Raw genomic sequence first — 53970 nt, 5'->3', positions numbered from 1 at the left:
AAGCAATTTTATTGTGACAAACTAAACGGTAGCCTCTCTACTCGAACAAAAAGCCAAAAGTAACGGATGAACACACTAATATCGATATAATAACGTTAGTTACAAGAGTAACGTTAACTAAAATAAAAAAGAAAAGAAACCATTCGTCACAGCAACCAGCTATTAAATATAAATAGAAACACACACTAATTAGTTAAAACAACCACAAAACAGCTTGACAGAGCCAATGTTTGATTATTTAAACGAACATTCTTTTAAACCTAATCTAAATGATTAATACTATTCAGAGAAACTCATTCTTTACACTTTTCCAGTCCATCGCGGAATTGTGACGCACTCTGTATTCTTACCTGGTGCAATTCATTGAAACTCGTGGTTGGTTTCCAAAACGTCTCAAACGGTTTGCTCTGCGATAGTTTGATGAAGCATTGATTTCTCCTACGTGCCCTTAAACTTTATTTAAAAACGTTTCGAGCAGCACCATAACTAAAACCTCGCTGAAGAACAGTGGTTTGCGGCGGCACGCCCCCTTCACGGTCCAGCCGTACTGCAAAAGTCAAGAGCGTTCAGCCGGTACATCAAGCCTCTGCGCGCATTGGCTCACGGTAACCCATCATGACAGCCAATGGGAGAGCGCGAGAGCGAGGCGCTTGAGCAATCAGCGCTCAGGAAAGAATCAGTCGTCTCGCGCGTGCAAAGGGAGATCAGCCCAGCAGAAAGAGAGACAGAGAGAGAGAGAGAGAGAGAGAGAGAGAGAGAGAGAGAGAGGGGCGGGAGAAAAGCTCATCCAAATTTAGACAGCCTGTGAAAGTCCTGCGAAGCGGTGACGCGCGACCTGTGGATTTAAGTAATTTCCGTTCTGTATTTCCTTTTTTGTTGGTGTTTATGGAGGACTTATAAGTGTGTGTCTCTGTATTCCACTGCTAATAAAATAACGTTTAAGGCTCTGGTCTTTACACTTTTAAATACGTTTTTATTTTTATCTTTATCTTGTGTCAGTAGGTTTATGAAACAACAAAACCTAACAAACAAAAAACAAAACAAAAACTGCTGATTGAGTTGTGGCTCAAAATGGCAAAAAGTGGCTTAAATGGCTCATGGAGATGCAGTGTAAGTGTTACAAATGGATAGAAATCCTTATGAGCAAAAGGAATGTGCAATGCAATGAGAAACTGGAAATTTGGGAATTTTCTGTGCTAATTTTTAACATTATTTCAATATAACGCTTTAAAGCCATGGTGCAATCACATAAATAGCTAAATAAATAAAATGTCAGGCATTCAAATTCTGCTGTAGAGCAGCTCTAAAAAAGAGAATAGAGTGAATGTTAAGCTCAAGTCAGTTTAGTTTTGAGTTAGTCCAGTTTCAATCATGGAAAACTGCAGTTGTTGAAAAATGTGAAACAAATATGATTCCACAATAAAACAGATGTATAATCAGTCAGAATACTAGTAGTCTAATACTTTTATTATGATTTTTAAACCTCAGTTAAGCAGATCAAATGTAAGTGTGTGCAAGGAACCCAGACTCCATCAAGTGACAGAAGTTGTGAATAATATTTGACCAAATTTGTGCAATGTTGAAATGATAAAAAAAGAATAATCATTTATAATCACATCATCAATAATCTTGCATTAAAAAAAAAAAAAAAAAAAAAAAAAACATGTGAAATTATATGTAATAGAGTATTTATACAAAATGGGAGTCTTTCATCTGTGAGTGTTAAACATTCATGAAGCTGTCATCATGCTCCATTGCTGTTACAGTAGACGGTCAATATGCTGTATGTTGCAACGACAGCAGCCTATTGAGTAATGTGACCTACATTAGCAAGATCCATATCGCAAAAATTTACAGTGTATAATGAATTTATTGATTACTTGTGATAAGAATGGAGTACAACACATCATATTTCAGATACTACATTTATATATTTAAAATATCAGGTGGATTGTTACTGTCATGAGATACACACACAACAAAAATTGCTGTAATGTTCCATAATTAGTTAGCATTATTAATAAATTTATGTATAAATGAAACAACATGCTTACAATATACTCTATCAAGTTTTAGAACAGCAGATGATTACATTGTTTAAACAGTTACTTCCGTTCTGTTTACTGCATTTTTTTCCAAAGTTCACCAAAAGCAGTAAAATTTTGAAATATTTTACTATTAAAAATAACTGTTTAAAATTTGAATAAATTATAAAACACAATTTTGCTCCTGTTTGGGATGATCTCAAAATGAATTTTCATAATTATTTCTCCAAATGATCTTTCAGAAATCATTCAGATTTTCTGATTTGCTGTTCCCAAACATTTTATATTATTCTTATGTGTTGAATACAGCTTGTAGAATTATTCAGCTTTCTTTGATGAATAGAAAGTTCAGAAGAAAAGTTTTTATCTGAAATATAAATCTTTTCACAATGTAATTTCTTTGTCATCGTTTTTATTATTAATTTTAAGCATCCTAGCTAAATAAAATGATCATTTCTATGATATCTTTACCAATAAAGGTTATAAAATGAAGTTTTATATTCTTTTTTTTATTTCAGATAAATTCTTTTAAAAATGAAACTGTTAATGAATATTGTTACAAATACCAACAAAAACCACAACAAATGTTTCTTGAACATTTTAAAATTACATTTTAAAACATATTCAAATAGAAAAACATTTTAAATAGTAAAACAATTACAAATTTTACTGTTTTTGCTGTACTTTGGATCAAATAAACACAAAAGTCATCAAGTTAAAAGGTGATTAAGTTAAATTTAAAAACATTAAAGAGACCACATTTTATTATGTCGTTTATTAAACATATTTGCTTTGGGTTGGACCAGGGATGAATAAAACCAAAGATGAATAAAACCAAAGACGAATAAACCTAAAGTACTCAAAATTGTAACAATGTAATGTTTGACCTTTTATCATTTTTCAATTGAAATGAAATCAATCTCAATATAAGTTATGCTCATTTAAGCACTACAAATATTACAACATTTACACGACGAAAATAGTTTAAAATATTTTCATTGAAAAAAAATTATGTCTGTACAAAGTACAACATATTTTACCTTTAATCAGGTCCTCGGCTTCTTTTGAGACATCCAAGTTTAATCTGAACACTCTATCTCAAGAGTGGAAACTTCAAGCAACTATTGGTCCATTAACCACACTTGCAAAACAGGAAGCACACAAACAGAATCCCGCAAAAGCACACCAATCAAATCACAATCTGTTTACTCTGTTAATGATGATGGTCTTTAATGATGATGACCAGTGAGAGCTCATTTACCTCTATAATTTAGAATTAAGGAGGGTGTTTGGGTTTCTTTTTACCCAGATATTTAGCAACCTTGAAAGTATCCATTAAAGTAACTTAGCCAGTAGGCTACTATGTTGTTTACCACATTTTGAGTGAGCATTCGTTTGACTTATGTAAAACAATAAGCATAAATGTAATAAGACGCTAAAATTAGTGAGTGTTGTTAGATGATTTTCTAAGAACAATGCAGGGTGTGTTTAATAAAGGGGAAGCAAGTCCGAAACATGATAGAACTTGCAATGATTTCTTAAATTAATAATAATAATAATAATAATAATAATAATAATAATAATAATAATAATAATAATAATAATAATAATAATAAAGCCGGGACTGCGCTCAAAGACCGCTATATGTCACACAACTGAGTTTAATGGGTTTTATGCTTTACGTCCTCTGGCTTGAAGTACTCTCGGTTTGACCAAAGATATCAAGAATGTGTTGCAGACTAAAATCTAAATAGTATGCGTTTATAAATGTCGGATTTATACGATCTTGTCAAACACCTCAGCACAACAAACAACAAAGAAGTAGTTAAAATCCTCAACTTCATTATCCTGTGGTTTGTTTGTTTTCTTTTATTTCAAGAGAGGTTTAAATCTAGAATTAGCCTGTTACTACCATCTGCTGCTGGACTGCTGTATTAACAGTTACCGCAAATACATGTAGAATTTGTTACACAAGATTTGTTTGTAGAAATATTTAAACGTATAATTAAATACTGTATATGAGTCAAAGATAAGATGTCTTGTTTTGTCATTCAGATTAAAGACATTTTACACAAAAAAACCCAAAAGATTTTTGCTGCTTGTTTAAACTACTTAATTAAAATGAGCTGAATCAACACAATTCTTTAGTTTTGTTTGGGACATCATGAAAAAAATATGTGAAACCCAGTATTTTTTACGATGTAAATGCTAGTAAAGTGTCTAATTTTATTTAATGTTTCATATTATTTTAGCCAAATATAAAATGACAAACTGTGGAATTCAGATGCAAAAGCCTCTAAAGTTAAATTTTCTTCTATTTTTGTCCTCAGCCTCGTGTGTGTAAGTTCAGTTATTTCATTTTTATGGCAAAGAATGGGTTAATTTTCTTGTCTTAAAAGTGAAATAACTGAACAGGCTTATTTTAGAAGACAACTCAAATATTCATTCATTGTCATTTAATGTGACATATATTCACAGATGCAATCACAGATCTTTTTGATCTGTACCTACAAATAATATGAAAAAAAGTGATCAATGTGAATTTGTATACAGTGCATTTGTAAAGTATTCATAGCTCTTCATTTTTTCCACATTTTTTTATGTTACGCCTTATTCTAAAATGGATTAATTTCATTTATTTCCTCAAAATTCTACACACAATACCCCATAATGACAATGTGAAAAAAAGTTTTTTTGAAATTACTGCAAATTTATTAAAATAAAAACCTGAAAAATTACATGCACATCAGTATTCACAGCCTTTCCTGTGAAGCTCTAAATTGAGCTCAGGTACATTCTGTTTCCACAGATCATTCTTGAAATGTTTCAGCAGCTTAATTGGAGTTCACCTGTGTTAAATTCAGTTGATTGGACATGATTTGAAAAGGCATACACCTGTCTATATAAGGTCTCAGGTTTGACAGCGCATGTCAAAGCACAAACCAAGCATGAAGACAAAGGAATTGTCTGTAGACCTCCGAGACAGGATTGTCTCGAGGCACAAGGCTGGGGAAGGTTACAGAAAAATTTCTGCTGCTCTGAAAGTTCCAATGAGCACAGTGACCTCCATCATCCATGAGTGGAAGATGTTTGGAATCACCAGGACTCTTCCTAGAGCTGGCCGGCCATCTAAGCTGAGTGATCGGGGTAGAAGGGCCTTAGTCAGGGAGGCAATCAATAACCCGATGGTCACTCTGTTTGAGCTCCAGCATTCTTCTGTGGAGAGAGGAGAACCTTACAGAAAGACAACCATCTGTGCAGCAATCCACCAATTAGGGCTGTATGGTAGAGAGGCCAGGCGGAAGCCACTCCCTGCCTGGAATTTGCCAAAAGGCATCTGAAGGATTCTCAGACCATAAGAAACCAAATTCTCTGGTCTGATGAGACTAAAATTGAACTCTTTGAAATGAATGCCAGGTGTTACATTTGGAGAAAACCAGGCACCACTCATCACCAGGCTAATACCATCACTACAGTGGAGCATGGTGGTGGCAGCATCATGCTGTGTGTGGGGATGTTTTTCAGCAGCAGGAACTGGAAGACTAGTCAGGATAGGGGGAAAGATGAATGCAGCAATGTACAGAGACATCCTGAATGAAAACCTGCTTCAGAGTGCTCTTGACCTCAGACTGGGGTGACGGTTCATCTTCCAGCAGGACAATGACCCAAAGCACACCGCCAAAATATCAATGGAGTGACTTCACAACAACTAGGTGAATGTCCTTGAGTGGCCCAGACCTAAATCCTATTGAACATCTCTGGAGAGAACTGAAAATGGCTGTACACAATCGCTTCCCATCCAACCTGATAGAGCTTGAGAGGAATGGGCAAAAATGCCCAAAGACAGGTGTGCCAAGCTTGTGGCATCATTTTCAAAAAGACTTTAGGCTGTAATTACTGCTAAAGGTGCATCAACAAAGTATTGAGCGAAGCCTGTGAATACTTATGTACATGTGATTTTTCAGGTTTTTTATTTTTAATAAATTTGAACAAATTTCAAAAACCTTTTTTTCACATTGTCATTATGGGGTATTGTGTGTAGAATTTTGAGGGAATAAATTATTTAATGCATTTTGGAATAAGGCTGTAACATAAAAAATATGGAAAAAGTGAAGCAATATGAATACTTTCCGGATGCACTGTATATTGCTAATTCATAAAACCTGCACAACACAATTAAAATGAAGGACAAACCTGCCTTTTGAGGCACAGTGACAAAGTCTAAAAAAAAATTTAGGCTTTATATTCTGTATATACATAAGGTTGTTTTATATATATATATATATATATATATATATATATATATATATATATATATATATATATATATATATATATATATATATATATATATATATATATATATATATATATATATACTTAGAATGAAATAAAAATGAACAGAAATACATTTTAATTTATAATAAAGATGTTTTAATAATATATTTGAATTATGAATAAAATATTCAACATTTATGTTCTTCTAATGAAATAAATATATAAATAAGCAAACAAACAAATGCAGTTTTTATTATTTTTATTATAACAATTTACATTCAAAAATAATCCATATATTCTAAAAGGGTACACATTTTGAACAGTACTATGTGGCCCTAAAGATAAGAACATGCCTTTATGCTCAGTGACCTTAATGCAGCATTTGTCTAATTAAACTACACAGACATCATACAGTCATCAGTTTGATACAAAAAAAGACAATTACAATCAAACTTTGATGGGCTGTGACCAAATACGAAACATTATTTTACACAGGTATAAACACTGAAATTATTTGCAAATATACAGTGTGCTTCTTTTTTTAAACATAATTCCCATTTACATTCGGGTACATATACACAGCCAGCCAGCATAAGATGAAGACACAGTAACAAGAGACCTTCACATTAAACCATCTACCGGCAGAAACCAGCTTTGACACAGTGAATAAACCTGACAGAGTACTGTCCACGCATTTAAGTGTTCATGTCCATATACTTGATGTTTATTTTTGCAGCTTACTCGACAGAAATATAAGGACAACCAAATTAGTTCTTCCACATACAAGTAATTCATCTCGTCAATACTAAGTCCATGCAAAACCTTGAAATTGGATCCAAGTTATCAGCTGTATAGCATCTGATCCTATAATGATTCATATAACACAATTCTTCACTAGCTCTCAACATCAGACCTCGATTTCAACAATTCAGACGGCACTTTTATTTTGTATTACTTCTGTTAAACAGGATGAAACGGAAAGTGACAGATTCAGAAAGAGGCAGAGAGGTTTATGTTTTGATCACATTGTATGCAAGTGTGTGAATTTAAAGGGATGGTTCACCCAAAAAATGAAAATTTACTATGGAGTCAATCTAGGGCCATATCTACTTGCAAAATAAGAGAAAGTTTTGCAAACAAAAAATAAATTATTGAGCAAAAAAATAAAGCAAATGTCCAAAAATTGCAAAGGGAAAATTAATTTTTGAGAAATAAAAAAGAAATTTGCAAAAAAAAAAAAAAAAAAAAGAAAAAGAAAAAAGAACTGCAAATAAAAATCAAGCAGTGCAAAAAAACAACAACAAAAAAGTAAAATAGCTGCAATTAAAGAATACAACTATATATACAGTTGAAGAAATGATTAGCTCCTGAATTATTAGCCTTTCTGTTTGTTTTTTCCCCCAATTTGTTTAACGAAGAGAAGATTTTTTTTCAACACATTTCTAAACATAATAATTCTAATAACTCATTTCTAATAACTGATTTATTTTATCTTTACCATGATGACAGTAAATAATATTTGACTTGATATTTTTCAAGACACTTCTAAACAGCTTAAAATGACATTTAAAGGCTTAACTAGGTTAATTAGGTTAACTAGGCAGGTTAGGGTAATTAGACAAGTTATTATAACGATGGTTTGTTTTGTAGACTATCAAAAAATATATAGCTTAAAGGGGCTAATAATTTTTACCTTAAAATGTTTTTAAAAAAAATTAATAACTGCTTTTATTCTAGCTGAAATAAAACAAATAAGACTTTCTCTGGAAGAAAAAATATAATCAGAAATACTGTGTAAATTTTCTTGCTCTGTTAAACATAAAATGGGGTGGGGGGGTGGGGTTGGGGTGGAATGGGGCTAATAAGTTTGACCAACTGTATATATATTTATTAAATATACACACACGCACACACATATAATAAAAAAATAATAATAATAATAATAAAAAAAAAATATATATATACACATATATATATAAAACTCATCTAGTCAATTGCAATGATCATTTTGATTTGCTTTTTAGTCAACCATGAGTTTGCGATGCTGTTTTTTTTAACTTTGCACTAAACGCCCAAGTTCACTTGACTCCGCCCCCTAGTCAAATCAGGGCCATAAAGTGAAATGCGCAGAAACGTGAAGTGCAAAGTGAAAACAGCATCACAAACTCACTGTTGACTAAAAAGCAAATCAAAATGATCATTGCAATTGACTAGATGAGTTTTGTAAAGGCAATGCTATAAAAAATGTTTTGCATATATATATGTATATATATATATATATATATATAAATATATTTTTTGCACTGCTTGATTTTTATTTGCAGTTCTTTTTTTGTTTGAAAATTTCATTCTTATTTCTCAAAACTTAATTTTCGCTTTGTGATTTTTGGAGATTTGCTTTTTTTTTTTGCTCAATACTTTATTTTTTGTTTGCAAAACTTTCTTTTATTTTCCAAGCATATATGGCCTTAGATTGACTCCATAATTTACTCAGCCTCAAGTGCTTATAAACCTTTATTGTCCTGTTGAAAAAAATAAGATAAAAAAAAAAAAAAAAGCTGAAAACCTGTAGGGCGGTACGGTGGCGCAGTGGTTAGCACTGTCAGCTAGCTCACAGCAAGAAGGTCACTGGTCCCAGCTGGGTCAGTTGGCATTTCCCCCATAGTCCAAAGACATACACTATAGGTGATTTGGATTAACTAAATTGGCCGTAGTGCATGAGTGTGTGTGTGAATGTGAGGATGTATCAGTGTTTTTCAGTTCTGAGTTGTGGCTGGAAGGGCATTCACTGTGTAAAGCATATGCCGGAATAGTTGGCGGTTCATTCCGCTGTGGCGACCCCTGATAAATAAAGGACTAAGTCGAAGGAAAATAAATGAGAGAATGAAAACCTGTGACAATTGACTTTCATAGTAGGAAAAACAAATGCTATGGAAGTCAGTGGTGGCAGACTTTCAGCTTTCTTCAAAACATCTTCGTTTGTGTTTAACAGAAGAAATAAACTTAGATTTATAACTACTTGAGGGTGAGTAAATGATGACAAAATTGTATTTTTTGGGTGTTCTATCTCTTTAAGGGAGCAGCGAGGATCAAGAACGGACCCAGCTGACAGGCACCCACTGTGGCTCCCTTTCGAGTCTTTCCAGAATAAGCCTCAGCTCTACACAGGCACTGGCAGAGTCCTCCTTTATCAGGACCCTGTCCACTAGGTGGCCATATTGCTGATCCATCTGCTCGGCTGAATGCTTCATGTCCAGCAGGTCTTCCTCCTTTTTACAAATAGAAAAAGTCAATGTACACAGTAAAAAATCCAACTTGGAAAAAAGTTGAAATTACTCTTTTTTTTTTTTTGTTGGTTTGGCAAAAATCAGCTGCAGACTTTTAATGTGAATTTTCAGATATTTTCATATATATATGAAAGTTTTTCCTAACAAAATGAAAATGAAAATTCAAATGTCTAAAAAGATCAAGTAATATATCAAACTTTCAAAACAACTAACCAAATGATAAATCAAACGCTCAAAGAATAAATCAAAATACATTCTCAAATGAGAAATCAAATGTATTTGATATTTAATTTTCATGAACAACTTCTAAAATCCTGCAATAATTAAATGACAAATCAAATGCTCAAACTATAATTCAAATGTAGGAACTAGTTTCTGGTAACACACACACAGCTGGAAGCTCATGATGGACTGATTACTAGGACTATAAAGACATCTCATTCACACAGACTCTTTGCTGAGTCTTGCTTTTCCCTGTGAAGCATTACAAAGCATTTTTCCCTATTTGTCCTGCCATGCTTTGATCCATGTTTTGTTTATAGTTATTGTTGTTTTGCCTCCTGTCCTGTTTCTAATTCTGTGTCTAACAAAAGTTTTGTTAAGATTTGTCTCGGTTTTAGTTTTAGTTTTTTTCAATTGAACAATGTTTGTTTGTTCTGATAATGTATTTCTACCAATTTCATTTTTCCTTAGTACCAGTTGTTTTGTTTACTGAATTTCTGCCATTTTTGGTCAGTGCAACTAATGTTTTCAAAAGTTGAGTACACAAGAAAAAACGAAAGAAAATATGGATTATGTTTTTTGTTCACTCAACTTCAGGCATTCCAGTTCTGCAGACAAAAAATGTTCAGCTGGCACAACTTTAAATGTTTTGTCACAGAGTAGTTCACCTCTCCAGAAAACTAATAATCTTATGTTAACCCAACTAAATGTTTTTTGTATTACTCACAAATAATTTAAGGTCAGTGCAGCTGATGTTTTCAAAAGTTGAGTGAACAAGAAAAAGCGAAAGGAAATAAGTATTATGTTTTTTTTTCTTGTTGTGCTGGCTCAAATTTACAGTGTAGGAGTCGAATGATAGAGATTTAGTACAGAAGATTTAAACCTTTAAATGTGACCCTGGAGCACAAAACCAGCCATAAGTTAGTGCCATTAAAATTAAATAAGCTTTCCATTGATGGATGGTTTGTTAGGATAAGACAGATAAGATATTTGGCTGAATTACAACTATTTGAAAATATGGAATCTGGGGGTTACAAAAAATCTAAATATTGAGAAAACCACCTTTAATTAAGTGCCTAGCAATGCACATTATTCGTCAATAATTTAGTTTTGATACACAGTGCTCAGCATAAATGAATAGCCTCCCTCTTGTAAATTAATATATTACAATAATAAAATAAGTTACAATAAGGTATTTGTGTATATACATATATGCATAATCTGGAGATCAAAGTCTAAAAATTTGTACACCCAAATTAATGTGTTGGGAAAAAATATAACATTTAGTTTTGATAAACAGAAAATGAAGTGAAACATAAAAATATATAAAATTTAGTAGTTAGAAATTGTGTTGTTTGTATTTTATTTATCTATCTTTTGCAAGATCTCATTTGAATTTAAAGGCCACCTATTTTACCCATTTTACAAGACGTAAGATAAGCCTTTAGTGTTTTCAGAATGTGTCTTCATTCTTGAATAAGTTTTAACTCAAAATACCCATCAGTCTATATATTATAGCCTCCAGAATTTGCCCCTTTTGATGTCTGAGTATACTGTAGCTGTTTTTCCCACATGCGTGTCTGCTTCGCATCATGCGCTACGTCAGATTACTAGCACAGTGACAGAGACAGACTCAGATGAAGCTCAGATGAAGCTCATTAGTCAAAAATACAAAGTAAGTTTATTTCATGTATTTGTTGTTGTGATTATTCAAGCCTTTCTGAAATGATAAGTCTCACACAAATGCCATTTGCAGTACACAAACATATTAGTGTTTACTAACAGCATGCAGCTGTGGTGATTATAGCAGTTAAGAATGAGCTATTTTACTGTATTTATTACACACATGCTCAGGTTTAAAAACGTTTAAACTTAAAAAACTTTATAAAATCACAGAGAGTTGTAACAAATATTTTAATCCCAGTTTATTTGCTAAAACAATTTCTATGGACATGTTTATATATGTTATTATAGAAATATGGCATCTGACAATCAATTTTGGTGGGTGGGGAACCACACTCCTGATTTTCATCATAGGTGCCCTTTTAATTAATCATTTTTATTCCTAAATATTTTCAGTGACCAAACTCATATTTAAATGAAAATAACTGTTAAAATAAAATAGTTTTGTTTAAATGTACCAAATGTCTTTGGCTATATTCAGTGAGGAAGGGATATAAATATTCATTTTCAGAAGGGGTGTAGCAATTTATGCTGAACACTTTATTTAAAGGAACTTTATTGGAACATCTTCATAATAACACATAGACTTCTACAGGGTCATTCAGATATCACCTGATCAGATTCAACTAGTATTCCTCTGTTTTTTTTTTTTTCCTTCATATTACTAGATTTTATTGTATATTATAACTCATTGTGATACTTATTCATTAGGTTCTGGAATGTACAGTAGCTATTAGTTTATTTTGCAATTGGCTATAACAATTGTAACTGTACTAATTACCACTGTTGCTTTTACTTGCTTTAATTAATATCTTCCTAGTAAAATTGTAACTCATTAGTATCAGTTGGAGCAAGCACTAGCATCTAAAAAAAGTACTCATACCCAATGGATATATAATAGTATATAAAATGTGTAGTTTTAGTTACAGCAGGAATAAATATTATTAGAACCAAATAGTTGACATTGATAAAAATATGAAGTATGTTGCTATAACAACACAAAAAGTTGCGCACTACTGTAAGTAGTACTGCTATCAATTAAGTACTAGTATTACAATTATTAAGTACTAGTGTCTATTTAGAACATACTACGGTAGTATCTAATCAGTACGTTCCAGTATTAAATACAGAAGAATTAAGATCCAATGAATAAGTACTACTTATATTAAGTATTAAATTGTGGTAAAGTGATATTGAACCTTAAAATGAATACACTACAAACTAAACAATAAACACTAGTAGCCAACGAAGAAGTGACATACAATGGAATACATTAGCCACAAATAAATATTACAGCACGAAAATAGATACCACTACAATATTAAAATGGCATGCTATAGTGATGTAAATCAGTCTCACTGTAATGTGTCCATTGTCGCCCCTTTCTGGTGATGTGGGAGAGCTGCGCTGCCGCCGGATCTCAGGGATGCGTGGCTTCACGAAGATCACATACGGCTTAAACTCTGATGTACGAAGGATTTTCAGGGCCTGTGAATTACAAGAAAATGAATTATTTACCAACAAATCTCTATTTACAACAGTAAGATTTAAATCCAGATTAGGTTTAGGAGAAATATGACCATTTGTGGAAGGGATCTTGTTTTATACTTATACAACTATTTACAATTACACTTTTTTATTATCTATATATTATTTTTAATTTATCATCTTTATTTCTATGGTGCTTTTTACATAGTAGAACACACTTCTAAAACACCTGTCATTTGTCTATAAGACAATATTGTTGTATAAGTAGTTGTAAATGCACAAAAGTCCCCATGAACCACACAGTCAATGTTTAATGTTTCCCTATGCTTCCTATGCTTGTCTGGCTTTCCCTTTGTTCATGTTGGCCATGTGCCCCTCTTGTTTTATCTTCTTGTTTTCAGTTATTAAACCCCCTTGTACAGTACAGACCTTGTAAAGGCTGCTTGTGTTCACCTGTCCCTTGTGTGCTCTGTTTCCTATATATTGTGTTTGTGTCCTCCATTTCTTTTGCATGTCTTTTATGCTCACAATGAATGCATTTATTTGATCAAATACTAAACTCAGAATGACAAGGAGAATACGAGACTGCACAGCAGGAACAGGATGTCAACATGACGTCAGATTGACATTGTACCCCAACGTTGTGGGGATGTTGCATTTTGTTTGAAAATAAAAATCGGGCGTCAGAACTCAACATCAGGCCAACGTCAATGTCCAACATCCAACCTAAAATTAACCAAATATCAACATTGTGATGTTGTTTGGATGCTACCACTATGACGTCTATCAGATGTTGAATTTTGGTTGCTATACCTGGCAAATAAATATTAGTATTTGATCTCAATATGACGTTGCTTTAAGATGTTGGCTTGATGTTGGACTTTGGTCACTTTCCAACACAACCTAAAATCAACCAAATTTCAACATCATTTGACGTCGTTATTGGGCGTCAAAATATTGTTGTCCTTAGATGCTGGCAAGACATTGAATTTCGGTCAACTGACATCACAACCTTAATCTGACCTTATATTAACATCTTATGATGTTGTGTGGCTGCTGGGTGAAGACTGGATAATAGCTGCTGAAAATTTTACTTTTCACAGGAATAAATTACATTAGAAAATATGGTACAACTTTACAATAAGGTTCCATTAGTTAATATAGTTACTAACATGAACAATACATTTATTACATTACATTATCCATCTTTGTTAACAAGCACAACCATAGATTTTAATAATGCAAATGTTGAACTATTATTAATAAAGGTGTACAAGTACTGTTTATTCTCAGTTCATGATAGTAAAACAATAATAAAACCTTATTGTTGTTAGGGAAGCAGACGGACAAGTTAGGTGAGTAAATGATGAAAGATGTTTATTTCAGTAGCGGAGTACAAAAGGATAACAATGGGGATGTAATGGTTGTTTGGTTGGGCTGATATTCCTTCTTCGGAGCAGGATGGATGACAGACACAGAGGGAGACCGAATGCACACACCAGAGGGCTTGCGGGGAAGACAGACTGACGACACACTCAATATAGACAGGACACCGGGAACACTGGACAGACTGGAACGAAACAGAGATCAGGTAAGTTCAAGAGATTAGATAAATGTGATAGTGACTACCAGGAGGTACTCGCTATGAGTCCGCTTCGTGGGAACGAGACCGGACACTGACTGAAGTGAGGTGTGTGCTTATATAGTGAATAGGAGTGATTGGGTGCAGCTGTGCGTGGTTAATACTCAGGTGACGGTGATCGTTGCGTGATGCTGGTGGAAGAGCCTGGCCAATCCGTGACATTACCCCCCTCCCCAGGGCCCGCTCCTGAGGGCCTATACCGCCGACGCAGTGGTGGTCTACCTCGTCCACGAGGTGCTGGGAACTCGGGGTGATTGGAGTGGAACTCCTCCATAAGTGCGGGATCTAATATATCGGGTCTGGGGACCCAAGACCTCTCCTCTGGACCATATCCCTCCCAGTCTACGAGGTATTCCAGATGACCACCACGACGTCAGGACCGTAGAATGTCCTTGACCTTATATATGGACCCTTCTTCCTACATCAGTGGGAGAGGGGGTTCCTCTTCCTGGCCAGGCTCTGTGGAGGGAATCAGAGGGTCGTGAAAGGGTTTGAGGAGTGACACGTGGAATGTGGGGTGGATTCTGTATTGTGGTGGTAACTGTAACTTATAGGTGACTGGGTTGACCTGTTCCAGGATGGTGAAGGGACCAACAAATCTGGGACTAAGTTTTCGGGAGGGCAGTCGCAAGCGGATGTCTCTGGTGGAGAGCCAAACTTTCTGCCCCGGAGCATAGATAGGTCCAGGAATCCTCCTCTTGTCTGCCACCTCCTTGGCTCGGCGAACTGCCCTCTGAAGATGGTGATGAGCATCGTCCCAGACCCTCTCGCTCTCCCGGAACCAGTAATCCACTGCGGGGACATCAGAAGGTTCGCCATCCCAGGGAAAGAGTGGAGGTTGGAAGCCCAGAATACACTGGAATGGCGTAAGTCCGGTGGTAGGTTGCCGCAGGGAATTCTGGGCGTATTCCGCCCAGCCCAGAAACTGGCTCCAGGAGTTCTGATGACCGTGACAGAAGGTTCTGAGGAACCGCCCCACTTCTTGAATCTTCCTCTCAGTCTGGCCGTTGGTCTGTGGATGATAGCCAGACGAGAGGCTGATGGTCACACCTAGGAGTCTAAAAAAGGCTTTCCATAGTCTGGAGATGAATTGGGGTCCTCGGTCCGAGACTATGTCTTCAGGTAGCCCAAAACATCGAAAGACATGGTTAAATAGGTTTTCAGCGGTTTCTAGGGCTGTGGGTAGACCCTTCAGAGGAATCAGACGACAGAATTTGGAAAATCGATCTACAATGACTAAAATGCAAGTATTACCTTCAGACGATGGGAGGTCTGTCATGAAGTCAACTCCTAGGTGTGACCAGGGGCGGTTTGGGATGGGCAAGGGATGGAGTTTTCCTGCAGGTAGATGACGAGGACTCTTTGACATAGCGCATTCTCTACAGCCTTTGATGTATCTCCTCACATCCCTCGCCATGTTCGGCCACCAGAAGCGTTGGGATAGCAGCGAGAGAGTGTTGTTGGCCCCGGGATGCCCTGTGCCCAGAGATGTATGAATGGAGTGAATGAGATCTACCCATTGATGTTCAGGGATGAAGCGTCGATTGGGGGGACAGCCCGGTGGAATTCTGGGCTCTGGGGTGGCGACAACTGTTGGAGCGGACCAAGTGATAGGACAGACAGTGATTTGATCTGGGAGGATTTTGGCCGGGGTCTCACTGATTTCTTGTTGGTCATGGATTCTGGAAAGTGCATCTGCCCGGATGTTTTTGGATCCTGGTCGATATGATATGGAGAACTGAAATCTGGAGAAGAATAAGGACCATCGGGCTTGACGAGGACAGAGTCTTTTTGCGTCTTTGAGGTATTGTAAATTTTTGTGATCGGTGATCACCTGGAATGGGTGCTTAGCTCCCTCCAACCAGTGTAGCCACTCCTCCAGGGCGAGCTTGATGGCTAAAAGTTCACGGTTCCCGATGTCATAGTTCTTTTCCGCCGGGCTGAGCTTCCGGGAGAAGTAGGCGCATGGATGGAGTAGTGCGGGATTCCCATGGAGCTGGGACAAGATGGCTCCTACTCCGGTGGTCGATGCATCCACCTCGACCCAGAAGGTAAGTCGGGATTGGGGTGAGTCAGGAGTGGAGCCTGCGTGAAGGACTTCTTGAGGCTTTGGAAGGCTGCGGCAGCTTCGGGTGGCCAGGATAGCATTTTGGGTTGATTCTTTAGGAGGTTGGTGAGCGGAGCGGTGATAAGACAGTAGTTGTGGATGAACCGTCGATAGAAATTGGCAAACCCTAGGAATCGTTGGAGTTCTTTAATGGTTTTAGGTTCAGGCCAGGAGATGACGGAAGTGACCTTCCCCTCGTCCATGCGAACCCCTTTTCGATCAATGATGTATCCGAGGAACTGAACAGATGGTAAATGAAATGAGCACTTCTCAGCCTTGAGATTCAATTTATGATTTCTTAAGGTTTGTAGGACCTCCGCAACGTGGTGGCGATGTTCGGCCTCACTCCGGGAGTAAATCAGGATATCATCAATGTAGACGATGACGGAGATATGGAGGAACTCCCGGAGGACTTCGTGGATGAAGTTCTGGAATACGGAGGGGGCGTTGACCAAACCATAGGGCATGACCAGGTACTCGTAGTGCCCAGTAGGGGTCACAAATGCTGTCTTCCATTCGTCCCCCTCGCGTATTTGTACCAGATTGTATGCGCTGCGGAGGTCCAGCTTGGTGAATATCCTGGCAGATCGGAGTTGTTCCAGGGCCGCAGGGACGAGAGGAAGTGGATACCTGAATTTAATGGTGCTTTGGTTCAGAACTCGGTAATCTATACATATCTATACATCTATACACGCGGGTGACGTGGACTGGCGAATATACCTCTGACTCAGAGCCTCCTGAATGTACTCCTCCATGGCCTTAGTTTCCGGAAGGGACAACGGGTAGATCCTACCTCTGGGCATAGGAGCATCTGGAAGCAGGTCTATGGCGCAGTCCCATGGCCGATGTGGAGGTAGCTGGGAAGCTCTCTTGGGGCAAAATACATCCTCGTATGAGGAGTAGATCTTCGGGATCTGAATGGATTGTTTCTCAACTGGACTTTCGACAGACGTGACGTACACAGTTAGGGGTCTCTGGATCTGCAAGGGTAGATCGGGAAAACAGCTGGAGACGCATCCTTTACCCCATTTCTTGATTTCTCCGGTGCCCCAAGAGAGGATGGGATCATGCTTCACCAGCCACGGGCGCCCTAGGATGATGTCCATTGATGCTCCCTCCAGAATCAGAAATTGAATTTCCTCCTTATGAAGTAAACCCACTTGGAGAGTGACGGGTTCACATTTACGATGAATACGTGCCTGAGAATGGATATCGTTGGTTATAGGTTGAATCTGGTAGACGTGCGTCAAGGCTTCGGTGTGGAGCTGGAGGTGGCGACAGAGGGCGTGCGAGATGAAATTTCCAGCTGACCCGGAGTGGATGAGGGCCGTGACTAAAATAGAGACAGAATGGGCAGTTAACTGAACATTGGTGGTGAGAGGGTGCATTTTTTCAATGGGAGAACTGAACACACTCACCAAGGAACGTACTGGACGAATGGGACAGTCCAGCCTGACATGTCCTTCGGCACCACAGTACATGCACAGACCCCGGGTCAACCTCCTCTGTCGCTCATTGATCGTTAGTCTACCAGATTCGACGATCATAGGTTCTGGTTCTGGAGGGACGACTGGCTCTGGCGGACGAAGGAGTGCTTGAGATACTGATGGTAGGTCATGCTGGTAGATCTTCAGACGATCAGAACATCGAAGTGATTGTTGGATGAATTTTTCCAACCCCATGGTATCGTCGAGAGCTGCCAGCTGTAACCTAAGGTGGGGCTCCAATCCGAGCCGGTAAGTAGTTAGGAGAGATCGCTCATTCCATCCACTAGCAGCAGCCAGAGTACGAAACCGGAGCGCATAGTCCTGTGTGGACATGGCTCCCTGTTTCAGGTGGTATAATTGTTCTCCGGCTGCTACTTCTCCATCTGCACGACCAAAGACTTCCTTAAAATAATTGGTAAAGGTAAGAATGGAATTTGTTACCGGCCCAGCTTGCTGCCAGATGGTCTCAGCCCATCGGAGAGCCGACCCAGAGAGAAGGGAGATGATGAACGCAATTTTGGACCGATCTGTGGGGTATAGATCTGGTTGCATTGTGAATATCAGAGAACATTGTAATAGGAAGCCATTGCACTCCTCCGCCCCGCCAGAGTAGGGCGCTGGTCGAGCCATGGGACTGGATGAGTGGGTGGATGGTGAAGAAGTGCTCGGTGCTGGTGGTGCTTCGGGAAGTGGAGCAGATGATAGTAAAACTCTCTTCAGCGAGTCCACCAACTCCTGAAGGGGATCGTGAGTGCTCATACTGTTGATTGTAGGGATCCGGTCTTCTGTTAGGGAAGCAGACGGACAAGTTAGGTGAGTAAATGATGAAAGATGTTTATTTCAGTAGCGGAGCACAAAAGGATAACAATGGGGATGTAATGGTTGTTTGGTTGGGCTGATATTCCTTCTTCGGAGCAGGATGGATGACAGACACAGAGGGAGACCGAATGCACACACCAGAGGGCTTGCGGGGAAGACAGACTGACGACACACTCAATATAGACAGGACACCGGGAACACTGGACAGACTGGAACGAAACAGAGATCAGGTAAGTTCAAGAGATTAGATAAATGTGATAGTGACTACCAGGAGGTACTCGCTATGAGTCCGCTTCGTGGGAACGAGACCGGACACTGACTGAAGTGAGGTGTGTGCTTTTATAGTGAATAGGAGTGATTGGGTGCAGCTGTGCGTGGTTAATACTCAGGTGACGGTGATCGTTGCGTGATACTGGTGGAAGAGCCTGGCCAATCCGTGACAATTGTAAAGCGTGATCAAAATATATGAAATATTAAAGTTGCAACAGAAAAGGTACTTTTATTCTGTATTTTTTATATTACTGTATACTACATTTTATATTACTTTTATTGTTGTTTTGATTCAATGAAACAAATCTAAAAAAAAAAAATATTTAAAAAAATGTATAATAAAATTTTTGCTTTTGAGATGTAACGTTAACGTGGGAATTCTTGAATAATTCCTGTTTTTATACTCTCAAAATTGTATGCTTATGGTAACCTGAAATGTTATGCTTTAAAAATGGTATTGGCCCTAGAGGTAAATGGAATCTAGGAAAATAGAAAAGAAGGGAAGCATTAGTTCTTGCAGGTCATCTATTTATAGCAGGGATCACCAAACTTATTCCTGGAGCTCCGGTGTCCTGCAGATTTTAGCTCCAACCCTAATTAAACACACCTGAACAAGCTAATTAAGGTCCAGGCAGGTGTGTTGAGGCAAGTTGCAAACCCTGCAGGGCACTGGACCTCCAGGAACGAGATTGGTGACCCCTGATCTATAGGAATACAACTCCAATCATAATTTCCCATATAAATGTCATGATGACCAAAGATCTAACCCTTATACTGTAGATTGCTGGAGAACATTCACTTTCACTTGGACTACAATTCTGCCACCACGTGAACTACAACTCCCTTCAGGCACCACACACACGCCTGTCCTGGATCTCCATTCAGCTGAGAGCTACTCAAGACTGATTACATGGACCATATAAACAGCACACACACTCTCAGACTTTGCTAAGTCTTGTTAGTATTACCCTGTAACATTAAGAGGCATTTCGTGGTTTTGTCTCTCCGTGTTTTGACCCTTGCCTTGTTCTATTGTTCATCCTGCCTGCTGCTTGCATCAACCTTCTGCCTGTTACCTGACGGCGCTTGTGGATTTCTCTGTATGTTACCATTTGCTCCTGATTGTGTGCCTGCCTGACTACAATTCTTAATAAAACTGCACATTGGTTCCTCACTCTGTTGTCACCCGATGCCCTTGTGGATATAATAAGGTCCATTCGGTTGATTAGCAGCTAATCACCCATCTCTATCCCAAACTCCTCTCACCATGTCAGGACTTGGTAATAGATCATCCATGCAGAGTCAGACCCATAAACATGCAGAAACATATTAATTAAAGTACTAAAATTAAATTATTTTCATTCATAGGTGAACTGTCCCTTTGAGAGTGATTCTTGATGTTACAGAGTTAAGAAAAGGAAGCACTAAAGTACAGTATCTAGAATACACTCTTGATGTCTACTGGGATACAATGCCTTCCAAATGTTTAGTGCTCATCCCAGGCAACTGGTTTGCTAAGTGCCTTAAGTGAAATAACATTAGGCTAAATCTTCTACAAGACTTAAACATAAACACATAAAAAACTACAACATAAAGCAAAAGGACTGTTAATCAGAACTATAGAGAACAGAAAAAATAGACAAAAACAATAACACCAACAACAACAGAAATCTGTTTACCTCAGGCTGAACATCTACCAGACACACTTTGTTTCTGGCCAGGACACTGCGAATTGACTCCAAACTTGTCCCATATTGGTTATTCTTATATTCACCATATTCAATAAATCTGAAAATATACAATATATGTACTTTTTCATTCAAATTATTGTTTTAACAGTCAGTGGTATAATGGAAACAGTTTAAACACACACGATTATTCTATAATCATTTACATAACCATGTTTTTTCTAAATCTGGTATGATCTGCTTTTGTACTCAAAACTGATAAAAGGAACATTCCTTTGGAAATATTGATAGTACTCATGGACCGATAAACCCAGCAGCTGAAAATTTTAACTTGTATGTATACTCTTATGAAAGTAAATACTGTTTTATTGTAGTTAAAGATTATCCCATGGTATTGAATACAATTTGTACAGCCACAGTTTGCACACTGTAGCACAACCATGGTTAAAGTACATTAATCGGGATTATTTTAATTTGTTTGTGATTTTTATAAAGGGTATACATATAATGAGTATCTTATTTTTTTTACTTAAAACTAAACATCCATGTAATGTAAAAAAAATGCAGATTGATCACAGGCAAACATTCTCATGCAGGTATAATTGGATGAGCGGATTGATTTGTATATATATATATATATATATATCTCAAAACAATGGGCTCATCCAATTATATCTGCATGAGAATGTTTGCCTGTGAAGAATTTGCATTTTAGCATGAATAATTGCCATTGGTACAGTGTTTTGCTTGCCAGATGTATTGGATAAATGGAAATTCTGTGGTTTTTACTAGGTATGCCAACAGCAGAGAAATCTGATTTCCACTTGAAAAGTCAGATAAAGATGCCAATACTGATGCCATGCTTGGCAACTCAGGATGCGGATAATCAGATAAAGGTGATTCTCATGCAGGTCTCATCCATTGTAGCAGCTCATTGTGCATTTAACTCAGAGATAAATCTCTTTACATCTAAATGTAATTGAATCAAACAGATCAAATCCTAATTATAGACTTATATAATATAAATCACCTATTTTCAGTAAAATTTGCTAAATATTAAATGCCACTGTGTCTGACTATTTGCACTTAAATTAAGACATGTTAAACCTACAGTATGTCAGTTTTAAAGCAATGGGTGAACAGCAGCAGATTTAATGATTTGCTTAATGAAAGCATACTTTTGGAATTTTTTGACATACTTGTTCGTACTGTGTAATATTCACCATGTTTATTGTTCGTGCTGTAAAAAATAGCCAAAGTATTTGTGTTTTTAGGGGAAAAATGTCTTTAACAAAATATAACATAGATGTATTACAATACTGAGGGAAAGTACATCAACAAAGACAATAAAAATTGCTCATATAACATACTTATTAGACTGAATATCAGCATCAAAGGCCTGCTTGGAGATGAAGTGGTATTCTACGCCTTCCTTCTCATGGCTCTTTCTGGGTCTTGTTGTGTCTGTTAGAAAATGATCATACAAAATTTCTAATTTTATAGTATATGCACATAGTTCTTATAGAGATTATACAGTCAGTAAGTCTAAAATAGTTTCATTTAAAGGGATGGTTCACCTAAAAAAATATGTTTTTATAATACAAAAATTGAAAACTGGTAACATTGACACACATAGTATATAAAACAAATGCGATGGAAGTCAATGCTTACTGGTTTTCAACATTTTTCAAAATATCTTATTCTGTATTCAACAACAACAACAAAAAAAACAACTGAAGGGTGAGTAAATGAAGACACGATTTTAGTTTTTGGTGAACTATACCTTTAAATTCAGCATCTACTTTAATGTACTTTCCTTTTTACTATTTTTAGTGATCCAGTCATGGTTGCTCAGTCAAAATTCATTACTTTTTTTCTTGTGGTATTGACAAGATGGACATAAACATGCATCCAAAAATAAAAAAATGCAGATTTACACCAGGTTTAAATAGGGTTTTTGTTTTAGCTGTTGAACAAAAGGAAAAAAATAAAAAATAAACTCACGTGGCACAGCGACTCCATATCGTTGAGGATTCTCAGCAATCACCTTCTGCTTCAGTTCATTGATCCGAGCTCCGAGTGATCCTTAAGGAATAATAGGCAGAAATGAGATTCTGAAAGCAAATAAAGCATAGAGTCATGAAAATCTGTGTTGACTGTGTTGAAATCCCTTGAATCTTACCTATAAGTACCACAAGCCTTGGTTTATCTTGCAGTCTCATCTGATGTAGGGTCACCTCTTCATATATGAGGAATTCATTCTCTGTGGATTCTGGTATATGAGACTCTTTATTCGAACCCAGGTGATCCTTGCGGCTCAGCCTGAAGCTTCTCCTTAGACCAGCTGCGAGCACAAACAGATTTTTCCAACAGATTAACAGAGGAAAAGAACATAAAAACATAGACAAGATTAGAATTAGACAGGACAGAATCAGACAAAACGACAAGGGTGGAAAGAGGTGCATCCTCCAGATTAAAAATACCATGTCTATCACACTGCTCCTTTTTTTTTAATGTTACAGCTACGTCTCTGGGGGGAAAAGTAACACGCTGTTTAGCTGCTTGGTAAAATTTAATAAGTAGTGGCTAAGATAAAGCAGCACAGAATCTGTTCGCCTTATAGGTATAAATGAAACTGGGTACCTGAGTAAAACTCCCAGGAAAAGGCCTGGCCACAGGACGGTGCCACCGCCTTACACTTTGGAGAAACTACAACTAATGTTAGACCATATCACACATCCATTATAATTCTATAGAGATTGTCACAAGCTATATCAGCCATGCCAAAGCTTGCGTGAGCCATTAGCCACAAGCAAAAAGTTCCCCAGCTATAGCAGTGCACCTGTGGTTCATACCAAAAGGAACAGTTCATCCAAAAATGTCAGTTTTACACTGTAAGAGTAAAACTATGCTGTGGTAATCCAAATTATTCCGTAAAAATATATCACAATGATGAGAGGGAAAAAGACGTAAAAATGTGTATTAAGTTAAATATTTATAAGAAATAATAAGATGAAATGTCATAATGTGACCCCTTGTGTCATTATGACAAGTAGACAGTGACATAAAAAGTCATAATATATATGTAAAAATATATATGTATAATGTAAAAACTCAAAATTATGACATAATAATGACAAAAATCAACACTTTAATTATGACAAAAAACATTGAAATTATGACTTGAAAAGACATAATTATGTTTTGATAAGGTGTTTTTAATACCTTCAATGATTTATGTCACAATTCCGACTTTTTTCACACAATGATTTGGACAATTCATATTAATTACACATTTTGTTGTCAGAACTTTCTTTTGTTGACAGAAGTTTCATACCTTTCTTCCATGAAACAATAAAAAAGTAAAATACTGACAGACTAACTAACTGAACAAGTGAATTCAACTCAAATCATGCAGGGTTAACAATGACAGATTCCTAATCTTTGGGTCAACTGTCCCTTTATTAAAGTCATAGTTCACCCAAAAATTAAAATTCTGTCATTTACTCACCCTACAATTGATCCACACCTGTTTGTGTTTCTTCTTTTGGATAAACAAAAACCTGTAATTATTGATTCCGATTGTTTTTGTATTCTAGACTATGGATGTCAATGGTTACTGGTTTTCAGCTTTCTTCAAAATTTAAAGAGTTTAGATGCAAAAACCTTTAAGTTCCATCTGAAATATTCGTTTTTCTCAGCCTCCTAAGTTTATGTTGTTATGTTGTTATGCGTATCCAAATCCACTTTTGCTTACTTTTGTGAATAAGGAAATGGTGTTGTGTGCACTTCACTGAGGACATCTATCAGCCTACACATTTAATTTCGCTTGTTAAGCGCAAAGATTTGTTTCAAAACTATTTCTAAATTCAGTTCTAATTTCCAGCGAACAAATAAACGAACAATAATAATGAAGTGTGGAGTTATATCCATGTATAATCTAAGCTTGTTTTTATTAAAACAAATATGCATATAAATATGCATAATAAATAACAATAATAATTATAATAATAACATTATACAAAAGCAAGTTGTCATGAATAAACTGAAAAAAGCCCCCCGACATGAGGAAGGCATGGATATTTGCGTGTTGCTGTACATCCTGTGTGTATTAAGCAATGTGCACGTTGTTTAACGTCCCGATTAACGTCCCGGTGTCAGCGTCAACGCTTCCCATTCACTTTGATTGGATGGCTCAAGCGTGGTCGAACTGAATTGTGGATCTGCTGGCGCTGCTTCAGCGGTGTTGCTCGCTGCAAAAGTTAGGGACTTCTCAACTTTTCAAGCGCCAACGGAAGCATCAGCCAATCAGATCGCTTTATGCAATTACCCCAGATCAGACAGTGGTCAATTGCGGACTAATTTCATTGGCTGACGTTGCTATGACGATCGTTTCAGCCCCAACTTCAGACACGCCCTTGGTCAAGCGTTGACGCTGAAGCCCTGTGTGAATGCACAGTAAGGCGCACAACTAACACGCTCTGTGCTGGACTTTAGACCTGCTCTCAGCTGGTCAATTGCGCAGTCTATTTTAGTTCCTCAAAATAGCAACATGCCAACAATGCCGCTTAACACAACTCCTTTTAAACTGGAACACCCATGAGTCCACAAAGTGGCGCAAATGGATTTGCTATTTAAACAATGTGGTGCAAAATGGGAAAATTACATGTAGGCTTGCGCTGGTCTGAAAATAACAACACATCGTGCCAAACACGTCTTGCACCTTATTGCGCCAGGTGTATAATAGGGCTCTTAGAGATTTTTGCATCTAAACTCTTCATATTTCCCTCTGTGTTCAACAGAATGAAAAAACTCATAAAGGTTAAGAACAACTAAAGGGTGAGTAAATAAAACATTTTCATTGTTGAGTGAACTTTCCCTTTAAGCAGTAAACTCCACAAACAGAAAGGCTATCAATGTGGAGTAATCTTCCACTAAGCAAAAAGCACCAAACACCACTGAGACTAAAACTCAAAGAGGTAGTTGTTTAAAGCCAGCAGCCGAGCAGTGAGTCGTCAAGATGTGACCAATGGCTGGAGTCTTAGGATGTGCTAAGCGCATGAACTCTGTGCTAAAGTGTACCAATTTACGGTAAAACAGTTCACACCACACAAAAAAAGCATCATCCAGAGCCAAAGCCATGTAGAGTGCATTTCAGTGTGTAGGGTGCATGCGCTCACCTACATGCTGTCCACTGACACTGCCCTCACTGTCACAGTCCTCTGGAGGGTTTGTGGATGAGGAGAATACAAGACATCAAGGGGTACAAGGAGGAGAGGAGAATCAGTGGAGTGATGGGATATATACACATTACAAGGACATTTCATAGGCCAGAGTTATTGGGAAGGCATTGAGAACCACATAATGTTGCAGCAAGCAATGAGCACATCATAATTATTATAATTGTTATTAATTATTTCAGCATTTGTACTGTGTATTAAGATGGTGACGGGTATTCTTGATGTAACAAAATTATTTTTTTTTTGCATGAAGTAGAAATGTTTATATGCTGGGCGCAAATAGCTGAAATACCAATTTTACATACTGTACACTCATCTGCCACTTTATTAGGTACACCTGTCTAACTGCTTCTTAATGCAAATTTCTACTCACACGGCTGCAACTCATTTAGTGCATTTAGACATGGTCAAGACGATCTGCTGCAGTTCAAACTGAGCACCAGAATGGGGAAGAAAGGTGATTTAAGTGATTTTGAATGTGGCATGGTTGTTGGTGCCAGACAGGCCGGTCTGAGTATTTCAGAAACTGCTGATCTACTGGGATTTTCACGCACAACCATCTCTAGGGTTTACAGAGAATGGTCCGAAAAAGAGAAAATATCCGATGAGCGTCAGATCTGTGGGTGCAAATGTCTTGTTGAGGCCAGAGGTTTGAGGAGAATGGCCAGACTGATTCCAGCTGACAGAAAGGCAACAGTAACTCAAATAACCACTCGTTACAACCAAGCTGTACAGAAGAGCATCTCTGAACGAATAACATGTCCAACCTTGAGGTGGATGGGCTACAGCCGCGGAAGACCACACTGGGTGCCACTTCAGTCAGCTCAGAGGCTACAATTCGCACAGGCTCACCAAAATTGGACAATAGAAGATTGGAAAAACATTGCCTGGTCTGATGAGTCTCAATTTCTGCTGCGACATTAAGATAGTATGGTCAAAATTTGGTGTCAACAACATGAAAGCATGGATACATCCTGCCTTGTATCAAAGGTTCAGGCTGGTGGTGGTGGTGTAATGGTGTGAGGATTTTCTTGGCACACTTTGGGCCCATTAGTACCAATTGAGCATCGTGTCAACGCCACAGCCTACCTGAGTATGTTGTTGACTATGTTCAACAGGAAAACACGCCATGTCATAAAGCGCGAATCATCTCAGACTGATTTCTTGAACATGACAATGAGTTCACTGTACTTAAAAGGCCTCCACAGTCACCAGATCTCAATCCAATAGAGCACCTTTGGGATGAAGTGGAACGGGAGATTTGCATCATGAATGTGCAGCTGGCAAATCCGCAGCAACTGTGTGATGCTGTGTGATCATGTCAATATGGACCAAAATCTCTGAGGAATATTTCCAATACCTTGTTGAATCTATGCCCCGAAGGATTAAGGCAGTTCTGAAGGCAAAAGTGGGTCCAGCCTGGGACTAGTAAGGTGTACCTAATAAAGTGGCCAGTGAGTGTATTTACCAATGAATTTGAAAAGTAAAAATATGTTCATATAATGAGGTTACACTTTATTTACAGGTATCCCAATTACAGTGCATATACTCAAATAAGTGCTAAACAATTCTAACAAATTATACTTCAATTTTAGACATGTCATTGATTTGATTACTCTCAGATAGGAACAATCTGTTAACTGTACTAAGTTATAGGATGATACTAATCTTTCCAAGAGATGCTTTTTAGCTGAGTTTGCATTGCATTTTGCAACAATGCCAATAATTTAAAAAGGTAAATTGAACTGAAACTCTAGAAAAATGACCTGAATTAACACTGAACTGATTTAAGCTAAACAATAACAACATTGCATTTTTAGAGCTACTTTGTTGCAGAAAATGTATATTTAATTTTTATTTGTTTCATATTAGATACATTTGCATTGATCTCATTATTTCCCTGATTACTGTGCTGTGTTAGCACTACTACTTTACTAAATATATGTAATGTAAAAGGGATAATGCGAAATAAAGTGTTACCTTCATTTCTTTTGTATTTATTGACATTTTGTCCTACCTTTTTCACAAGTTTGGTCACCTGGGGTAAGCAGAATGAGGAAACAAACACAGTTGCTGAAATATGAATTATTAAGAATTATTAAGCATTATTAAGCTAGTATTAGTAATATTAATAATAGTTTTGTTAATAGTAATTAGTATTTGCTATGTAAAAATAAACATTTAGGAACTTCATTAAACCATATATCTACTGCTAAAGTTGCACAAAAGATTTAAGTGTATTTTTACAGCACTTTCAAGACGTTGTGAGTTGATTGTTACATGTGATGCAGTAAAGGTGTAATTGTAAGAAATGTATTTTTACTGATTTACTGGTTGAGTTATCATTGTGAGCTTAATGATTTGTACAGTGCATCCAGAAAGTATTCATAGTGCTTCACTTTTTCCACATTTTTTATGTTACAGCCTTATTCCAAAATGAATTAAATTCATTTATTTCCTCAAAATTCTACACACAATACCCCATAATGACAATGTGCAAAAATATTTTTTGAAACTGTTGCAAATTTATTAAAAAATAAAAACCTGAAAAATCACATGTACATAAGTATTCACAGGCTTTGCCGTGAAGCTCTAAATTGAGCTCAGGTACATTCTGTTCCCACTGATCATTCTTGAGATGTTACAGTAGCTTAATTGGAGTTCAACTGTGGTAAATTCAGTTGATTGGACATAATTTGAAAATGCATACACCGGTCTATATAAGGTCCCAGGGTTGACAGTGCATGTCAAAGCACAAACCAAGCATGAAAACAAAGACATTGTCTGTAAACATCAGAGACAAGATTGTCTCGAGGCACAAGGCTGGGGAAGGTTACAGAAAAATCTCTGCTGCTCTGAAAGCTCCAATGAGCACAGTGGCCTCCATCATCCGTAAGTGGAAGATGTCTGGAACTACCAGGACTCTACCTAGAGCTGGCCGGCCATCTAAGCTGAGTGATCGGGGAAGAAGGGCCTTAGTCAGGGAGGTGATCAATAACCCGATGGTCACTCTGTCTGAGCTCCAGCATTCTTCTTTCGAGAGAGGAGAAACTTACAGAAGGACAACCATCTGTGCAGCAATCCACCAATCAGGCCTGTATGGTAGAGTGGCCAGACGGAAGCCACTTTTACACTTTTTGAGGAAGCCACAATTAGGGCGTGGCCACTTGAGTGACATCTAGGTCTCGCTGGTCGCCGTCACGTCACCTCAACTGATTCTGGCTGATTAGCCGCTGAACTCAGCAAATACATGGTGTTTTTGTTTTGTTTTATGTGGCTTTACACCGTTAATTGCCTTTTGGAATTATTTCCTGTAATTATCAAATACTATAGCATGCTGTGTGCACTTAATTGTGCTCACAAACCATTCAAGTTGCCTCCATTTCCCAGGTGAGTGCAATTATATACTTATATACCAGCTATATAAATGCATTTGTTTTACTCAAGATAATTTATCATTTATAATTTTCTTTAGACCTAAAAAGCACTCCAGAGTCTGATAGATTTATTAGCTGTAGGCTCTAGAACAGTCATCTGAAAAGTTGTCATACAGTTTATGTCTGTATTTCATAAATAGCCTTGCGTTTACTAACAAAGACTATATTTTAAGTGTTTGGAAGTAATTTGCATTAACATCCTGAATGAAAACCTGCTTCAGAGTGCTTTTGACCTCAGACTGGGGCGACCGTCCATCTTCCAGCAGTACAATGACTCAAAGCACACGGCCAAAATATCAATGGAGTGGCTTCACAACAACTCTGTGAATGTCCTTGAGTGGCCCAGACAGAGCCCAGCCCTAAATCCTATTGAACGTCTCTGGAGAGATCTGAAAATGGCTGTACACCGTCGCTTCCCATCCAACCTGATAGAGCTTGAGAGGTACTGCTAAGAGGAATGGGCAAAATTCCCAAAGACAGGTGTACCAAGCTTGTGGCATCCTATTCAAAAAGACTTTAGGCTGTAATTACTGCCAAAGTGCATCAACAAAGTATTGAGCAAAGCCTGTGATTACTTATGTACATGTGATTTTTCAGGTTTTTTATTTTGAATAAATTTGCAACAAAAACCTTTTTTCACATTGTCATTATGGGGAATTGTGTGTGGATTTCTTAGGAAATAAATGAATTTAATCCATTTTGGAATAAGGCTGTAACATAAGAAAAAGTGGAAAAAGTGAAGCGCTATAAATACTTTCCGGATGTTCTGTATCCATTTTACGAGCCAATGACTCCCTTAAAAAAAACAGACTTTAAAAAAAACTGTCCTGTATAAATAACAGAATTAGCAACAGGAGTACATGTAAGCAGCTGGGACAAAAACTGACTGGTACAAATTTTTAATGTTTCAAATTAGAGCTTTTCAATCTGCATGCCCAGGTACCCATGCGTTTTCATCCCCAGGTCTAAAAAATTATTATTTTAAAACACTTGAAAGCTTCTTCTAATCTTTATGGCAAATAACCCAGCATTTCCTTGGTTATTTAACAGAAACTCATTAAATTAGGTGAAAGATCTGAAAAGACTGAAGAATAAATCTGATTGCACCAATGTTCTTCCCCCTTTGTCTGCTTCCACATTTTCCATCTGTTCACTACCCAGGCACATCTGAGAACTTACATGGTGTTGCTCTAGGTGATTTAGGGCTCTGATGTGTTCCCATTTTCATCCTATACAGCAGCCGCCTGTAGAGACATGATAAAAAAAATTACAGTTAGGAAGAATCAAAGACATTGTTAAAAAAATAATTATTTACAAATCTTGATTCCAATAATTGCTATTTGTCTGGCTTTTGCAAGGCTTTCTTTTTTGTTTTGTTGTGTTCATTTGTCAGCATGTCTTGTATTAATTTGATTACTGTTTGTCTTCTTTATACGGCACATTGTTCAAAGTTAGGTGTGTTTAATTGTGCTCTATTAATAAATTGAAATATTTTCTGTATTCGCAATGAATAAATCAGCATTTGTTTTACCAAATGTGACTACTAACATTCATAACTTGTGTATATTTAATCAAAAAATATTGGTCACACATTATTTTGATGGTCAGTTTGTTGAATTTAAGTTACATTGCATCTACATGCCAACTAATTCTCCTTAGATTATAAGTAGACTGTTAGATTGGGGTTAAGGTTAGGGTTAGTGTAAGTTGACATGTACTTGCAAAGTTTCTTATAGTCAGGTAAATGTCTGTTGAAGGAGCATATCAACAGATATTAAGCAGAGAGTCTATTAATACTCAAATGGACCATCAAAATAAAGTGTTACCAAAATATTTGATCGACATTCAATCTGTATATACATTCAAATAACACAAAATAATTTTGTCAAGAACGTCACTTCCTAGTTCCTTTGTTCATTATTTCACTGTAAATAGCCAATGTTAACCTTTGAAAGCAGTTCAATTTTCACTTTTATTTTATCCATCATCATCAAACCTGCTTGTAACAGCATGATATACACTTTCAGATGTACGCAAAAAATTCAAATTACTAAACAATCTCAAAAATAAAAAAATAAACAAAAAAAAAGATAAATTATTACAAATAAGCTTGCCATACAAACTCATTTGTAAACCACCACTGCATATTAAAAACATTTGCTTTATTAGAGACTAATTATGGTGAATGAAAAGTAAGCATTGACATTATTTTGTTGTGTACTGTACCGCTCTTGGAATTGTCTTGAAGGAATAAGTCCGGCACGCAGGTTGCTGTCTCCCACTCTTTTGGCCTGCCACCATGTTGGATCATCTTGGCTCACGACCTGCAGGACATCCCCACATAAGAAAGGTAGTCCTGCCTCTTGACAGGGAGTTGCCTTGTCCTCATATGGTGTGTAATCGAACAGTGCCCTTAAATAGACCTTTAAAAAGATACAATAAAATTATCTGCAGAAACTGCCACCTATTATATGCTTTGACTTTAAAGTGATTACATTCACCTTACTCTCCTTGAATCTGTCCTCTTCCTTAATGGCAGGAATTATCTTCAGTGTGATCGAGCCTTGAGACTGAGACTGCAGCCCAACAAATAATAAACAATCAAGGACACTAAATCCTGTAAGTGCCTTTTCAGATAAAGAGTCTTACGGGAATGACTCAGCATTTTGTAAAGTAACCTAGGAACAGTGAACTCACCAGAATCTGGCTGATCTCCTCAGGACGTTTGTGTATAATGAGATTTCCATTGACCTCCCTTAACTCGTCTCCAACATGAACCAGACCTGAAAAAGAAACCAGTCAACAGACATCATGATGTGTTCAAAATTTGTTTTGCATTCCTTAATAATTTCATCCTAATTTTACATTATAAATCTCGGTATAAAGGCATCATACCATATTAATACATCCAATACACTACCTGACAAACGTCTTGTCACCTATCCAAGTTTTAGGAACAACAAATAATAACTTCTAGTTGATCATTTGGTATCAGAAGTGGCTTAAATGAATTGCAAAGGCCTCTATTACACTTATTTACTAAAATAAAACATGATCATACATTGATTTTTATTTATTATTTAATTAGGACAGTAAGATCTGACTTTGCTTATACAAAAGTCTTGTCACTTAACAGAAATTCATGGTGCAGTGGAAAAAGAGTTAATATTGTGTATGACTCCCATGAGCCTGGAGGACTACATCCATCCATCGCTGCAATGACTCAAATAACTTAATAATAAAGTCATCTTGAATGGCAAACAAAGAGTTCTTGCAGGACTCCCAGACTTCATCAAGGTTCTTTGGATTCATCTTCAATGCCTCCTCCTTCATCTTACCCCAGACATGCTCAATAATGTTAAAATCTGGGGACTGGGCTGGCCAATTCTGAAGCACCTTGACCTTCTTTGCATTCAGGAACTTTGATGTGGAGGCTGACAAATGAGAAGGAGCGCTATCCTGATGAAGAATTTGCCCTCTGTTGTAGTTTGTAATGTAATTATCAGCACAAATGTCTTGATACCTCAGGCTCTTGATGTTACCATCCACTCTGCAGATCTCTCACACTCCCCCATACTGAATGTAACCCCACGTCTCCAAACTTGACTGATTTCTGTGAGAATTTTAGGTCCATGTGGGTTCCAATAGGTCATCTGCAGTATTTGTGATGATTGGGATGCAGTTCAACAGACGATTCACTGGAAAAATCTACCATCTGCCACTTTTCCAAATGATCAACTAGAAGTCAAGTTATTATTTGTTGCTCTTACAACTGGAATCAAGACTTTTGTCAGGTAGTGTATAGAATGTCTAGGAATTTCATGTAATAATACTTTCTTATTAAAAGTTAAATACTTGTTAGATACTCCCTTCAAAGACATAACAGAACATTTGAAAGGCCTTCATTTCTTATGTTAAGCATCTCTAGCTGGATCACCCCTGCCAACCCCTCATAATAATAACACATAACAGTCTGTAACCTTTATTGCCTTGCATTTTAACATTGAGATTATTGTATACATCTAGGGATCATTTATCATCCCGCATTTCTTATTTTATCATTCACCCCACCCCCACCCCATTTAGTGTTTTTTATGTACCTATAAGTGAGTACCTATAGTTTGTTTTATTGTTCTCTGTATTTTTTCCTTTTTCCTTTACATCTCTACTCTTGATAGTTGTTGTTTATGTTTGTAAAAAGTAAAAAAATAAAGTTTAATAAATCATGAAAAAGTAATTTGTAATATAATCTCTATTATGTATTTTTTAAACATTATTTTCTATTTCCAGGATTTAAAATAGTCATGGATATTTGGACCCCAATGTATAGTTACAGTAAATGAATATTTTTATGTTCATTTTTCAGTGAATATAGGCAATGTATTTTGGTGCATTTAAACAAAACAGATTTAATAAACAGATATATTTGTTAAATTGTTGAAAGATAATACAATTAAACCTAAGCAAAATATTGCAAAATACTTATTGCAAATTAATGACAATCTACAAAATTTCAACTAAATTTTTAAATTTTTGTTTTCTTTTTTAAATCGTAATCGTAAGTTATTTTGTTAGATAAGCTCCAGATTTGGCTTCAGTACTGACTAATCTAACGTATATGCACAAATATAATATTGTATAGCTTCCTGTTAAAAACATGAATTTGAAAGATAGATTTGTGAGGGGTGTACTTATATATGCTGAACACTGTATAAAACTGTCCGTAAAAGTATAGATGGCACTTTAATAACTTTAAACTTTAAAGTAATCCTCCTTCAGTTTCTGTGTTTGCAACCTTACGACATTGCTGACTTGCGCTATTATACAATAGGACAGCCCTGAACATGAGGTGCACGTCATATTTCAGCAGAATTTCAATGAAATCTGTTCTGTATATTTCCAGTGTAATCTGTAATCCCAGAGGGAAGCATAATCTCAAGGATTTTAGTCAATAGTTTGGGTATGATCAGAAAAATCCACTGCTCAAAATGCCATTAATATCAACAAAAAATGATTCTGCTGTGATTACAGTCTCCCCTGGTCGCTGCCATCTAATTTTCAAAATGTCATTTTTGAAATCATTTTGAATCTCTAACAGAAGAGATTCTCTGGAAATTCTTTGCGTAACACTTTAATAAATGGCTATTCCATTCCCTTTACTCTACTGAGGATTGAGTCGCCTGTCACGGTTTTGCAGATTTAAGAGTTTTTGACTTGGATGGTCCTTGATTGCGTCAGTACAGATTATGTTACATCAAATCTGCTGAGAGAGATTTTGCTGTGGTCCAGCTACAGTTTAAAAACACACAGCTGGCACAGAATAAAAAGAATGCAGGGACCAGACTGTCACTCACCACTGCGGTCTGCAGCTCCGCCCCTCATGATCCTAGCAACCACCACCGCCCCAGTTACTTCGTCCCTGCGGATGGTTGCACCCTAAAGAGAGAGAATAAACTGCTAAATTAAATTGGTTGTGGAGAACAGAATAACAATTTTATAGACAGAACAGGTCAACCATCTTTTTTTTTTTAAACAGTTAAATGTACACTGTGAATGCTAAGAAAGCTCTTGAGAAGTAATTATGCTGTCACCACCAATGAAAAAAAAATCTATATAGTATGGATGTCTTAATACACATGACCAGTGTTAGGTGTGTTGTTTCACTGTCATCACCAAATCTATTTCAAGATTGTCCATCAAATTATCCACCCAGGTGCTTTTACCTGCTCTTTTATGAGAAGGCTATTGTAACAGGATAACTGCTTGTAATACATGACTATAGCTGCAATTACATTTCTATATTTCTTTTCAAATGTATTTAATCAACAGCCTATTTTCCAACCCGGGCTGCATTTCCGATATCCATCGTTAACCAGCTGAGTTTGCAAGTTCATTGTTTACAAACATAGTTCGTTGATTTGGTGTTTCCCAAATCCATCGTTCCAAAGAACATTCGCAAATGGTTGAACACAGCCTTGTTTCATGACAAAAGCTATGTGACCTATGATTTACAAACGGAAATCTATATTACATCTCCAAAGTTTGTGCAAACAAAAATACGTTAATATTTTTAATCTATAATATTCAAAAAACGTTTAGACGTTTGGCTGTCAAAGTTGTAAAAGTAGATTTTTTCAAATAAAAACACATTAGAGTACTTAATAATAATAATAATAATAATAATAATAATAATAATAGCTGAATCTAAATGTAATTATAGGCAACAAATGAAAGTGTGACCCTATATCTGTGTTATGATCATCAGCGATCGAGCGGCTGCAGATTGCTGGTAAACACGCAGATCCACAAATCTGCTGGTATATGAACTACAAGTTCCAGTCATGCACCACACACACACACCTGTTCTGGATCACGACTGATTACACTCACACAGCTGGGAGCTGCTCAAAGACTGTTTAGATGGACTTTAAATACAGTGCGCACACACACCTCTTGGCTGAGTCTTGTAATACTGCACTGTGAACATTATGACGCGTTTTCCTTGCCTTGTTTCTGACCCTCGCTTTCTTTTGTCTTTTTACATTGCTTGCTGCCTGCCTTTTGACCATCCGCCTGCTCTATGATCACAACTCTGAATGGCCTGTATACATCTGTTTGTCCCTGTGTTGACCGTTGCTTGCCTGACCATTCTCTGTTAAATCAAACCTGCATTTGGATTCGCACCTCTGCTGTCAGCGTCCCGTTCACATAGCAGTCTGACTTATATATGAGATAGAATAGGTATTAGCTATTGTAAATTTATGTTTAAGAATAGAATATTTATATATATATATATATATATATATATATATATATATATATATATATATATATATATATATATATATATATATATATATATATATATATATATATATATATATATATATATAGTGCTTAGTACACCCCTCAAAAATCTTTTAAAAATTTTTTTAAATTCATATTTATAATAGGAAGCTATACAATATTTTATTTGTGCATATGAATTAGATTAGTCAGTACTGAAGCCACTGAAGCCAAATCTGGAGCTTATCTAACAAAATAACTTATGATAACAGTCCAAAAACTAGTAAACCCAAATTTGAATTCAAAATTGAATACAGAAAATCAAAAAAAGGTTAAACATTTGTTGAAACTTAGTAAGTTGTACTTTTTTTGCAATATTTTGCTTGAATTTAATTGTATTATTTTTCAATTTCTAAATATGTTTGGTGACTAAAATATATTTTAATATATATATATATATATATCTGTTCAATAAATCTGTTTTGTTTAAACGCAATACCTATATTCTACCTACATTACCTATATTCACTGTATATTCCGTTTACTTAAGTTTCAATGAACATGGTAAACGAATGCATGTTCTTACCAAAACTAATATTGGATAAAAAAATATAATATAGCAAATTAATTTGTACACAAAAAGTCAAATCAATGTGGAATTTCCTTAAAGAATTTGTTAGTCATAGATTTAGAGATTAGAGTGACTGTTTTGAGTGTCATTAAGAACATTTTATCTTAACTAACATGGTTCAAACAATGGATCTGTGACAGAGGAACTATGGTTTTGGGAAACACTTGTCATCATACATTTCCCAAATGATGCATTATTCTGTTGTAGTTCATCTTAATGTCACACTGGAAAATCATACTTAAATAAAAGTACTGTTTGCCTAAAATGTAGTGCACGAAAAATAAAAGTATCTGTTCATTTAATTGTAAAAGAGTAGTCCTTTTAAAAGTACTCAAAAGTAGTAAGTATTGAGTATTATGCTTTGATTCCACTTTATATCATGCAAATTCAAATGTAGCTTATACATCAGTGGCATTATCCTTTAAAGGTGTTTACTGTAGGTCAACATTAAATAATTTCCTACACATTTATAATGTGAGATTTAATATGAGAAAGTGAGAAAGAAACACGTTTATGTGTGTATAGCAAAATTTGTGTAACCTAAAGTGTAAAAAATCTAGCTGTAATGATATGTTAGATCTTAGATTATGATAGATACTGATGGAATACATGCAAAACTCTAATTAGGCCTGTCACAATAATCAATATATCGACTTATTGCACAAAACATGGACATGATCTCATCATTGGTGATGCACTATATAACGCTTATAGATAAAAAACCAATTGTAGCAACACTTAGCTGATTGTGCAACATCTCCATCCCTATTGGAGGTGTCAGTGTCAGTATGGTTAAAAAAACACTACAGTATTTATTTTAAAATTACTTTAGTATATTTTCATGTGGGTGCCTGAAAACTGACAATAGATCTGGTAGCAGATATCACAGCCTCTGTTACTTTTTTACCTTGCAGAGTGTACTTGCATTGTGATGATATTATATTGTCATTCTGGTATTAAATAATGAGTGGCATTAAATGGTCTTAAAATGACAATAATATTGTTTATCGCATTATATCTTGGTGTAATATATTGCACAAAAAAAAAATCGTGACAGGCCTAACTCTAATACATCTAGTAGTTGTTTAAGACCATTTGGTGATTCCAGTCATTATGTAGTAGGTATCCTTCATCAGTCTCCTGGTTGTTGCATCTTTTTGGACACTTAATTCTTCCATATTGTACAGGTTTGTTATAAATAAATTCAGAAATATGATCACATATGAATGAGTACTTTCCTATATGTAATAAAGCACTAGTCATTTACTTGTGGTCAACATATATATAAAAAAATAATTGAATAGACAGAAATGTTACTTTATCGTGATATATCTTTATCAGTATATGAGATGGCTTAATTTGTAATATGACATGCTTGTCATATTGCCCACCCTATTACATACGTATGTATAGTGTATGTATGTATGTGTATAAATTTGAATAACAAAACTTACAAGAGGCTCCTTGTTCTTCACTAAACGCACAATTTTCACCGATTCCTCTTCCAGTTCATCCTCCAGATCATTCGGCAGAGGTGGGAGCACTGGCTCGAAGTTCTTCTGTGCCACCGTGTCATGTACTGTTAGCACTGCCTGAAGGGACATGAGAAGAAAAATTGCAACAAAAGTTGACAGGATGATCCATTAGTGCTGTGTAGGAAATTATGTGTGCACAGAGAGAAAGAGAGAAAGAGAGGAGAGCAAGACTATGGAGGATGCAAGCACAGAAGATGGACTGATACAGAATAGAAATGAAAAAGAGAGAAAAGAGGAAATTGATGCCGGGGGCGCGTGAAGGAAATGAGCGAGTCTAATTAGAAGGTTGTAAAATATCATCTGATTCTGTTTTGTCATTCAGTGCACACTATAAGAAACTGAGCTTAGGCTAATTACTCCAATGATCTTTTAAAAACTGATTTATTAGGAATGTTGATATTAACATATTTATGATTTTCAAACTGATTATTACAGGGTTTCTGCAGGTTTCATCAAGTCAAATTTAAGACTTTTTAAGACCCTTTTAAAACCATTAAGAATAAAAATTCAGACTTATGCGAGGTTGAAACTTTCTAGCAGTATCATGTGGAATTGTGGAATTGATTTTATCATTTATTTTCATGTTTAGGGAGTTTAATTTGTAGAATTTGGTGTTTAAATGTCTAACAGCTCTTGTGAACTGTGTCTGTGCAATAAAAAACTTATATATAAAAAATAAGGTTTTATTGAGATGTATTGTTGGTGATTGGATGGTTGTGGGCCCAACTGATTAGCTTTACTTAGACAAGATCTGTTTAAAATGATTTAAGACCCACAACCCAATATTGCAGTGAATTTAAGTTTTTGAAATGTAAGCCTTTTTAAGACCCAGAAGGATATTAGCATTAGAAGGATTAATAGGAGCAAAAATGTCAAGGGTTTTCAATTTTTTTAGATACCACAAATCTTATCCTTGACCGAGAGATCTTGAAGTTCAACCTAAAATGAAAATGACCACCTCATGTGGTTTTAAACCTTTATGATTTTCTTTCTTCTGTTGAACACAAAAGAAGACATTTTTAAGAATGCTGGTTGCTGGATCTGTTAATTAACAGTTTCCATATTTTGTGACTCACAAGTATTTAGCATTTACAGTTGTTAATTACATTATGAATCCTTGATCTCTGTTGTCAATTCAGCTCTACAGATTAAAGTTACCTTTACTGACATTTTAGCTATTTAAATTAATATAATGTATAAGAAGTAGAGAGAAATAAGTGTATAAAATATCATAAAATGTACTGGCAATTTATCACAAAGTCTTTGTACCATAATGTACAACACCAGCCCAGATAATATATCACTTTAAACTATTAACAATGTCAATGTCCCAAAAGCATAAATAAACAGGAAAAATATTCATTAAATACACAAAAACTGCCAATTTACAGATATTTTTAGTGTGGAAAACAAATTACTATGGAAGTCAATAGGTCAAATTCTTTTTTTTAAATAGCTTTTTTTGTATGAGTAAATGATGACAGAATTTACATTTTTGGGTGAACTATTGCATTAAAGAGTAAAGGTAAAGAAGTAAAAGCCGTTTTCTGTCTTATAGATGTCATGTTTTCATATGGTGAACATTTTATATTATAAATGGGTCTAAAATATTACTTTAAAATGTCTTGTTTCAATTACTGTAAGTATTTATTTACGTTTTAATTAATTTATCTGTTTAGAGCAAAATAGATAATTTATCAGAATCTTATTTAACACTTAATATGATAAAATCATAATATATGTATTTTTGTAATAATCTATATCTTTAATAGTGCATTGATGTACCATAACTTGTTTTATTTATTTATTTACTTTCTTACTTACTTACTTTATTGCATTTAGTTTTATGGTCACACTTTATTTTGATGATTTGTTTGTTTTAATTTAAGTTACATTGCATCTGCATGCAAAATAATTCTCATTAGATTATAAGTAGACAGTTAGGTTGGGGTTGGTTAAATGTCTGTTTAGAAGCAGTATCAACAGATATTAATCAGAGAGTCTACTAATACTCAAATGGACCATAAAAATAAAGTGTTACCAATTTTATGGATTTTATGTTGTTTCCATCTTTATAAGATGTCTTCTATCTATATTTCTTATTTCAGAAATTGTTTTTTTTTTTTTCCACAAGCTTGGCACACCTGTCTTTGGGAATTTTTGCCCATTCCTCTTTGTAATAGCTCTCAAGCTTTATCAGGTTGCATGGGAAGTGACAGTGTACAGCCATTTTCAGATCTCTTTAGAGACGTTCAATAGGATTTATGTCTGGGCTCTGGCTGGGGCCCTCAAGGACATTCACCTAGTTGTTGTGAAGCCACTCCATTGATATTTTGGCGGTGGGCTTTGGGTCATTGTCCTGCTGGAAGATGAACCGTCGACCCAGTCTGAGGTCAAGAGCACTCTGAAGCAGGTTTTCATGCAGAATGTCTCTGTACATTGCTGCATTCATCTTACCCTCTATTCTGACTAGTCTTCCAGTTCCTGCTGCTGAAAAACATCCCCACAGCATGATGCTGCCACCACCATGCTCCACTGTAGGGATGGTATTAGCCTGGTGATGAGCAGGGTCTGGTTTTCTCCAAACGTAACGCCTAGCATTCACTCCAAACAGTTCAGTTTTAGTCTCATCAGACCAGAGAATTTAGTTTTTTATGGTCTAAGAGTCCTTCGTATGCCTTTTGGCAAATCCCAGGCGGGGGAGTGGTATCCGTCTGGCCACTCTACCATACAGGCCTGATTGGTGGATTGCTGCACAGATGGCTGTCCTTCTGTAAGGTTCTCCTCTCTCCACAGAAGAACGCTGGAGCTCAGACAGAGTGAGCATCGGGTTATTGATCACCTCCCAGACTAAGGCCTTTCTCCCCCGATCACTCAGCATAGATGGCCGGCCAGCTCTAGGAAGAGTCCTGGTGGTTCCAGACATCTTCCATTTATGAATGACGGAGGCCACTGTGCTCATTGGAACTTTTCAGAGAAGCAGATTTTTTTCTGTAACCTTCCCCAGCCTTGTGCCTCTAGACAATCCTGTCTCGGAGGTCTACAGACAATTTTTTTTGTCTTGATTTGCTTGGTTCTTGTTTGCTTGGTTTGTGCTTTGACATGCACTATCAACCCTGGGCCTTTATATAGACAGGTGTATGCCTTTTCAAATCATGCTCAATCAACTGAATTTGCCTCAAGTGAACTTCAATTAAGCTGCTGAAACATCTCAAGAATGATCAGTGGAAACAGAATGTACCTGAGCTTAATTTAGAGCTTCATGGCAAAGGCTGTGAATGCTGATGTACATGTGATTTTTCAGGTTTTTTATTTTTAATAAATTTGCAACAATTTCAAAAAATCTTTTTTTCACATTGTCATTATGGGGTATTGTGTGTAGAATTTTGAAGAGATAAAATAATTTAATCCATTTTAGAACAAGGCTGTAACAAAAAAAAATGTGGAAAAAGAGAAGTGCTATGAATACTTTCCGGATGCACTGTGTGTTCCCACCAATATCAAAAGCATTTTTTTGTTCTTTGTTTTTTATTTTTAATAAAAGTAGCCACAATGACATGAAAACACAGTTAGTAAAAAAAACAAGTCTGAGGCATAGGTGTGAGTTTTGCACCTTTACATGCGGAGTGGAAAGAAGTGCTAATAGCTCTCTCTCATCTTCTTCCAGTGATCCGTTTTGTAGCTCCTCTGCGACCTGCCAATTCCAAATCACAAAACCCAGAATTGAAATTCTAAACTGTAACATGTCCCTGAGTTTTGAACGGTTGTGCTAATGTAAGACATTTGATAGACATTTTTTATTTATATAATTATGATTTGATTAATTGCATTGCGATGTATGACACTTACATCTTCAGCCAGGCAGGAAGCACTGTGGAGCACAGGGGTTGGACTGTAGAGGTGGAACTGCCTCAATCGCTCATGGATCTGCAGGACAGTACATGTAGATTGTTATTCGACAAAAACCCATTTAGAATATTAGAATAATATTATTAGAATAATAATCTTCTGCATTACACACTTTCATAAGATAGCTTAGACTCCTCTCACTGAAGACCTCCCTCAGGAACACCAAGTCCTCCTTGTGATTCGCTTCTGGATGCAGTTGGGAAGTAAGAAGTGCTAGCATCTCATGTAAACCTGCAAGAAAAATGTATACTTTATCCCTTACATTAATATTAAACAGATTAATACTTAAACAGATTTTGGGTTATGATTGTCATTGTTAAAGTTCATACAAAATGAAAATTCTGTCATCATTTACTTGTTTCAAACCTTTATGAGTTTCATTCTTCTTTTAAACACAAAATAAGATATTTTGAGAAATGCTGAAAGCATGTAACCATTGACTTCCATAGTATTTATTTTTCCTACTATGGAAGTCAATAATGTTTTTTAGCTTACTTCAAAAGCAAATATTTTGAATGACGTCATGCAGAGTGAATAGTGAGTAAATTTTCCTTCTTGGATGTAAAAAAAGCACACTAGTAAAAAAAAGACAATTCTAAGCAACCTCAATATCTTGTTTCATTCCAATCTAAACTTCTAAAATCTAGACAAACTTGAGAAAACCTAGTCTGAAAGTTTGAAGTAGTTTAAACGTTTAAATAATTGAAGTAGTTTTTAAGATGTTTGAAACAGTATAGATAGACAACTACATATATGTTAGCATGTTTCTAGTATAGATTAGAATGTTTCCTACTAGGCGGTGGATTAGTGGTTGCTAAGGTGTTGCTAGTGTGTTCTAGGCGGTTGCTAAGGTGTTGCTAGTGTGTTCTAGGCAGTTGCTAAGGTGTTGCAAGGCTGTTGCTAGGGTGTTCTGATTGGTTGTTAGGTGGTTGCTAAGGTGTTGCTAGGTGGTTGCAAAGGTGATGTTTTGCTGTCTCTAAGGTGTTGCTAGGGGGTTGCTAATGCATTGCTAGATGGTTGCTAAGGTCTTGCTGGATGGTTGCTAAGGTTTTGCTAGGCAGTTGCTATGGTGTTCTGAGTGATTGCTAGGCAGTTGCTATGGTGTTGCTAGGCGGTTGCTAAGGTGTTCTGAGTAGTTGCTGGGAGTTGCTAACAAATTAGCATGGTTCTAGTATGAATTAGCATGTTGCTAGCATGTTTCTAGCATAAATTACCATATTGTTAGCATGGTTCTAGTATGAACTACCATGTTGCTGATGTGTTTCTAATATTAACTGGCATGTTATTGGTATGAATTAGCATGTTTGCTAGTATGATTAGGATGTTTTTAGTATGGATTGGTATAGTTATAATGTTTCTGGTATACATTAGCATGTTGCTAGTATGTTTATAGTATGAACTGGCATGTTGCTAGTATGAATAGTATGTTGTTAGTATGTTTCTAGTATGGATAAGTATATTGTTAGCATGAATTGGTATGCTGTTAGAATGTCCAATGTAAAGTCAATGGCAGGTTTTTACAATTAAGGTCTATGGGACAGTTGGCTGCCATAAGTGGTTGCTAGGGTGTAGCTAGTAAGTTGAAAGCTCATTAGTGATTGGCAAATTGGTAGTCTGAGTTGAATGAGCCCAACCTTAAATCTGTGTGACAGTCTGGCGCAAAGTTAGGAAGTTATAAAGTTTGGTCCAATGTTAAGTCAATGGGACTTTTCCGAATTTTCCGGGTCAGTTTAGATATAGCAACTTATTCAAGATATATTCAAGATATAGCAACTTAATTCAGTATAGTTTGGAGGTTTGGAGTTAGTTTGGTGGTTGTAGTATGAACAGTCTAGGAGGAGATGCGTTCTTAAAATAGTCTAAGAAGAAGACGGAAGAATAATAAGTTTAAGTATTATAACAGTATGTTGGCTTTCTCAAACCAGCATAATTACCATTCTTGAACTGAATACAATCAAAGACCATAGACGTGTCATTTGTATCTTTTTGAATAGGAAAAAGTGTAATGGTCAATATGTTAAATAAAGCCCCGCCTACTAGTACAGGAGCCAATCATCGATCGATTTATGGTAAATAAAGCCCACCTTCTAGTACAGGAACCAGTCATCAATCGCTATAGACTGATGATACTCAGGCGAGGAGCTCAGATCAGGCATTCGTTTCTGCAGATTTTGTTTGATTTTGACATTTAGAAATGAAACTAAAGGGACAGTTGTTGTTTAATTTTATTGATGATGCCTAATATGAATATCAATGGTAAGCTTGGCAAGCAGTTTTGGAGAATTTCATGTTTCCGCATTCAGACAGACAGACGCTGTGTCTCATTTCAGTGGCTGCATCCTCTGAAGGATGCAGACTTCAAAGATGAGTCCTTCGAAGACCACACAGGCTGAACTGAGGGTTTTGAAATGAGACGATCTAGCCAACAGAGGACAGATCTCGTCACCAACTGTCACAGCTGCCGTTAATAAGCGGTAATAAAATTTGTAATGACTTTTTTTTCAAAGTGATTTTATAACTTTTCGTAAACAATCTAAAGGCAAAGCGAGGAATACAGAAGCTGGAAATATATTTCCTTTGATCCATACATGTACACATAAACATGTAAACTGTCTATAAAATCGCTCTTTAGTAAGACATGTCATACTCTTTTAGTTTTTTTAACATGTGCTTAGATATCCAAGTAAAATAAACGTTTAATCCGGAGTTTTCTTTTAAAAAGTCCTGCCGTTATCAGCGCACAATGAATCTTGGGACGTTTGAGGCCGTGAAGGATCCACCGGTTGTGTCCTTCATTACCTGGGAAAAGAAGGACGCATTTTGAGGCTGCGTTTGAAGTAGGCTTATAATTTTTTAGAAGTGACACAGCCTTCGTCACACCGCGATGACGCAACGCACTTTGAATGCATCCTTCGGAGGATGCAGCATCTGAAATGAAACAGCTAGAATGCCCGAGCACACTGCCCGAGAAGCAAAGATGGCCGCCAAATGAAATGACTTGCCTAAAAGGGACTTTGATACAATTCCGAAATAATCCATAGCACAACATAGGATATAACTGGAAAAAATTAATGCTTCTTTAATATCATGATGAATGAGTTTTATATTGTATAATGTCATCACAGCTGCTGCATGGATTACCTGTGGTAGGTGAGAGAACAGGCATGGCTGCTCTTGAGATGGATGGAGACAGAAAAAATGTTTCCTTCTTCTCACAGGTCACTCAAAATGTGAGTTCATCTGACAAGGCTGTTATCCACAAAACTTTAAGAGAAAAACAGCAAACACAATTTGGTAAAAGGCAACGTCAGGAACTGTTAACTGTTCCTCTCTGTGGTCTGTGTTAAACAGCTATTTAATAATGTTGTAGCACATTAAATCAATGAGGCGAAACCTGCAAGACATAATTAAGGGGTAATGGTCATTTTATGATCTTTTTATCAACTCGACTTTAATTTCCATAGCTGTTTGCATGGTGGTAACTATATCATAAACAAATGTGATATTATCATGATGAAATAAAGTAAGAAAGGCGTGGTGTTCATCATTAAAAACAAAGAGTGTTGTCTTGTTTCTAGTCCAAATATCCAAAAATTCTTAAATCAAGAAGCATTTTCTAGACAAGTAAAAAAGTTAATTATAACGTTTTTCCTTAAACAAGATTATTGGTAAATTATTTTGCTTGTTTTAAAGAAAAAACTCACTTAATTTGTAACTTATTCCTGAAAACAACATATTCAGTAAAACTTTACTTAAAGGTGGTGTTTTTTAGGTTGTCGTGACACCTTTGAAATCATATCAAGACATATGTCATAAATAGAGATTTTGTGCATATGACAACTATCATTACGTATTATTTACTTAGTTATGTCCTTTTAAATGCAAACATGACATTGTTAGAGATATATTTGTTATGACAACTTGACAAACTAAGATAATATAGACTACTTGACAAGTCTTGTCGTCGATCCCAGTTGTAAGAGCAACAAATAATAACTTGACTTCTAGTTGATCATTTGGAAAAGTGGCAGATGGTAGATTTTTCCAGTGAATTATCTGTTGAACTGCATCCCAATCATCACAAATACTACAGACGACCTATTGGAACCCACATGGACCCAAGATTCTCACAAAAATCAGTCAAGTTTGGTGACGGAATAATCATGGTTTGGCGTTACATTTAGTATGTGGGGCATGCAAGAGATCTGCAGACTGGATGCAAACATCAACAGCCTGAGGTATCAAGACATTTGTGCTGCCCATTACATTACAAACCACAGCAGAGGGCAAATTCTTCAGCAGGATAGCGCTCCTTCTCATACGTCAGCCTCCACATCAAAGTTCCTGAAAGCAAAGAAGGTCAAGGTGCTCCAGGATTGGCCAGACCAGTCACCACACACAAAGATTATTGAGCATGTCTGGGGTAAGATGAAGAAGATGGCATTGAAGATGAATCCAAATATTTTGATTAACTTTGGGAGTCATGCATGAACGCTTTCTTTGCCAATCGACATGAATTCATTAATACTTTTTTTGAGTCATTGCAGAGATGTATGGATGCAGTCTTTCAAGCTCATGGGAGTCATACACAATATTAATTATTTTTCCACTGCACCATGACTTTATATTCTATATTGCACAGTATTTCTGTTAAGTGACAAGACTTTTGTCTAAGAAAAGTCAGACCTTACTGTCCTAATTAAATAATTAAAAATCAAGGCATGATCATACTTTATTTTGGTAAAATAAGCATAATCTAGAGGCCTTTACCATTCATATAAGCCACTTCTGATACCAAATGATCAACTAGAACTTGGAACAGTAAAACTTGGATAGGCGACAAAACTTTCGTCAGGTAGTGCAAATTGTCATATCTGCATTGTAAACCCAAATGTTGTCTTAAATAATAATTAAGTAAAGTTGACTGAACATAACTTAAAATGTAGCATTTTGGTCCTATCACTTAAAAATATGAGTTAATTAAACTTATTTACCATGAAAATGCATAAACTTAAGATTTCAAGTGTAGTGAGTTCAAAATCATAATTAATCCTTTGAAAAAAAATAGGTGATTTTCACAAATGTAGTTTTGACTGTAAAATTCTAATATGTGCAACCTTTTAAGTGCAAGGTCTTTTTTTAAATCAGAAAACATATGGCTTCAGGTATAATTATTCATCATAATGTGGATAAATTCATTCATTTTCTTTTCGGCTTAATCCCTTTATTAATCCGGGGTCGCCACAGTGGAATGAACAGCCAACTTATTCAGCACAATTTAGCTTACCCAATACACTCGGAACCGCATGTCTTTAAACTGTGGGGGAAACCGGAGCACCCGGAGGAAACCCACGCGAACGCAGGGAAAACATGCAAACTCCACACAGAAACACCAACTGACCCAGCCGAGGCTGAAATCAGCGACCTTCTTGCTGTGAGGCGCTACCTACTGTGCCACTGCGTCGCCAATGTAAATAAATGGCTACTTATTTATTTGTTTCAAATTTCAAATCATAGTATATTATTACACACTTAATATATTGACTGAACTAAATGAATTGAGTAAACTCATTGCCTTAATTTAATTGAATAATGGAATCTCCCAAAACTTGCATATTTAAGCTTTTGTAGCTTAAAAAAAAGCTTTTGTAGACTATACTTAAATTAGTACTAAGTTTGGTGAACTGAACAATTTAAGTATAGTCTACAAAACCGGCAAGTTAAATAAACTTAAATATGCAAGTTTTAGGAGACTCCATTACTCAATTAAGTTGAGGCAATGAGTTTACTCAATTAATTTAGTTTAGTCAACTTATTATGGTTTTCAGTGTGTCATAAACATGATTGTCATGAGGCCATTATAATTGTGTCATGAATATTGTTCTGATAATTTTTTTCAGTGGAACAAACTGAATATTTCTTGACAATTTCCCAGCATAAGTGTTAATGGTCTGTCAAATAATTTTATGACAGTTTCATTCATGTTTAATGACATTTAATGACAAATACAATTTGTACCACTGTAGTTTAGGTCATAGAAAATATTAATGATGCTGTTATAGATTCATGATACAATTATAATGACATTCATGTTTATGACATATTTATAACAAGCTGTCTTTCCTTGATAGTCAAACTAGTGATGACAAAGACAATGACAGGTTGTGATGTATTTATGTCAAGTTATAATAACAAAGACGTCTCTAATAATGTCAGCTTTGCATTTAAAATGACATAACTGAGTAAATAACACTTAATGATAGTTGTCATAGACATGCATGAAATTGATATTCAATTGATACTCATTGATATTCATGATGTGTCATGTCATGATTCTTCACGTAAAGTGTTACCCAAAATGTTTTCACTTGTCTAGACAATGCTCTTGATTTAGGAATTTGTAGATATTTGGATTAGAAACAAGACAAAAACTTTAAGCAGGAAAAGCATTTTTTTACAGTAAGACAAAAATAAACTGTGGACACAAAACAAGAAAAAAAAAGACTAAATGAAAGATATGCCAATAGTCATGCATTTTAATTACACTTAGTCTTCTCAGTTTAATCAGGACAGAATGTTGCTATGATCAGTCAATTGGAGGAAAGCATATCTCCAGAGGGCACACACAGTAGATTCTGGTGGTCTGCACAGTTCCCCGTTAATGAGTGAAGTAAGTAGAAATGTGATCACTTCACTTGAATATGAGTCCCGCAGGAAACAATCCCCATGGCAGGAAGAATCAATACTTTACTGCTACTTTCATCCAAAGAGACATCACTGGAAACTATGTGCTCTGCACTTTTTAAAGTTCCTTTTGACCAATTACTAAAATTGCCTTTGATTTTGACTGCAAGCATGGTGTATGGGTAAATCGTTTAGTCTGTCTACAAATGCAACAAAATAGCCTTAAACATTCCTGAGAATGAAGTGTTTGAAAGCAGGATTCCTTGAGAAAGCAAAGCCTTTCTAAAAGGATCCCTAGAGAATCATTCATATTTTTCATTGAACTTTGGATTGCATTTAATTTTTGTGTGTTCATATTCAAGAAGCCTTTAAAGGCAGATGTTTGGTATTTTTGACTGTGTCAGGTATTTCTGTATGGCATGGCACTAAAATTATGCAATACACATTATATAAAAAATAGAAATTGTAACACAGTGAAATGCCCAGTGTGCATTACTAATAACTAACATGAGAATAAACAAACAAATTTCCTATTTTGAGTGCATTTTTATAGATTTTTTCCCGTATGACATGATAAATTGCTGCATCATTTGATTAAACATTTGATGATAAAAAGGAAGTATCACAGACAGGGCCTGTAGCCAGGGGGTCCAGGTGGTTCGAAAGACCCAGCCTTCACTGACAAAGGTCCAGAGTTTGTTCCATACATGAGCTCATTTGTCCTATTTTGACTGCTATGCCATCATAATAAGTGAAAATAATCCATCGAAAACACTTTAACACCAAGTGGAATCCTCAGTTGGCTTTCATGACTTCAGCTAATAAGTTTTGGCTAATGCAAACAATTAATTTGCATGGGTCCAACATCTAGCTGTGCAAGAAAACATACAATCGGATGTAATGTAAAGTCATATTTCACGACTGTATTGATTTTAAATAGTGAAAACAGTTTAATTTATGTCTAAATCTTGGACCTTATTCTTGAAACAGAAAATGACTAATAAAAAGGTGTGAATAAAAAAAAGGCCTATATACTGATATTCATTTAAATATTATTTTGGCTATTGTTGTAAATTTACTTTTTTTAAAAGAGAGGCTAGATAAATTGTGAAGCTCTACATTATTATTATTATTATTATTATTATTATTATTATTATTATTATTATTATTATTATTCAAATGGCCAAATTCTGACTGAGGAAATTTGAATGTGCTGGCCAGTTTTTAATTTATAATTTGCCTAATAAATGACAATAGGCTTGTTTTTAGTTTCAAATATATTCTTTTATATTTTAATGATATATGATGTATTTAGCATTTTAAAAAAGTATTTTTTATTTTCATAATTCTTTATTCTAAATATTTAGGAACCATTTTTGGCACATCAAAGAGTTTGGTTATGATGACCATGTGACAAGCTAATCCAGATAAAAATAATTAAATAAAAATAGTGCTTGAAATCTATTTAAATCTCATAATTAAATAGAAAATGATGCGTATAACTGAAAAAAGGTCCATGTTTTTTTTAAAAAGAACCACCCCTGGCTATGGGCCTGCAGACTGTAAAATGCTCTTCATTTTTACATGTTTTGTTTCATTTAATGAACCTCCAACTTATCCAGCATGTTTTTACGCAGCAGATGCCCTTCCAGCCGCAACCCATCTCTGGCAAACATCCACACACACACTCATTCACACTCATACACTATGGACAATTTGGCCTACCCTATTCACCTGTACCACATGTCTTTGGACTGTGGGGGAAACCGTAGCACCCAGAGGAGACCCACACAAACGCAGGGGAACATGCAAACTTCACACAGAAATGCCAACTCACCCAGCCGGGGCTCGAACCAGCGTCCTTCTTGCTGTGAGGCAACCTATAGATAGGTCACCTATAGATTTCGTCATGAGCCACGGCTGTGTTCAAAATGACATCAATATTTTCAAAGAGCACTGAGAAGGGAGCGCAATTGTAAACATGAAGATCGCTAAAACTAAAAATACTTTGAAAGCAAATTACACCTAAGAGAGATGACTTTAAAGCTTTAAAAAAAAAAAAAAAAAGAATTCCAATTTTAAATGTTAGAATGTTCTACACGAATAGCGCATAGGGGGATAACTGGGAATAGAACACAGCCAGGAACTGTTTCTAACTACAGCTCTAGAGGTAGTCGCAAGCATACAAGTTTGCGACGCAGTTTGCGACTGTTCGTTGAAACAATGGATTTGAGAAATGCCAAATCAACAAACTATGTATGTAACAATGCAACTTGCAACTTTAGTTGGCTTACAATGGTTTTTGGAAACGCACCTCTGGAAGTTTATTACAAGGTCATTGTACCATAATATACAAGACAACCCAGACAATATATCATTTTAAACTAATAAAATGTTAATCAAAGTCACTTTTTTTAACTTTTCAAGGTTAAAAGTTGTTGGAAGAAAGATCAAGCTCCCATAATGCAATTCAAAAGCATAAATAAACAGAAAAAAAATGAGAAAAACCTTGAATCACAAAATACGAAAAACTGCTAATTTACAGATAACTTTTACAGTGTATCTTAAATCTTAAATGATCTACCTGAAGAAATCAATGTGACAAAAATAGAGTTTAATAGAGGCTTTATAAGTGATGTTTGATAAACCTAAATAATACCACTGATAAACAATATGGTATAAAATATGGTATGGTATAAAAATATGCTTTCATCTATATGTGCCATGTATCATGAACTGCATATTTTATATACATTACATTAATTTTAAACTGTGAAACAAGGTGATGGGATTTGTGTGCCAGATCATCAGCAACCTTGCAGAATTTTAGTGTTCTAAAAGTCATCTAATCCATGCTGATTCTCCGTCTTCCCATTTATTCTGATTATGACGTGCATGATGGAAAGATTACGTTGTTCTGAGTTTCGCTCAGTCGTTCTCACAAGCTGGAGTCGCACTGAGAAGATTCTCACCAGACATATGCTCGGATCAGGGCCATCTTGCGAGTACTTAGCAGCCCAGCCCACCATTAAAAAAAAATTAAATTAAATAAAAAACAACAACAGCAAATCAGTAGAAGTGTAATATGCAAAATCCAACTTCACCAGACCCAAAACCTAATTGGTATGAATGGTAATGGTTCTACCCAGCAAAACCACACTGGATCTGTCTGACCTTTTATCAGCCTCTCTTTCTCACAACAAACAGGGAGTCTTTTGCCCAGTTCTCGCCCTTTCAGAATGATTCATGTAAGGCTGAAAACATGCCCTGTTAGGGGAACAAGGTCATCGAGACACCCTTCTGCCACCATCTGTCCCTTTGACTATCACGCACTGGTAAAGGCCACCATTAATGCCAACAGCTCTAGTTCTCTCTCTCTCTCTGTGTGTGTGCCATATATACATAAATGCATGTATGGACACAAGCAAACATCAAATTAAAGCTCTCTGAAGATTATCGTAAATGACATTAACAAGAGCCATTGAGGGCCTAATTCATTAAATTTCAGCAGATTATTAGAAAATAGCCTGTCCCATGAATTAAAACACATCAAAACACTAAACACGACTTTACGACCAAATAAAATGTGTTATGAGCAGATTCTCTAACTTACAGGCTGCATTTGATTACACACATCTGTAAATACAAAAACATGATGGAGACTATTCTAAAATGATTCTATTGTTTTTACACAGAAGAAAATTATATTTTTTTATCCCCCTCACCCCTCACGTAAGGCATGTATATTGGAACCAAGACATTATTTAGTATGTTTATGGAGATTTTTTTGTTGTTGTTAACCTGGACCTGACCCATACAGAATCATGACATAACACAAAATACAGGTGCATGGGAATACCTTCAAGACAAGCACAAAAAACAAAAATACACATAAAACACAACAGATTCAGCACTCAGCCAAATTCACCAATGCTCTCTGAAAGCACTAAGTCTGACACAAAAGGAAATCATATAGTTATTAAGAAACCCCAGCATCCTTCTACCTCATTCCAGCGGACGTCTCTCCCAAACTGTCCGTCACGGAATGTGGCCGGTGAAAAACGCATCACTGGATGCCGGGATCCTTTTAAGTGCTGAATCCTGCTGTTCACTCTGTCTGCAGAGCGGATTATACAGCCAGCAAGCTAAGGGAGAACGCCCCCATATCTCTTACCTTTCACCGGCGGTGTGCGCGTGAGAGTGTTTCCGCTTTCTGACTGTGGCAATTCCTGCTATGAGTATTTCGGTGCTCGTTACCTTCCTCCTCCCCTTATTCTCTCTCTCATACAGTCTTCAGCCCTCCCTTCTTCAATCTCTTGCTCTATCACCATCCCCCCACTCTCTCTCTCTCTCTCTCTCTCTCTCTCTCTCTCTCTCTCTCTCTCTCTCTCTCTCTCTCTCTCTCAATGATGCTCGCTGTGATGTGGCAGGAGTCTAGACAATGATGTGTTGAGATTTCTCATAATAATTTGCTCACAGCAGACATTAAAAGGACAGGCTAGTAACGAAAACATTCATTCATTCATTCGGTCATTTTCTTTTCGATTTAGTCCCTTTATTAATCTGGGGTCGCCACAGCGGAATGAACTGCCAACTTATCCAGCATAGGTTTTACGCAGTGGCAACAAAAACAGACACTTTAAAAAGCTGTCTACTTTGTGGTCAAGTGCATTGAAAAGGTAGTGAAACATGAAAAGGCAGATTGCACTTGGGTCATGGTTTTCCTTTATCT

General features: G+C 36.2%; 2 protein-coding genes across 3 annotated transcripts in view; both read right to left on the bottom strand.

Moving 5' to 3' along the window:
- ppp1r3cb (protein phosphatase 1, regulatory subunit 3Cb) overlaps positions 1 to 577 on the bottom strand; it is a 4781-nt gene extending 4204 nt beyond the window's left edge. The window contains exon 1 of the mRNA XM_056469654.1: positions 351 to 577. Within this exon, the coding sequence (XP_056325629.1) occupies positions 351 to 364 (14 nt within the window). The 5' untranslated portion in view covers positions 365 to 577. The remainder of the gene's footprint in view (positions 1 to 350) is intronic.
- Positions 578 to 8848: 8271 nt separating this feature from the next.
- mpp3b (MAGUK p55 scaffold protein 3b) lies at positions 8849 to 53502 on the bottom strand. 2 transcript variants are annotated; one of them, XM_056470213.1, is made up of 20 exons: positions 53413 to 53502; positions 45696 to 45818; positions 42667 to 42785; positions 42495 to 42572; positions 42259 to 42339; positions 38565 to 38702; positions 35048 to 35129; positions 32391 to 32476; positions 32195 to 32269; positions 31920 to 32116; positions 30873 to 30937; positions 28274 to 28294; positions 26197 to 26238; positions 23660 to 23725; positions 23199 to 23360; positions 23021 to 23101; positions 22387 to 22480; positions 21008 to 21116; positions 12875 to 13003; positions 8849 to 9592 (listed from the first exon to the last, which is right to left on the bottom strand). In XM_056470213.1, the coding sequence occupies exons 2-20, from the start codon at positions 45718 to 45720 to the stop codon at positions 9413 to 9415; spliced, it is 1830 nt and encodes a 609-aa protein (XP_056326188.1). In that variant the 5' UTR covers positions 45721 to 45818; positions 53413 to 53502; the 3' UTR covers positions 8849 to 9412. The 2 variants fall into 2 exon arrangements, with proteins under 2 accessions (XP_056326188.1, XP_056326189.1); XM_056470214.1 differs by lacking the exon at positions 23660 to 23725.
- Positions 53503 to 53970: the final 468 nt, after the last annotated feature.

This window comes from Danio aesculapii, chromosome 12 (genome assembly GCF_903798145.1).
Source record: "Danio aesculapii chromosome 12, fDanAes4.1, whole genome shotgun sequence".
Taxonomy (NCBI): Eukaryota; Metazoa; Chordata; class Actinopteri; order Cypriniformes; family Danionidae; genus Danio; species Danio aesculapii.
This window is presented reverse-complemented; position numbering and strand designations above follow the sequence as displayed.

Coding starts and splice junctions, on each gene's coding strand:
- mpp3b (XM_056470213.1), bottom strand. CDS start 45,720: ATGCCTGTTCTCTCACCTACCACAG. Junction 26,239..28,273: donor TGACCAAACTTGTGAAAAAG/GTAGGACAAAAT, acceptor CAAACCCTCCAG/AGGACTGTGACAGTGAGGGC. Junction 23,726..26,196: donor TGTCAGTGGACAGCATGTAG/GTGAGCGCATGC, acceptor CATTAGTTGTAG/TTTCTCCAAAGTGTAAGGCG.